We start from the raw sequence: 72,089 nt of genomic DNA, 5'->3' as shown, positions 1-72,089 counted from the left end.
TTGCAGAATGAAAAAGTGATCTATTCTGGCAAAAATATTGTGGGGGCTAGAGTAGTGTGTGTAATCCCGAGCCCCACAGTTCATTTTCCTCCAGGCGTCGACCAAACCCTGTTGGTATATCTGTCTGGCTACATTAAGACTCTGTCGGGTGGGACGGACACCATCCTTACCCGGAGGACGGGATTTGTCCTTTGCTGAGTCAAACGCAATGATAGAGTCTCCGCTAGACATGTGCATTCCTTTTTGTCCGAATGCATTTTCGTCCGAATTTCAGGTATTTTCGTTATCGTTTTAACAAACGATAACGAAAGCGCAGAATTCGAATACTGAAACATCCGACATAAACAAATGCTTTATTTTTATTTTCGCTGCCACAACAGTTCGATATAGATAGGAGATTCGACATGACACTGACAATAACAATCTGTGTCTATCGAACCTGTGGTCCAAGATTATTCTACATAGAGAGAAAAGATTTAACATTATAGAGAGAAAAGATTCAACATTATAGAGACAAAAGATTAAACATTATAGAGAGAAAAGATAGCTGCTGGAATTGGGTGGGGGAAGTAAAATAAAAATAATGATGATGATGAATGTTATTGGCTGATTATAACCAAAGAGGAGGAGCAGTAAAATAGCTAGAACTAAGTACACACGTACAGCCAACTTACTTTCACTTATGATTGCTAGCAGAGAGAGACACACACACACTTAATCATTTCAGAAGACAGTCAATCTTAGCTGGTCCATTTGTCAGACAACCTGAATTATTTAGCAATTAAGTACAAATGGGTCACCACTATATCTGACACATTGTCGGATGCCGCCATTCTATTGCACTTGGAAAAACGAATGCGAAAGTCGAATGACTGTTGGGGTAGACAATTTAACATGAACGACAAAGATTCGACAAAACAGCAAAAAACATACAAATGTCGAATCTGTCATTGAAGGCTTATGGTGTCTGTCAAAAGTTCTAAGAGGATTTGACGGAGCCCATAGGCTATAGAAAAATTCTAATGTTGGTTGACTAGTAATAATAATTATTAAATATAATTATTACTAGTCATACAACATTAGAATTCTACTATAGCTAGCTTGTAGGCGGAACATTAGATGGGAAATGTACGATTGTGGCATCGAACAGTTTAGCTGCTCCGTCAAATCTTCTTTGAACATTCAACAGACACCATAAGCTTTCAATGACAGATTCTACCTTAATTAATTAGGGTTTTCAGACAAATGCAATTTTTAACAAAAAACAAAATCTATAAAAACAAATTTCGGGAGTAACTAAATACATTTATTTTTTGGACGAAAACAAAATTCCGAAACAAAATATTTCAGTGGGCACATGTCTAGTCTCCACCATAGAGGACCAGGCCTTCAAGCATAGGAGCTAGAGTGTGAAAGAGGGAGTGAAAAAATGTTGATTGGCCCTTATTAGGTGCGTAGTATAAGATGAGAGAGTAAAGCTGGTTATGAATGAGGCCCTTCACTAGTATAAATCTGCCATCAGGGTCCTTAAATTCTAATACCAGAGAGAGCTGGGTTTTGTGAGAAAAAAAACATGCCTACGCCTTTAGTCTTTCTATCCGAATTAGCAAGGTAGAACGTAGGAAATTTGGCATGTATGAAGCAGGGGTGGATCCAGAGTCTAATCTCGGGAGGGGCACTGCCAAAATGTATGCAGGCAATTTGTAGGAACAATGGCTGGTGTTGGCGCTTCAATCATCACGGCACCGTAGTTAATATGGGGTCAGGATGATTGAAGCACATAATTTCAATTATTACTGTGTGGGAGCAGCCAGGTGGAGGGGGGGACAGGGGGGGTTGCAGCCAGGTGGAGGGAAGGAAAAGGTGGTTGCAGCCAGGTGGAGGGAAGGAAAAGGCGGTTGCAGCCAGGTGGAAGGGAGGACAGGGTGGTTGCAGCCAGGAGGAAGGGAGGACAGAGGGGTTGCAGCCAGGAGGAAGGGAGGACAGGGGGTTGCAGCCAGGTGAAGGGGAGGACAGGGGGGTTGCAGCCAGGTGAAGGGGAGGATGGGGGGGTTGCAGTCAGGTGAAGGGGAGAATGGGGGGTTGCAGCCAGGTGAAGGGGAGGACAGGGGGGTTGCAGCCAGGTGGAAGGGAGGACAGGGGGGGTTGCAGCCAGGTGGAAGGGAGGATGGGGGGTTTCAGCCAGGTGGAAGGGAGGACAGGGGGGTTGCAGCCAGGTGAAGGTGAGGACAGGGAGGTTGCAGCCAGGTGAAGGTGAGGACAGGGGTGTTGCAGCCAGGTGAAGGGGAGGACAGGGGGGTTGAAGCCAAGTGAAGGGGAGGACAGGGGGGTTGCAGCCAGGTGGAAGGGAGGACAGGGGGGTTGCAGCCAGGTGAAGGGGAGGACAGAGGGGTTGCAGCCAGATGGAAGGGAGGACAGGGGGGTTGCAGCCAGGTGAAGGGGAGGACAGGGGGGTTGCAGCCAGGTGAAGGGGAGGACAGGAGGGTTGCAGCCAGGTGGTGGGGAGGACAGGGGGGTTGCAGCCAGGTGAAGGGGAGGACGGGGGGTTGCAGCCAGGTGGAAGGGAGGACAGGGGGGTTGCAGCAAGGTGGAAGGGAGGACGGGGGGTTGCAGCCAGGTGAAGGGGAGGACAGAGGGGTTGCAGCCAGGTGGAAGGGAGGACAGGGGGCTGCAGCCAGGTGAAGGGGAGATAAGTTCTTACCTTGGATGATAATGATGGAATCACTGGCTTCCTCCACCCTACAGCCTCATGGTCTCTCTTCTTCTCTCTTCCCCCCCTCCTGCTCGGCATGTTGGGGGCTGCAGTCCTCTCAGGGAATCATCCTGGGGCCTGCTGGTACTACATGTCCCATAATCCATTGCCTGGTGAATGAGAGTTACTGGGCTCAAGGAGGAGAGGGAGGGGTGGAAATCACCCGCAGCTGCAGCTCTGCCTGTGTCCCTTCACAGAGAGCCTGTCAGCAATGGCTGATGGGGTCGGCATCAGCACAGCCTGCAGTGCAAAGATTTTTTCGGGGGGGGCAATTGACATGCACAGCAAGGCAGTTTAAAAAGCCTGATTAAAAAAAAAAATTGTGACATGATTGTCTCGAGGGGGGGGGGGCAATTGCCCTGTCCCCCCCCCCCCTGGTTCTGCCGTTGGTATGAAGGACTGGGCAGAAGATTTGCGGAGGTGTTTTTCTTGAAGAAATAATATGTACATTTTTCGGTCATATTATTGGAATATTTTCCGGCGTTTAATAGGGGAGTTAATCACCTGCACATTGTGCGAGGCAAAATCGTGGTGGTGAGATCAGCCATGGAGCAGTTTAGGTGGATACGCCAGTGACCCCCAATCACCTACCTTCCATCTGATGGGTGGTCTGTAGGAGATATCTGCCATCGAGTCCATTAGAATACATTCCCGGGTGCTGCAGATGAGCGAGACCGCACACGTCACTGCAAAAAAAGGAGAATAAGTAAAGGGTGAAAAAGTCAAAGAGAGGAAAAGAGTAATGAGAGAAGAGAATAGGGTCCAGGGATATGGGGAAAATATGTTCACCATATCCCAAAATACAAAAATGGTGGGGGAGATCCTGACTAGGAGCAGGAAAAAAAACTCTGGCTCTGAGTACAGGAAGAGGAGCATAGGTGCCGCTCCGTGTACAGCACCCCCTAAAACATAGCCAACAGGTTTAAATAAACTAGGGTACATTCCCCACATCAATTATAACATGTCAATTCTTGGGGAAGGATAGGCACTGACAGAATCAAAAAGTGAGGGGTCAAAAAGATAAAAAAAGGGTTAATGCCAGAACAGTCTGTGGGGTGAATGAGGTGGTAACTTGGGGAACTCCAAGATAAATTGTTTTTGTGGGTTGGTGGCCAATGTATCGCTCAGTTACTGTAGGTGGGAAATAAGGGACCCGAATTCCCTCCATGGACGAGTGCCGCATACAGGACCCAGGAAGGTTTGGGTCATAAAGAGTCAAATATTCCCCCTACACCTGGAGTCCTAACATGACAGGAAGGGTGTGTTGCATTCCATTGAGTGATCCTGAACTTGGTGCAGTAAGATTCAGGGAGTTCCGGGAATGTTCCTGTACTGGACACACAAGAGGGTGTACCGCTGCTGAGGGAAACTGTAGTAGTGCACAGATTTCAGCAAGACAGGCCCAAGCCACAGGGTAGACAGGAGTTCCAAGGGAAAAGTCAGTTGATGAGTCTGGGTGGGCGTAAGAGCCTAAGGTGCCAGACGGGCCCATACCCAATAAAGGGATGAGAAGGGATACAATGGAGCAAATTTCCAGCTCATGTAGCAATTCCTTCCTTGGCTTTCTTGTGCTTAGGTTTCTGCTAGAAGGAGGACGACGTTTGGTCAGGCTGGAAGGAGATGATTGCATCGGGGAGGTTGGATCAGTGGGCAGGAGGCCCAGTTTCCGCAGCAAGAGTTCTCCGTCCGTAAGCGTAGAGAATCTGTAGGGCTTGCCATTAAATTCAAACTTCAGGCTCAAGTGGAAAAGCCACCAGTATTTAATATTCTTCTGTGTCAGAACCATCATAAGGGGTTTGAGTGCTCGCCTCTTCTGGATGGTGAAGGGGGAGATATCAGCATTAACTTGTACTGTATGTCCCATAAGTTGAATTTGTGGGGTGGTGCAAGCTCTTCTCATGACTTCTTCTTTAACATTGTAGTAATGAGGTTTCACCACAATGTCACGAGGTAGCCCATCAAGGTTGGGGGGGACCAAGGGCCCTATGGACCCAATGAAGTTCCAATTTGTGGGCTCGGATGTCAGGTATAAGGTTTTTGATTAGGGAGTGCACTGCTTCTGGTATGTTATGTTAGTGACAGTCTCTGGAAGACCTCTAATCCTAAAATTAAGACTTCTAGACCTATTTTCAAGGTCATCAATTTTGGCTATGGCCCCCTCCAACTGCTCAGGCAATTATTGGAAATTGTCAGTGCTTTGATTGACCCGATCAATTGTGGCGTCCATTTTATTTTCAATATTCTCAATGCGAGAGCCCAGGAGGTGAAGATCAGATTTAATGTCTGAGGGGGTTTTGGCAGCAGTCTGAGCAAGTCCCCTGTCAAGCATTTCTGCAAATATTGTGAAGAGCAAAGTCATATCATGGGGCTGTGAGGAGATTTGACCCATATCCTGTAAATGCACAACTGGCCTCGGTGAGTCAACGGGAGGTCAGCAGCTGGGGAAAGGGAAAACAAACAGGACAAGGAGAGGATGGATGGATCACAGGAGGAATTGGTACAGGTACCAGGTACAGATACAAGGCTCAGGGTTCAGGGTTCAGGTAACAGACAGGAACAGGATCAGGTACAGATACAGAGCTTCTCAGGGTCAGGGCGCAAGGAAAGGTACCAAGGCGAAGTATGAGTGTGTCTGCCGGGTATTTATACACATCTCCTGCAATCAGACTCAGGTGATGCCTGATTGCAGAAGATGATGACGCCCCAACACTGCCAGGAACCACCCGCTGGTGGACGCCAGTACTGCGGCCCAAAGATCACATAATACCACCACCAGGGGAAAGCTCCCCTGGCAGTTCCAGACTGCTGGTGGGCCACAGTACAGGCAGTGTCATCAGTGGATGGAACCTTCCCTGACAGTTTGTGATTAAACACAGCCAATCAGCTGACTTCAGCCAAACTAAATATCACAAGAAAAAATGTAACCTTAGCACCTATGGACAGCAGAAAAATATTCAACAATACACCAGATGCAGTAAAAATTTACTAAAAAGCAATAAGCAATATAAAAATCAATATCAGCTGTCAAACTAGTTTTGTGTCCAATCACAGCATGAGTTGGCAGGAGTTTGTGCATGGGTTCACCAAACCCAGAAGCAAGCATGTACATGTATGTTGCTCGGCCAGCCATTGCCACGTGCCTACAGCAAAACTACTGTGGGCGAGCGACAAGTAGTTAATGGTCCTGTAATGTGTTTTTTTTTAAATTGTTTCTTACTATGTTTTCCTGCCTCCTTGCAACATCTTCTGTGAGCTCCTTAACCTCTCATTTTCCCCCTCACGTCTGATTGTTTGAATTAAGCTGTGCATGTTAGGTACTGAGTTGTACAATTCTATTTGCACATTACACATTCCATATTCCCTAATCCATCTTGGGGAGTGAGGAAGAGAGAGTGGTTATGCTCCTAATTATAATGGGACTATGGAGACAGAACATAGCCAACCTCTAAGGCCCCGTACACATGAGGGGATCTCCGCTGGAAACGGTCCGCCGGACCGTTTCCAGCGGAGATTCCTCCTCCGGATTTTGATCCGATGGCTTGTACACACCATCGGATCAAAATCCGCGCGGAATACATCCGCGGTGACGTGTCGCGCCGACGCGGCGACGTGCGCGACGCTGGAAGGTAAGTACTTCCACGCATGCGTCGAATCATTACGACGCATGCGAGGGAGGGGAGCGGACGGATTGATCCGGTGAGTCTGTACAGACGACCGGATCAATCCGCTGGACAGGATTCAAGCGGATAGATTTATTAGCATGCTAAGAAATTTTTATCCTCTTGAAATCCGTCGGCTGGATTTTTATCCGCCGATAAATGTCCGCTCGGGCCTACACATGACCGGATCTATCTGCTGGAACTGATCTGCGGATAAATCCCAGCGGATAGATCCGGTTGTGTGTACGAGGCCTCACAGAAAGTTGGATCAGAGCAAAAAAAAGAAGGGATTTGGTGTAGGCTGAGAACAATGGAAGGCACTGTTTGAGTTAAGAATATATCCTTTTCAGTGTTTAGTGTCACCCTAAGTGTCCCCTTATGATGGTGTTCTATGCGATACCTTCACTAAATATGCCCTTTACACTGGTTCTTAGCATGCCCCCTTATGCAGGTTATCAGTGTACCCCCTTATGCCTGTGGTCACCGCGCCTGCTGACGCTGGTTTTCTGCATGCCCCCTTACATTGGGGGTCTGCATGCACCCTTAAACTGTTTTGAGTGTGTCCTCATGCTGGTGGTCACTGTGCCCACTTATGCTGATGTCTAGCATGCCCCCATACAATAATGATCAACATGTCCCATTACACTGATGACCAGCATGTGCCCTCACACTAGTGGTCAATGCTCAGTGATCAGTATTCAGTGTAACTCCTTACATTGACAGCCAGTGTTCAGTATGTTCACATTTCCAAAGTTTAAGTCTAGTTCCTAAAAGCAGGAAATTCAAGAGTTCTTGGGAAGAAAAACAGAAAGTTTTGCATAATTGCCAGGCCAGACTTCAGTTATACAACATGATACTATTACTGAGCCTGGGGTGTGTGTTAAACTTAAGACCTGCTAAATTCCTGAAGCAAGGAGGAAAGACACCAATGAGTAAGTGAAGAAAATTAATTAGTTAGGCATAATTGAGGAGTCCAGTCACATAATCACTCCAGTCACAGTGTTCTAATCCCAGAGCAAGGTGGTATTTCGAGGTTTTGTGATGTCTTTAGGAAAATTCACTAATTCACTAACTGGTTTGCAGTCATGTTGAAACAGGAAGGGGCCATCCCCAAACTGTTCCCACAAAATTGGGAGCATGAAATCATCCAAAATGCCTTGGTATGCTGACGCCTTAAAGAGGTTGTGAAGTTAAATGTTTTTAGGATGCATTAAGGTGAAAAAACATCCGACGGTACCGGCACCCCCTGAACCCCCGTTTTACTTACCTGACCCCTCGAAAGTCCCGCGCACATCCACATGATCCTCTTCAGTTCCCAGTCTGGCCGTTGATTGGCTAGGCTGGACGGATTGATAGCAGCGCAGCCACTGGCTGGTGCTGCTGTCCATTACAGTGGATGACGCGGCGTGCCAGGGGGCGGGGCCGAGTGATGCGGTCGGCGGCTATGCCTGACTGAATCAGGCGCATAGATACGACGCCGCACATTCGGACTTACGACGGCGTATCTGGAGATACGCCGTCGTAAGTCTTTGAGAATCTGGGCCCATAACTTTAGTGTAAACCAAAAATATGTAGCAGAATACATATTGGCCTAAATTTATAAAGAAATTGATATTGATTTTTTTTACTGGATGTGGTTTAAAATATTAGTAGTAAAAAATAGTAAAAAATATTGTTTTATTTTGTTTATAGCGCAAAAAATAACAACCGCATTACCAAAAGAAAGCTCTATCTGTGGGGAAAAATTACATACATTTAGGTACAGCGTCATGTGACCATGCAATTGGCAGTTAAAATAGCGCACTGCCGTATCACAAAAAATTGCCTGGTCATGAAAGGGGGTAAAACATACATGTGGAGTGGTCAAAGTAGAACTAAAGGCAAAACTTTTTTTTTTTTTTTATTCGGGCTAAGTATGGGAGAGTTATAACCTGAAGTACATAGAAAATGACATGAAGTACATGAAAACAGCATAAATAACACATTTCTGGATGCTGAAACCCATACTTAGGTTTTTTTCACACAAAAAAAAAAACAACATAGTATAATGTATAAAGAAAAGGCAGCACACCAAACAGCCCAGTGATTAACCAATTGTTTGTATTATTTATTCATATATAATTTAGTTAACAACATACATAAAATAGAACTCACCATGTAGACCATGAAACTAGACATAATAAAATCTTGATGCATAGTACAGCAGAGCATAAACCAGGATGATGAGATTCTCAGTACCAATAATTGAACATAAAGATAGTAGCAGAAAGGTACCTGAGATAACATAGTTTACTAGTATGTGAACACCTGAAAATCAGGTGGATAGGAAGTGACATCACAGTGATGTCATTTCCAGTACTGGAAGTGATGTCACAGAAGAAGAGGCAAGTTTATGATTTCAGTTACATTTAAAACACTCAGGGTGTCTTTTTAGGAACAGGTGGATCTGACTTGGGAAAGGGATTTTCCTCTATATGTCGCCAGTCTCCTTCACCTCTATTTTGGTTTCCAGAATCCCCTCCATCCTGACACTGGTTTTTACACTTCACTCTACATCAGGATTTTCTTGTGTACTATTTCATGGTCTTTGTGAGTTCTGATTTGTGTATGTTGTTAACTGTGGTGCTTTTCATTTATACATTGGGGTATAACCTTTTTCGGCTTTTTTTTTTTGCCACCTGTATCGAGAGGGGAGATTTACCTTCACTTCTTGTCCTATGACCAAAACAGGAAGTGAGAGGAAATCCCTCCAAAGTGAGATAATCCCTGGTTGTCACCAGGATAACCATAACTAGTGTCTGCAATGGAAGCTTCCCCTCTATTCCCGCTCTGTTGACAAACCCAAAATGCTGCATTTTCTTTCACTTTCACTCTTAAAGGGGTTGTAAAGGATTTTTTTTTTCCCTAAATAGCTTACTTTACCTTAGGGCAGTCCTCCTTCACTTACCTCATCCTTCGATTTTGCTTTTAAATGTCCTTATTTCTTCTGAGAAATGCTCACTTCCTGTTCTTCTGTCTGTAACTCAACACCGTAATGCAAGGCTTTCTTCCTGGTGTGGAGAAAGCCTCTTGAGGGGGGAGGGGGCGAGCAGGAGGGTCAGGACGCCCACTAACACTAAGCTCCTTTCTCTATCTGCAAAGTAGAGTGTGTCCTGACTTGCCTGCTCGCCCCCTCCCCCCTCAAGAGGCTTTCTCCACACCAGGGAGAAATCCTTGCATTACGGTGTTGAGTTACAGACAGAAGAACAGGAAGTGAGCATTTCTCAGAAGAAATAAGGACATTTAAAAGCAAAATCCAAGGATGAGGTAAGTAAAGGAGGACTGCACTAAGGTAAAGGAAGCTATTTAGGGAAAAAAAATTCCTTTACAACCCCTTTAAGGCCTGTACACACAATCTGATTTTCTGACAGGAATTTTGTGATGAAAGGCTGTTGTCGGAAAATCCAACCGTTTGTACGCTCCATCGGACAATTGTTGTTGGATTTTCCACCAACAAATGTTGGATAGCATGCTTTAAAATTGTCCGCCAACAATAGGGGCCTGATTTACCAAGCCTTTACTCCATGACTCATGGAGTAAAAGCAGGAGTAGCAGCCGTTTGGCCATTTACTAAAGAAATACGCTGCTAGTGCAGTGTATTTCCCTAGTTACTAATGTGCTCCGTGCGCCCAGGAGAGGGTGCATTGTGCACCAGTACAGACCTGGCGCACGGCACATTAAACTGTAAATTGCGGGGGTTTGGGCGGGAGTTTATTAGGGGGGGAGGTGGGGGGATGCAGGGGAAGTGAAGTGACATGTGTTTTAAAGTGTTTGGCGGGCCGAATTGAAAGGCAAAGTGTTTTTTGAAAACAGATCCCCGTACGCTTGCACAGTGCGCCTGAACCTCGGGAGGTTCATTTGCATACTGGGCATGCGCAGAGAGAAAAGTCAGGGATTCCCGTGCGCCTTGTCAGTACGCCGTGAAAATCTTGGTAAATACCAAGCGGCGTACCCGTGAATGCGCTGAGTGACGCGGCGCACGGGAATCTCCGAGCTGTTTTCAGCCCTGAAGGGGAACTCCGCGCCAAATTTCAAACTTGAAATCGGCGCGGGTCCCCCTTCAGGGCTACATTAGGCTCTTAGGCTTGGTCCGGAACGTGAGGGGTTAAACCCGCGCCGATTCGGCGCGGGGGTCCCCCCCAGATCCAAACCAAGCCCTCATCCCAAGCACGCAGTCTGGCCCGGACAGGAATGGGGGTGGGGACGAGCGAGCGGCCCCCCCCCTTCTGAGCCGTACCAGACCGCATGCCCTCAACATGGGGGAGTGTGTGCTGTGGGGGAGGGGGGCACTGCCCCCCCACCCCAAAGCACTCTTGCCCCCATGTCGATAGGGACAAGAGCCTCTTCCCGACAACCCTTGCCATTGGTTGTCGGGGTATGCGGGCGGGGCTAATTGGAATCTGCGAGCTCCCTTTAATAAGGGGGCCCCCAGATGCCGGCCCCCCACCCTATGTGAATGAGTATGGGGTACATCGTACCTCTACCCATTCACATGGGGGAAATGTAAAGTAAAAAAAACACACCACACAGAATAAAATATTTTATTAATCTGCTCCGGAGCCCCCCCTTTCTTCTTTAGCTCTCTTAGAAGGGGGGGTTTCTTCTCTCCCGATCTTCCGCCGGGACCCTGGGCTTCGGTGATTTCTGCCGGGGGAGGGCGCCATCCCTCGGTCCTCTCCGGAGCCTTCCGCCGGATGCCCCCACCCCATTTAAGCTCTTTTTCATTAGGGAGGGGCATCCGGACTTCGGGGTCTTCTGCCGGGGGATGGCGCCTATCCCCCGGTCTTTCCGGTGCCTTCCGCCAGGGTTCCGGTCTTCCTGGTCTTCTGCCGGGGGTGCGCCAACTCCCAGGTCTTTTCTCTTCTGTCTTCTCTGCTCCCTCTTCTGCCTGGCTCCCCCGCGGAGCCAGGGCTTTCTTCCGTCTTCTTTCTTCTCTCTTCCTTCTTCTGCCTGTCTCCTCCGGGAGCCCAGGGCTTGTCTCCGCTGTCTTCTCCCTTCTCTTCCATTCGATGTTGACACGACGAGGTCCGGCGCTGGAATGCCGTCTGAGCAGTGGGCATGGACTTATATAGGGCAATGCCACCATGTGACCTCAACCCATGTGACATCACATTCCCATCATGCCCAGGGAATGTGATGTCACATGGGTTGAGGTCACATGGTGGCATTACCCTATATAAGTCCATGCCCGCCGCTGACACGGCATGTCAGCGCGGAACCTCGTCGTGTCAACATCCAATGGAAGAGAAGGAAGAAGACAGCGGAGACAAGCCCTGTGCTCCGCGGAGGAGACAGGCAGAAGAAGGAAGAGAGAAGAAAGAAGACGGAAGAAAGCCCTGGCTCCGCGGGGGAGCCAGGCAGAAGAGGGAGCAGAGAAGACAGAAGAGAAAAGACCGGGGAGTTGGCGCACCCCCGGCAGAAGACCAGGAAGACCGGAACCCTGGCGGAAGGCACCGGAAAGACCAGGGGATAGGCGCCATCCCCCGGCAGAAGACCCCGAAGTCCGGATGCCCCTCCCTAATGAAAAAGAGCTTAAATGGGGTGGGGGCATCCGGCGGAAGGCTCCGGAGAGGACCGAGGGATGGCGCCCTCCCCCGGCAGAAATCACCGAAGCCCAGGGTCCCGGCGGAAGATCGGGAGAGAAGAAACCCCCCTTCTAAGAGAGCTAAAGAAGAAAGGGGGGGCTCCGGAGCAGATTAATAAAATATTTTATTCTGTGTGGTGTGTTTTTTTTACTTTACATTTCCCCCATGTGAATGGGTAGAGGTACGATGTACCCCATACTCATTCACATAGGGTGGGGGGCCGGAATCTGGGGACCCCTTTATTAAAGGGGTCTCTCAGATTCTGATAAGCTCTCCGCCCGCATACCCCGACAACCAACGGCCAGGGTTGTCGGGAAGAGGCTCTTGTCCCTATCGACATGGGGGCAAGAGTGCTTTGGGGTGGGGGGGCAGTGCCCCCCTCCCCCACAGCACACACTCCCCCATGTTGAGGGCATGTGGTCTGGTATGGCTCAGGAGGGAGGTGGGCGCTCGCTCGTCCCCACCCCCATTCCTGTCTGACCAGACTGCGTGCCTGGGATAAGGGCTTGGTTTGGATCTTGGGGGGGACCCCACGCTATTTTTTTTGCGCGGGTTTAACCCCTTATGTTCCAGACCAAGCCTAAGAGCCTGGCATGCACCTGGAGGGAACCCACCTTATTTTTTTTTGGGGGGTCTGGAGTTCCCCTTCATGAACAGCGATCTGTCATTTACACATGTCAGTCCCCCCCCCCCTACAGTTAGAACACACCCAGGGAACATATTTAACCCCTCCCTCGCACCTAGTGTTAACCCCTTCCCTGCCAGTGGCATTTTTTGAGTAAGCAATGCATTTTTTACAGCACTGATCGCTAGAAAAATGCCAATGGTTCCAAAAAAGTGTTCGATGTGTCCGCCATAATGTCGCAGTACCGATAAAAATCGCTGATCGCCCCAATAACTAGTTAAAACAACAAAAAAAAAAAATTTGTAGACGCTATAACTTTTGCAAAAACCAAACACTAAACGCTATTTGCGATTTTTTGGAACCAAAAAGATGTAGAATACGTATCGGCCTAAACTGAGGGGTTTTTTAGTTTTTTGAATATATATTTTTGGGGATATTTATTATAGCAAAAAGTAAAAATAATTTTTACATATGTGGGCGGGACTTACGCAAGTCCCGCCCACATATATAAACATCGTTCAAACCACACATGTGAGGTATTGACGCGTGCGTTAGAGCGAGAGCAATACTTTTACCACTAGACCTTCTTTGTAACTATAAACTGGTGACCTGGAAAAAAAAGAAAAAGGTCGCCTATGGGGATATTCACGGAATTCATTTTGGCCCCATTGCAGGAGTGTTTCCAATAGTAAAGCGTGACATGTAAGGTATCTATTTACTCAGTGTAACATCATCTTTCACATTATCCCCAAAAATTGGGCTCACTTTTGTGTTTTGTTAATTTTTAACCACTTGAGCCCGGACCATATTTCTGGTCAATGACCGGGCAAGTTTTTGTGATTCGGCACGGCGTCGCTTTAACTGACAATTGCGCAGTCGTGCGACGTGGCTCCCAAACAAAATTGGCAACCTTTTTTTTCACACAAATAGATTATTAAATGTGCGTGTTTACTTCTGTCTTTAACACCTCCCCTTCAGGCTGGAAAGCATCAGATCAGGGGAAACAAAAAAAAAAAAAGCTCTCATTCCATTGCAGCTTGGTTCCTACATGTGTGATGAACTGAGCATGCTCAAACACTTAGAAAAAAAATATCCTTTCTTTTTAAAAGGTGAAAAACACTCATTGGATGCTCATAGAGCGTGGTTTGGATTAATTGCAGGTGTGCCCAATTACAAGCTCACCCAAACTAGAGACTGCAATTTGTTCATGTGATTTCAATTGCTTCATTACTAGCACTGTTATAAAAAGCTTGGATCGATCAGTCCTCAGCTGCCCTCAGAAGGGGCAGGCTGGCAGAAATGCTGTTGCTAAACACAAATGTGGTTTGTTGCATGGGTTTTGTTTTATTTTGCCAATGGTTTTGGTTTGTTTTTAAATGATGTTCACTTTGATGTATTTGTCTATGTGGCCTTATTTTATGAAAAATGTGTAAAGCTATGGTTATTTAGAATTTTGAAATGTATTTTTGTTTGTTTGTCTTTTTTTGCTTTCCTTGTTTTGTTGACCAATAAAAATTACTTTAAAATTGTTAAGTTTGTCTTTTGTTACTTTTTCATGCTACATATGTTGACAGCTGCAGCTGAACTAGGTTTGGGCCTAACAAATTATGTGTGATTTTTGTCTAAGCTTCTTTCCTGGTGTGTAATCATGAAATGTTTGCCATGTTTATTCTCCATGACTTTAAAGACAAAAACTGCTAAGTATTTTATTTATTCTGCAGTGGTCCTCAGCCCTCAAGTACCCCCGACAGGACATGTTTTGGGGATTTCTCTTATCAAGAATTGCTGTCCAGACTGTATTTTAAAGCACATGTGCAAGATGAAGGAAAACCTGCAAACATGGCCTGTGGGGGGGGTTTGCTATTGGTGGACAGGCTTGACGTGCTGATTTACAGCACTGTGCTTAAATCTAGCGCAAGGCAATCCTATTCAAATTGTGGGTGTTTGAGGGAAGCCAAGTGAGTGTTAGAACCCCTGCTTTGTGTTTTTTTATTTTTGTGTTGAGCTTTGTGTCCCTTTTCTTAAAATTGGCTTCACTTCCTGTCACACAGCTGAACAGGAAGTGAGGTTAAAACCCTACCAGTGTCATTTCTTGGGGACACAGGTCAATCTAACTAGTGTCCCCATTAAGCAAATTGCACTCCAGCACTGCTGTGTACACCCCAAATCATGGGTCTTCAAACTACGGCCCTCCAGTTGTTCAGGAACTACAATTCCCATCATGCCTAGTCATGTCTGTGAATGTCAGTGCATTACAAGGCCTCATGGGATGTGTAGTTCTAAAACAGCTGGAGGGCCGTAGTTTGAGGATCCCTGCCCCAAATGATTATTTAGTTTGGGGTTTAGTAAAGGCAAAGCCACTCTGCAGTACATAGTTGCTGAAAATCAGAGAGGAAGCACTGATGGTTTTAACATCCAATCCTGTAGAAGCAAAGTTGTTTTGTTTTCTTTCTTCCTTGCTTTGCACTTGTAGTGCAAAGTGGATTTGCCTTTAGTCAATGGACCCCAAAGTCCAAGATCCCTAATAATTTGGGGTGTACACAGCAAAATGCTAGAGTGCAATTTACATAATGGGAAACTATTTAGATTGATCTGTGTCCCCAAGAAAAGATATTAGTAAGGTTTTACCCTCACTTCCTGTTTGGCTATGTGACAGGAAGTGAATGAATTAGAAAGGGTGAAGACACCTCACAAATGTTGTCACTATCAGGGGTGCAGACATCCCCAAAAAATGAGCAGATAATACTTATTTGCAAATTAATAATTTTTTAGTTAACATTGGGTGGGGTGCTCTAACGCACACATTCCTACATATTAGCAACGCTCTATCCTGGCCTATTGGCATGGTTATATTTTCTTAGGGCTCTCAATAAAACTCTATGAAATTTGTGCTTAAACTAGAACCAGGGGCGGACTGACAACTCATGTGGCCCCTGGGCAATAGAAGATTATGGGGCCCCTCTGGCTTACAGATGACCACCACGCCAGGAGGTAGTGCAGAGGCGGGCAGCTAAAATCTTGGGATATTCACATTAAAAGCATGTCATTTTCGGACATATCAGGGACAGATGTAAAAAAAACACAGATTTTTACATACTGTCCCTGGTTTTACTGAGCCTGGCAACCCGGATGGGGCCCCCTAGTGGCATGGGGCCCTCGGGCAGTGCCCGAGTGACTCAATGGTCAGTCCGCCCCTGACAAGAACTATAATCAACAAGTTTTATTTTCTTTAATTTTGGATAGAGTGAGGGAGGGTTATAGGCCCTGTCAGTTTATCTGTGTCCAATTGGGGAGATTTGCCTTCACTTCCTGCCCCATAGCCAAACAGGAAGTGAGAGAAAAACTATGCAAATTAACCACTTCCCGCCCAGCCTATGGCCGATTTACGTCCGGGAAGTGGTTACACAATCCTGACAGGACGTCCTGCAGGATTTCATGCCGCACGCGCCTGTGGGGGCACGCAGCGCGGCGATCGGTGATGCGGGGTGTCAGTCTGACACCCTGCATCTCCGATCTCGGTAAAGAGTCTCTCACGGAGACGGAGACTCTTTACCACGTGATCAGCCGTGTCCAATCACGGCTGATCACGATGTAAACAGGAAGAGCCATCGATGGCTCTTCCTCACTCGCGTCTGACAGACGCAAGTATAGGAGAGCCGATCGGCGGCTCTCCTGACAGGGGGCGTTCGCGCTGATTGTTTATCAGCGCAGCCCCCCCTCGGATCACCACACTGGACCACCAGGGATGCCTACCCTGGACCACCAGGGTGTGCAAAAACAAAAAAAATATAGAACAAAAAAACAAAAAGCAATAAAAAATAAGAAAAAAGATGCCAATCAGTGCCCACAAATGGGCACTGACTGGGAAAATCAGTGCCACCCCACAGTGTCCATCAGTGCCACCCCACAGTGCCCATCCATGCACAGTGCCCACCTATCAGTGCCCACCTGTGCCACCCATAAGTATCCATCAGTGCCACCCATAAGTGCCGCCCATCTGTGCCGCCCATGAGTGCCCATCAGTGCCGCCTATGAGTGCCCATCAGTGCCGCATAGCAGCGCCGCCAATCAATGCCACCTCATCTGTGCCCGTCAGTACTACCTCATCGATGTCCATCAGTGCCATCTCATCGGTGCCCATCAGTGCCGCCATATCAGTGCCCGTAATTGAAAGAGAAAAACTTATTTACAAAAAAATTAACCTAAAAAAATAAAAAAGTTTTTTTGTTTCAAAATTTGCAGTCTTTTTTTAGTTGTTGCGCAAAAAAAAAAACCCGCAGAGGTGATCAAATAACAACAAAAGAAAGCTCTATTTGTGGGGAAAAAAGGACGCCAATTTTGTTTGGGTACAGTGTTGTATGACCGCGCAATTGCCATTCAAAGTGCGACAGTGTTGAAAGCTGAAAATTGGCTTGGGCGGGAAGGTGCGTAAGTGCCTGGTATGGAAGTGGTTAAGGGAATCCAGTGCCCCCCCAGAACTAGTGTGTGGGTCCCCTGAAAATTACTGGGCGGGGTTATACAAAAACAGGGTGTGACCTTGACAGGAAGGGGTGGGTCATTTTTCTATTAGGAGGTGCAGATATGTAGTCAGGCCTAGGGCAGAACCAAACCTAAATATACTACTGCATATTAGGGCTTATTTAGACCGGAACCGATTTACAGCGTGTTTTTATATTGTGGGAGGAAACCCACGCAGGCACAGGGAGAACATGCAAACTCTATGCAGATGCTGTCACGGGCGGGATTCGAACCAACGACTCTTTTGCTGCTAGGTCAAAGTGCTATACACTACACCACTGTGGTGAACGAACATGATTGCAGCTGAAAGCATGAGATCTTTTATTTTTTTTTTCAATACCATGCTTTCCAGCCTTATTGACCCCGCCTCTCTCCATAAAGAGGACCTGTCACACACTAGTCCTATTACAAGGGATGTTTACATTCCTTGTAATAGGAAGAAAACTGATCATTTTTTTTTTTTTTTTAATTTCAGTGTAAAAAATTATAAAACTAAATAAAAATAAATAAGAAAACCCAAAAAAAATTTTTAAAGCGCCCCGTCCCGACGAGCTCGCGCACAGAAGCAAACGCATACGCGAGTAGCGCCCGCATATGAAAACGGTATTCAAACCACACAAGTGAGGTATCGCCGCGATCGTTAGAGTGAGAGCAATAATTCTAGCCCTAGACCTACTCTGCAACTCAAAAAATGCAACCTGTAGAATTTTTTAAACGTCGCCTATTGAGATTTTTAAAGGGTAAAAGTTTGACGCCATGCCACTAGCGGGCGCAATTTTTAAGCGTGACATGTTGGGTATCATTTTACTCGGCGTAACATTATCTTTCACAATATATAAAAAAATTGGGCAAAATGTATTGTTGTCTTATTTTTTAATTCAAAAAAGTGATTTTTATCCAAAAAAAGTGCGCTTGTAAGACCGCTGCGCAAATACGGTGTGACAAAAAGTATTGCAATGACTGCCATTTTATTCCCTAGGATGTCTGCTAAAAAAAAATATATAATGTTTGGGGGTTCTGATTAATTTTCTAGCAAAAAAATTTTGATTTTCACATGAAGGAGAGAAGTGCCAGAATTAACCCGGTGGGCAAGTGGTTAAAGTACTCATGGCTATAAAGAATAGAGTCATTGCTCATTAACCAGTTCCCGACCACCGCATGTACATATACGTCCACAATATGGCACGTACAGGCACATGGGCGTATAGGTACGTCCCCGCCTTACCTCGGTTCGGGGGTCCGATCGGGACCCCCTCCGGTACATGCGGCGGCCGGGAACGGTGTACGGGAGGTCCGGGAGGAGGGGGCGGCTATTGGTTTCCAGCCGTCCCCTCTCGATCTCCCTCGGCGAATGAGATTGCAGCAGAGCCCTCCCTGCCTGTGTAACTGTAAACACAGGCAGGGAGGAAGTGACGTTTTCTCCCCTCTGGCGGTCTTTTCGTTTGATTCCAGAGGAGAGAAGACGTCAGTACTGTGAGTTGCACCAACAGCACACTGACACAGCACACATAGGCACATAACCCCCCCGATCACCCCCCCAGCACCCCCAGATCACCCCCTGTCACAGTGTCACTGATTGCAGTGATCATTTATTTTCTGATCACTGCTTTTAGTGTCAGTGTGACAGAAAAAAGTGTCAGGGCAGTTAGGTTTAGGCCCCTTTAGGTCCAGGGTAGCCCCCTACCCCCCCCCCCAATAAAGGTTTAACCCCTGATTGCCCCTAAAGTTAACCCTTTCACCCCTATTGCCAGTGTCACTAAGCGATCGGTTTCTGATCGCTGTATTAGTGTCACTGTTGCCGCTAGGCAGTTAGTTTTTTTTGAGGTTCGCCGCCAGGTTTATATAGCGTTAGGTACCCCCATAAATAAAGGTTTTAACCCCTGATTGCCCCTAGAGTTAACCCTTTCACCCCTATTGCCAGTGTCACTAAGCGATCGGTTTCTGATCGCTGTATTAGTGTCACTGTTGCCGCTAGGCAGTTAGTTTTTTTTGAGGTTCGCCGCCAGGTTTATATAGCGTTAGGTACCCCCATAAATAAAGGTTTTAACCCCTGATTGCCCCTAGAGTTAACCCTTTCACCCCTATTGCCAGTGTCACTAAGCGATCGGTTTCTGATCGCTGTATTAGTGTCACTGTTGCCGCTAGGCAGTTAGTTTTTTTTGAGGTTCGCCGCCAGGTTTATATAGCGTTAGGTACCCCCATAAATAAAGGTTTTAACCCCTGATTGCCCCTAGAGTTAACCCTTTCACCCCTATTGCCAGTGTCACTAAGCGATCGGTTTCTGATCGCTGTATTAGTGTCACTGTTGCCGCTAGGCAGTTAGTTTTTTTTGAGGTTCGCCGCCAGGTTTATATAGCGTTAGGTACCCCCATAAATAAAGGTTTTAACCCCTGATTGCCCCTAGAGTTAACCCTTTCACCACTGATCACTGTATAAGTGTCACTGGTGACGTGGTTAGCCAGTTAGTTATTTAGTTATTTTAGGTTCGCCACCAGGTTTTTAGAAAGCGTTAGGTACCCCCATATATTACCGAATAAAGGTTTTAACCCCCTGATTGCCCCCTAGTTAACCCTTTCACCAGTGATCACCGTATAAGTGTTACGGTTGACGCTGGTTGGTTAGTTTGCTGTTTATAGCATCAGAGCACCCGCCGTATATAACCCAATAGGTTTAACCCCCTGATCACCCGGCGGGTGATATAAATTTAATTTTAGCGCCAGTCAGGGTCTGCGTCACCCCAGGCAGCGTTAGGTTAGAGCCAGTACCGCTTACACCCACTCGCTAAGCATACACCCCCCTTAGTGGTATAGGATCTGAACGGATCGATACCTGATCTGATCAGATCTATACTAGCGTACCCAGCAGTTTAGGGTACCCAAAAACGCATTGTTAGCGGAATCAGCCCAGATACCCGCTAGCACCTGCGTTTTCCCCCTCTGCCCAGCCCAACCCACCCAAGTGCAGTATCGATCGATCACTGTCACTTACAAAACACAAGACACATAACTGCAGCGTTTGCAGAGACAGGCCTGATCCCTGCGATCGCTTACAGTTTTTTTTTAAGCGTTTTCTACATTTGCTTTTCTATAGTCAGGTGCTTTTTTTACCTGTGAATCCTTACCATTGTACCACTAAATTTAGAGTCCAAAATGGCAAACCGAAGGTACAATGATAAGCAGGCCTTGGAGTTCATGTGCATGTCAGATAGTGAAGAGGAGGAGGTCACGCATCTGACAGATTCTGGCTCAGAATATGAACCCATTTACGACAGCGGCTCCATGTCAGATAGCTCGCACGACGAAGTTGAGGTCCCTGCTAAGGCCAGGCGTACCCGATCCCATTCTGATGTTGTTGAGCAGCAAGAACCGCAGGACCCTCGTATGGAGCAGAGATCCAGTACTAGCGCCGCTATTCCTTCTGGTGAATTGGCAAGCACCAGCGGCCTAGTACACCCTGGTCGTTTATCCAGCACTGCAGTAACACTTGGTGACGTGGCGAGTCCCATAAGTGCAGTTGAAGCTGGCGATGTGGCAAGCACAAGTAGTGTCCCGCTGCCACCAAGAAAAAGACAGAGACAGGCCCGTCGTGCCCATAGTGCCCTTCCTGTAGAATTTGCCTATCCTGATTGGGTCCCCACCACTTCTACAGCACCTGTACTTCCCCCATTCACTGGCCAACCCGGTATTCAGGTGGATACAGCGAACTTTATGTCACTTGATTTTTATTCGCTGTATTTCACGGAAGATCTCTATAGATCTATTGTGGACCAGACTAATTTATATGCTGGTACTTACATCGCCGCTAACCCCCAGTCTCGCCTTGCCAAAGAATGGAAACCTCTCGAGGTTTCCGAATTTAAGACCTTTCTGGGCCTTACCCTCAACATGGGCATACACAAATTTCCGTCATTGCGGATGTATTGGTCCACACATCCCATTGACCATATGTACATTTTCTCTGCTCACATGGCCAGGAGACGATACGAGGCGATCCTGCGGTTCCTGCATTTCAGTGACAATGCACTTTGTCGTCCACGTGGAGACCCTGAATTTGACCGGCTCTACAAAATTCGGCCCCTCGTAAACCATTTCAACGAACGTTTTGCAGCCTTGTTTAATCCCCAGCAGGTTGTATGCGTTGATGAGTCCCTGATTAAATTTGCTGGCCGCTTGTCTTTCAAACAGTTCCTTCCCAGCAAGCGTGCCAGATACGGGGTCAAGCTCTATAAGCTCTGTGACAGGGCCACAGGCTACACATGGAGCTTTAGGGTTTACGAGGGAAAAGATAGTCAGGTAGAGCCGGAAGGATGCCCAGATTACATGGGGAGCGCTGGCAAGATTGTTTGGGACTTGGTGTCACCCTTATTCGGAAAGGGGTACCATTTGTATGTGGACAATTTTTACAGCAGCGTGCCACTTTTTAGCCACTTATTTGATCAACAGATTGGAGCATGTGGCACCGTGCGACCTAATCGCCGGGGCTTCCCCCAGCGGCTTGTAGATGCCCGTGTTAGGCCGGGGGCGAGAGCCTGCTGCAGATGTAAAAATTTGCTCGCTGTGAAGTGGCGGGACAATAGGAATGTTTTCGTTCTTACCACCCTTCACGCAGACACGACAGTCCAAATTCGTACGGCGACTGGTGTTGTGGAGAAACCCCTCTGTGTCCACGAATATAACCTTAATATGGGAGGGGTGGACCTCAACGACCAGTTGATGGCGCCGTATCATATTGCCCGTAAGACGAGACGCTGGTACAAAAAAGTGTCTCTACATTTATTTCAATTGGCTCTACTGAATGCTCATGTCGTATACAGAGCTTCAGGACGGAATGAATCCTTCCTTCAATTCCAGAGGGATATCATCACAGAACTCCTGTATCCAGGCGGTATTGTACCTCACCATCTCCTACCAAATGCAGTAAGCCGACTGCATGAGAGGCATTTTTCTTATGTCCTCCCGAGTACCCCTACCCAACGAGCCCCCCAAAGAAAATGTCGTGTCTGTACCAAGCGCGGATTTAGGCGTGACACCCGTTATTTTTGTCCCAAATGTCCTGGCAATCCTGGTCTTTGTATTGGTGAATGTTTTGAACGCTTCCACACACACGTTAATTATTAGTGTAGGGTGAAACATTTCACAGGCTAGGCACACTCACACAGGGTCTCCCAAGATGCCATCGCATTTTGAGAGACCCAAACCTGGAACCGAAAAGTTGAAGTTACAGTTCACAGTTACAAAAAAAAGTGTTAAAAAAAAAAAAAAAAAAAAAGTAAAAAATAAAAACACACAAAAAAATATAAAATAAAAAAACCAAAAATAGTTGTCGTTTTATTGTTCTCTCCCTCTCTATTCTCTCTCTATTGTTCTGCTCTTTTTTACTGTATTCTATTCTGCAAAGTTTTATTGTTGTTATGTTTTTTCATGCTTGCTTTTCAGGTATGTAATTTATTTTACTGTTTTCAGGTACGCCATTCAGCTGTTGCGCGGACTTATTTATCTTGACAGCAACAGCGTTTGCTCCCACGATATATAAAGCCGCGACTCCAGTGCTGTAGGAGGTGATTTCACCACCACAGTTAAAAAAAAGAGCATATATGCCGAAGCATGCGGGCAGCAGGGGCGGAGGAGCGATTTTGCTCCTAATGCCGCGTACATACGGTTGACATTCCTACGGAGGCTTTCCCGTGGAAAAGTCTGACCATGTGTACACGGCATAGAAAAGTCCGACCGTGTGTACGCGGCATAGAAAAGTCCGACCGTACGCGGCATAACTTTTTTGCGGGAGGATGCCCCCATGCTTCGGCATATATAAATGGTGCATGTATGCCCATCATTAGAAGTGGGTGGATGAAGATGCGTGACCAGAAGGCTGAAGGACGGACGGAGAAGATAGAAGAACACGTCGGGCAAGATGTGGACGAGAAGAAAGAAGCAGCGGAAGAAACCCGAAGGAAAGAAGAAAAGAAGATTTTATTAAAAGATTTGTCAAAAACCGGCTACTGTCATTTTTAACACTTTGACATTTTTTTTGGGGTGAAATGGTAGAGGTACAATGTACCCCATTACCATTTCACACAGGGGGGGGGTCAGGATCTGGGGGTCCCCTTTGTTAAAGGGGTCTTCCAGATTCTGATAAACCTCCCGCCCGCATACCCCCACAACCACCGGGCAAGGGTTGTGGGGATGAGACCCTTGTCCCCATCAACATGGGGACATCCTCCCCATGTTGAGGGCATGTGGCCTGGTGCGGTTCAGGAGAGGGGGGGGCCGCACTCTGTCCCCCCCTCTTTTCTGCGGCCGGCCAGGTCAACGTGCTCGGATAAGGGTCTGGTGTGGATTTTTAGGGGGACTCCACGCCATTTTTTTTTTCAATTTGGGGTGGAGTTCCCCTTAAAATCCACACCAGACCTGAAGGGCCTGGAATGGATATTTGCCGGGAACTGCACGTCTTTTTTTTGGGGGTTTTTACGGCGGGGTTCCCCTTAATATCCATTCCAGACCTGAAGGGCCTGGTAATTTAATTTGGGGGAACCCCTACACATTTTTTTGTTTGTTTTATGAATGAATCCCTTTAGAATTGTCAGAGCCGACAATTCATTATAGCCGCGTGTGAATTTTTAAATGACTTTTTTCCTTCTGAATGTCACTTTGTGCAGGGGGAGTTCTAAGTGCGGGAAAAATGCGCTATTTCACATGCTGACATTACACCCCCCCTAGGTACGAAATTTAAAGGAATATTTCACTTTTATTGTTTCACTTTAAGAATTATTAATTTCACTGTTCCCGAAAAAACGGCCGTTTTAAAAAATAAAAAAAGCATTGATACATGTTCCCTGGGGCAGGACTGAGGTCCCCAAACACTTTTTAGGACAAAACTTGCAGATTAGCCTTTAAAATGAACACTTTTGATTTCTCCCATAGACTTCTATAGGGAGTTCAGCGCGGCTTTACATATTAGTTTCAATGCGCCGGCTGCTACGCTGGTTCATGCGCCCAATTAAGCCTCCACCCGGAGTACTAATTAACGCATGAACCAGTGCAGCGCACAGAGCATAGTAAATCAGGCCCTATGTGTGTTGTCAGAATATCCGATCGTGTGTACAGAAAACCTTCGGACAAAACTCCAAAGTACAAACACGTATGCTCAAAAGCAATGCTAACCATAACACAACATTAGCATAAGTTGCCCAAAGGGTGGCGCTAAAGAGCTGAAAAAGCACGTAGTAGGCCGACAATTCTTTGTTGTTTGTATGCAATACAAGTTCACGGCCAATGCCTTTCAGACAAAAGTCCTATGCTTTGTCCTCGGAAAATCCAATCATGTGTACCAGGCTTTAGTGAAAATGATAAACAAAACAAATCGAGAGTTTAAATCTCGACAGGGACACAGACAGTGATACATAGCTGACAGGTGCTCTGTTCCCCCTCCATTCAATCTCAAAATAATAATAATTAAAAAAAAATGTTGCCTTTAGTTTTATTTTAGGTTGGGTTCACACATATGCGGCTGCAATTTGCAGTCCAGAGTCCGATGCGTTTGAACCGGAGCCAAAAACGCACAGGACACTGTTCAAAACTGCACTGGGGCCTCCCAGCACATGTGTGAACCAGCTCTATTGAAAGCCGGTCACATTCACATGTGATGAAAATTGGATGCGGTTAAAAATGCATCCAATTCGCATTTATATGTAAACCCGGCCTTAATCAGGGGTTTTATATAATGTGGGATATTTTTCTTCATGAAAATCTAATTTGAGAACTTTAGTGTTCAGTGTTTAGCAAGGAAAAAGCTGATTGACTTTTAATGATAATAGATTAAAACTAAATCTAAAGAAGCTATCATTAAATAAGTTTAAAACAAAGTTTTCTGTAGAAGGAAAAAAAAACATGCTGCCATGTATCATCAATACTAAACAGAGTCTATTTTTGTAGAAATTATTGAAGAATGGCTTCTATTCTTTTCACATTTGTATTGTAGTAAAGGAGTGATATTTCAGCACATTTCTATTCATCCAGATCAAAAACTGTGAAAATACGTATTTTTACAGCTAGTCATTATAGAACTAATTAGCACATATCCAATGAAGAAGCTGAAATAGGCAGGTTTCAGTAACTCAGACTGTGGATATAACTACCAGATTGTTAGTCTGGAAGTACCAATTTTCAACATTGATGAAACACAGTTCTGTTGGGATATTAAAAGCTATAAAAGGCAGTACTGTGTGTTTGCAAGAACTTGAGATACCCCCTTTTTTATTTGCCTAATGTGCCGTGAAGAAATCACTATATCCACAGGAAACTGTGTCTAATAGAAAATTTTTCATGCCTGATATAATACAAAGTCTGCTGTTTCAATGCAGCAGAGGAACTGACAGTGACTCATTTCAAAAGCACGTGAACCAAAATAAATGACCAGAAAAGTGTACAAGAGTAATGGGGAATGCAAATGCACAGGAAATGAGTAGTTTTCCCATTCATAGCTAACAGAATATCATTTAGCTGGAATTTGTATGTATGTATGTGTGTGTATATATATATATATATATATATATATATATATATATATATATATATATATATATATATATTAGGGCTGTGGAAATTAACTATTAATTCCTCGATTTTTTTGATCAATTTTTTTTTTGTTAATTTTTTTGATCAATCAAAATTATTTTAATCGATACTCTTCGCCCGCTTCCGGTCTTCAGGGAGTTCCGGTGAAGATCCGGTGACGTCACGGACACCGGTGGGGCTTGCTGTGTCTATCTGAAGGGCTCCTTTGCTGTGCCTTCATATCTGCATGCCGGCGGGACCTTACTATCTGCCACACGCAAGGGCTGTTATGCCGCGTACACACGATTGGTCAAACCGTCGAGAACGGTCTGATGGACCGTTTTCATCAGACCAAACCGATCGTGTGTGGGCCCCATCGGTTATTTATTCATCGTTAAAAAAAAAAAAAAACTTGTTTTAAATTTAACTGATGGATACTTAACCGATAGAAAAAAAAACGATTGTTAGTAGGCACGTCCATCAGTTAAAAATCCACGCATGCTCAGAATCAAGTCGACGCATGCTTGGAAGCATTACACTTAGTTTTTTTTCAGCACATCGTTGTGTTTTACGTCACCGCGTTCTGACACAATCGTTTTTTTTAACCGATGGTGTGTAGGCACGACTGACCATCAGTCAGCTTCATCGCTTAACCGATGGAAAAATCCATCAGACCGTTCTCATCGGATGGACCGATCGTGTGTACGCGGTAACACTTCCCTCTATCACTTCCCTCTATCAACCTGGGATTCTACAGACATCCACTGGGGGATGTTTTCATGACTGCTTTTGGTACCCTTTGGCACCATTTTTACAGTTTATGTAGCTACATCGATTTTATCTCCAGTGCAATATTTACTTTGTTACCTACTTGAAGACTATAAAAGTTTTTTAATGCTATTCCCATCGAGCGCTGCCTTTGTGTGTTTTTTGTATCCTGCTATCCATTTTTCCAGTGGTTGGTAGCTGCACTGGGAATCAGCCTGCAAGGAGATCAGCTAAAAGTAGTTGGATCTGTATGTGCGTTATAATTAATCAAAATTAGTTGATTAATCGATAAAAAAAAAAAAACGATTAATCGAACATGAAAATGTTAATCAGTAACAGCCCTACTATATATATATATATATATATATATATATATATATATATATATATATATATATATATATATATATACAGTATGTACACACACACACACACTATATGCAACGTACATACATACAATATATACACACACCAGAGACCAGGAGTAAGGTGTACAACCTCTAAAAAATGCAATGAAATAGGAAAATAACAACAAATGCACTCCAGAGGTCACAGTGTCTGAGGCCCCGTACACACGGCCGAGGAACTCGACGTGCCAAGCACGTCGAGTTCCTCGTCGAGTTCTGGGATGAAGCCGCCGAGGAGCTCGGCGGGCCGCCTTCTCCCATAGAACAACGAGAAAATAGAGAACATGTTCTCTATTTTCTCATCGAGCTCCTCGGCGGCTCCATCGAGCCAAAACTGTACAGACTACAAAGTGTCTCGGGAGAATCCGGGTTTTGACCGAGTTTCTCGGTGAATTCTGCCGAGAAACTCTGTCGTGTGCACGGGGCCTGAGAGGATATTCATGGTATGGGCAGCAAGCTTTAGGGTAGGTGTTATGATGCCGAATTTTAACTTAGCCTAATCTTTAGCCCCATACTCACAATCTGATTTTCTGCGGACAAAGCGTAGGAATTTATTTTTTTCTGAACGGCGTTGGCCAGGATTTTGTCTTGCATACAAACAGCACACAATTGTCGACCAACAAACATGAAACAACTTAGTTTTTCAGCTCTTTAGTGTCCCCCTTTGGGCACCTTCTGCTAATGTTGTGTTTGGTGAGCATTGCTTCTGAGCATGCGTGTTTGTACTTTGGACTTTTGTCACACGATCAGAAAATCCGACAATAGACAATTGTCCACAGGAAATTTTAAAGCATTCTATCCTACATTTGTCTGCAGAAAATCTGACAACAATTGTCTGCTGGAGCATACAAATGGTCGGAATATGTATCGGCCTAAACTGTGGAAAAAATATGTAGATATTTTTTGGGCATATCTATCATAGCAAAAAGTAAAAAATGTGTGTTTTTTTTTCAAAATTGTCGCTCTATTTTTGTTTATAGCGCAAAAAATATCGATTGTTCCCGGCCCCGATCCTTAACAACCAGCTTTGACTGTGCCCTGATTGGACAAAGCTTTGCCCAATCAGGTCTTAGAATGCACTCTGCACCTGAAAATTTGAGTGTTCACCGAACAGGACGAACAGCCAATGTTCGGCCCAAACTCGTGCTCGGGCCAAACCGTTCACCCAGCACTAGTGATACGTTACTATCAGCTCCAAGTCTACAAAACACACTGGGCCAGATTCAGAAAGATCAGCGGATCTTTCTGCTGGGGTAACGTAACTCATTTACATTACGCCGCCGCAAGTTTTTCAGGCAAGTGCTTTATTCACAAAGCACTTGCCTGTAAAGTTGTGGCGGCATAGCGTAAATCCCCCGGCGGAATTCAAATTCGGCAGGTAGGGGGCGTGTATCATTTAAATGATGCGCGTCCCCGCGCCGAACGACCTGATTTCCAGTGCGCATGCTCCAAATGACGTCAGCAAATCGTCATGCTTTTGACGTGAATGTAAATTACGTCCAGCCGTATTCGCGAACGATTTACGCAAATGACGTAAAAATTTCAAAACTCGTTGCGGCAACGATGGCCATACTTAACATACCCCTCATATAACAAAAGAGGAAGTAAAACACATTAGGGTTTACTTCCTCTTTAATGTTGCTTATTTTTCAGTCTTAAGGCCCATACACACAATCTGACTTTTTAACAACAACGGTCCGACGGACGTGTTTTATCTGACAATCTGGACAATCTATCCATCGGACAATTGTTTTCGTTTTTTCAATGGACAAGTGTTCGCTGTGCATGCTCTCAAACTTTCCTACAACAAATATCCGAAGGAGGATAATCCGATCTTGTGTGCACAAGTCCATCGGACTAAAGTCTAAAGTAAAAACATACATGCTCAGAACCAATGCTAAACATCAGACAACAATAGCAGAAGTTGCCCAAAGGGTGGCGGTAAAGAGCTGAAAAACCACGTGATTTGGTAAATGTTGGCTGAAAATGTTCTGCCGTGTGTATGCAGAACAAGTTCACAGCCAATGTCCCTTCGGACTAAAATCCACGGAAAAGTGAGATGGAAGTTCGATCGTGTGTATTAGGCTTCACAATGCCAAGTGATTTTTTTTTTTTGTTGTTTACACTAATCAGTGAGATAAGAAGAATATATGACTTCCCTTTTGCATAGAATTAGTTGAATAGTGGAACAGATGTATAGGACTTTATCTGTACATTAGTGTGTCAGAACCTCAGTCAGACTTAATTAGAAAAATTGCAAGGAGATACTGGGGAATGCCGAGTGGGTTATGCAGAAAGGATATTGGAGGAATAGGGACAGATGCACATGACTTTAGAAGTGTTCTTGGGAAAGCTATCAAGGATAACTCTATTAAAGTACAGTTATTCTTGTAAACAATTTCACTCTAAAGCTGGTCATACATGGCTCAGATTTTCTTTTAGCCAGCCGGCTTAAAGTGGAGGTTCACCCTATAAAAAATTTGCGGTGGTTTAGGAGCCTGAAACATCACGTCGCTCATCTGCTGTTCATTCCTAAAGATTGTTACTTCATGCCGTTTTTTGTCTGGCCAAATGTGAGTAGCCTGACTTTTGCTTCTTTTAAAGAATAAATCCACACATTGCAACAGTGAGCACTTAGTCTGTGATTATCTCTTTACATGCACCTGTCCTTTGCGGTTTGGTTGTCTTATGAGGATCTAATACATCAGCCTGGTTCCTGTTCATGACCTGCCTATTTGATTTGCTTTACTGACCATCTGTTAACTCAGTGGTCCATATATGAAGGTGAGAGTAGCCATCTACAACGGTGGAGGGATCACTTCAAAATTTTGGTGGATTGTCACGTGGTGGAGATTTATTTTCGTTTAATTCACTCATCTTCTGACACTTATGGACTTTTGGACTGTTTGTTTGAATTGTATTTAATTTTTAATATTTTTAATATTTAATTTTTTTTTTTTTTCATTCATTTTTTCTGCATATTCATATTCACACTTATGGTATTGGTGTTTGCGTATACCAGTATCATTTATATATTTGAGTTTTGCGCTGCACTTTTTCTATTTTATTTTTTACTTGTTTAGGATTTTTGCGAATTTCCCTTAGGCCGAGTACTCACGGCAGGACATGTCCGATGAAAACGGTCTGCAGACCGTTTCCATCGGACATGTCTGGCCGGGGACTGCCCGGGGACTTCTGTTCGATGGCTATACACACCATCGAACAGAAGACCGCGCGTAAACAATACGCGGGGCGTGTCTGCGGTGTCGACGCGTCGATGACGCGGTGTCGCCGCGACAATGACGCGCCGGCGTGGGCAGCCTGCCTTGAAAATGCTTCCACGCATGCGTCAAAGTCATTCGACGCATGCGAGGGATGGCGGGCGGCAGGACATGTACGGTAGGTCTGTACAGACGACCGTACATGTCCGGGCGGACAGGTTTCCAGCGGACTGTTTTAAAGCAAGTCCGGGAAACAGTTGTCTGCTCAGAAACGGTCTGTCAGACAATTGTTTGCTGGAATCCTGTCCGCGCGGCTGTACACACGAGGGAACATGTCTGCTGAAATTGGTCTGCCGACCAGTTTCAGCAGACATGTTTGGTCGTGAGTACGGGGCCTCAGTGTTCAGCTGGCATTACCAGTGATCTGAACCCTGGGGGTCTGTATCACATAAATACACTTTAATATCATCATTTTTTGATCTATATATTTGCGCTGATTGCACCCTGTTTTTTATATAAAAAATTTGCGTCACGACTTCCCGAATGAAGCTCGGGTCAGCTCGGCTCTATTCGGCACTGGTGCTGTATGCGCCGTCGTTTAGCATGTCAATCAATTGGCATGACAATAGGAACGCCCACTCCCGCGGGATTCCCTACCCGGAAGCCGCGGTGAATTCCACGGCTAAACGATATCTACGGCAAAGGGAAAAAAAAGGTCAGTGTCATTTTATAAGCAGGACTGGGCTGGATGCAGTGTTAGAAATTTTTTATAGGGTGAACCTCCACTTTAACAAAAAAAATTAACTGATTTCCCTGTTCACACATTTGAGGTGGATATGGGAATTTTCCCCACAGTGTCAGCTGGACTCCTCCGCTGTCAAAACACACTGATCAATGCTGGAATCTATTTACTTTAGTGCTGATCGAACTAAAGTTTTCAAACAATCCTGTTCATTAGGGATGAGCTTCGAGTTCGAGTCGGACCCATGTTCGACTTAAACATCGTATGTTCGATCGTTCGTCGAATTGCGAACATTATGGGCCGTTCGCGCAAAATTCGAGTGGCGCGTCACGGCCCATAATTCACTGCAGCATCGCAGTGCATTACTGGCTGATGATTGGCCAAGCATGCACTATGACCCACATGCTTTTGCCAATCACAGCGCAGAAAAAACGGAGAGCCATAATTGGTCAAAGCCAGGGTGGCTTTGGCCAATTATGCCTCAGGGGATTTAGTACACGCCCCACACTATATAAGGCTGCCTGGAAGTCGGCCTTGTGTAGTGTGTGCCGGCATGCTGAGAGATAGAGAGAGAGAGCAAGAGAGAGAGACAGTGACCTTTCATTTGAGTTAGATAGAGCAGGCAGGCAGGCGAGTCAGTTAGCTGCAGTTACAGTGTGTAGAGGATATATATGCAACCCAGGTGTTGTATATATATTTATACACTGTATTCAGTTTAGCTAGAACCATTCCTGTCATTCTCTTCATAATATACTGACAGGCAGGCAGGTGATTGTGCTAGATGCAGTATTTTCACTTAGTGTACTGTGTCATTTGCACAGTGTGCACCTAAAGCTACCTGAATACAATTGCTGGTGTTCTCATACAAATACAGGCAGGGACCTCCAGTATTTTGTTTTAGTGTCCTTTGCACAGTGTACACCTAAAGCTACCTGACTACAATTGCTGGTGTTCTCATACTAATACCACTCCCTGTCTTGTTTGCACCGCCTGTATACTGCTGTTCATAGTATATAGGGCCTTTTTTTAATTTGGGTGCGGGCTTACCCTTAATATCCATACAAGACCCAAAGGGTCCATATTGCCGGGACCAGACATTACATTAAAGACGCAAGCAGTTTTAAATTCCTTTTTTCCTATAGAAATGTCATTTTGTGCAGGAACAGTTCTAAACACTGGAAACACGTGCCACTTCACAGGCATACTATAGACACCCATCAGGTACGATATTTTTCACTTTAAGCATTATTAAAATCACTGCTCCTGAAAAAAATTCAGTTTTTAAAACTTTTGTTTGCATTGATACATGTTCCCTGGGGCAAGACCCGGGTCCCCAAACCCTTTTTAGGACAATAACTTGCATATTAGCCTTTAAAATTAGCACTTTTGATTTCAAACGTTCGAGTCCCATATACTTTAACAGGGTTCTAAAGTTTGCGGAAACGTTTGCTCCGTTCGATGGTTCTGATGCGAACCGAACCGGGGGGGCGTTTGACTCATCCCTACTGTTCATGAGTAGTTGATCAGTAGATCGACTGCTCTCAAACAGGATCGGCCATATATAGATTGAAATTCAACAGATCCCTGCTGAACCTGCAGTCCTGAATTTTGAGCCATATATGACCAACTTAAGTGAATGTAGAAATGTTTTTTACAAATGTGTCTGGGATTAGCAATCCCTAAGCTAAAAATAAATTGTATTTCATAATTGAGTTGCAGGCATCAATAATATTGTACCACTCACAATGCATAGACAAATACTTCAGAACTGTGTCAGAATATACAAACATTAAATCTCTCTACAACATGTGTCTGGGGTAAACAATTTCTAAGGTTAAAAAAATAAATAAAAATGTAATATATAATTGAGTTGCAGCGAGCAGCCCTGAAAACACAAGTTCTCTTTCTGCCTGTAGTAACTGCAGAACATTGAAACCAGCCATTTCCTATGAAGTATTTTCTTTGCATAGTGTGTACAATACAACAGAAATTTAGTTTGCTTCACTGGTTTTATTTTATTAATAATAATAATAATAATAATAATAATAATAATAATAATAATAATAATAATAATAATAATATTAATAATAATAACTGCAGCAGCAATTATGATTAATTATTAATTGCCACCTTTCATTTACAAATTACTAATATAATAAACACTGTTGTACTAATAAATCAGGGGGGGTGCAACTTTAACACACAAAGCAAACTAGGTAAAGGGAGAAAAGAAGTATAAGCAGACATGTATCCATATATTAGTTCTCCAGTCCATTGGTGGTCAAACTGCCTTCTAGAGCCAATTATTTTTTTGCCCTTGGTAAATTTACATTTTTTTTTCACAAATTATTTGTGCAGACCATTTTTGCTAAAACATTTCTGGGTCCAAGTCTGCCAGTTCTGAACTCATAGTGGCGGTGGTGGACATTTTTAGATTTCAAAGCAAAATAAGCTTGATGAATTTCTTTAACCAAACTTTGGTTTTTTTACCTGTCCAACTATGTTATTGGTCCCTGGACTTATCTGTGTTTGGTGCTTCTACAGTAGAGCATGGATAGCACATCAAGAAACACCTGTTTGACATTAAATCTGTGTTTGATTGAGCCCTTTCTTGTGCAGAATGGACAGCTGATGTCTTGTTGCTGTACACATCTAACCACATTTTTACTGCAATAGCACCTTGTTTTGCCCTTATGCACAGTTCAGTTCAACCTGTGCAATTATGTAACTGTTAATTAGCACATGGTTGCTATATTTACTTAGTTAAAGATTATCTCCAGTCTCCCCCCAAAAATGTTTAAGTCAGTAGCTACACATACTGTAGCTGTTGACTTTTAATATGACACGTACCTACCCCTGAATCCAGCACTGTCCTCATCTGAGCTGGTTGTTCCTTTCAATCATTTTATTAAAGTTTTTCCAAACCAGTAGATACAAACAGATCCATAAGATCTGAAGAGATTATATTGAAGAGATTACACAGCTAGGGCCAGATTCACAGAGCACTTACGCCGGTGTATCTCGAGATGCGCGGCGTAAGTGTAAATATGCGCCGTCGTATCTATGCGCCGTATCCCCAAAGCCAGATACGCCAGAAAACCAGCTTTTTCCGACCGGCGCATCGTGGGACGCAAAAAATACGCTAGACACACCATTGTTTTGCTAGTCAAATATGCAAATGAGGGAGATACGGCGATCCACAAAAGTATGTTTGTGCGGCGTAGGCTACGCCCTGTGCGCATCAGCTGTACGTCCGGTCTAAAGTTACCCCTTATAAAAGCAGGTTTAACTTTGCACCAGACGTGAGCACACACACTTGCAGGACAACAATCTGTATGCCAACATGCCAGGGGCATCCTAGGTCATAGCTATATTAGTGGCTTTAGATGCGCGCAGAAGGAGGAGGGAACAGAGGAGGAGGAGGAGGGCACAGGAGAGGATATACCGACCGTGAATAGACGTCTTTGGCATGGCTGATTCTGAGGTGGTTCGCATATTCAGATTCAGCCCTGATGCCATCATGAAATTAACCACAACCCTGAAAGATGACATCACCAGCCCAACACACCGCTCACATGCAGTGCAGCCACTGGTCAAGGTACTGGCAACACTACATTTCCTTGCCAGTGGCTCTTTTCAGCGTACAAGTGGAGTTGTGGCTGGGATGTCACAATCCTCCATGAGCAGATGTGTGCACCAGGTTATCCCCGCAATCCTCAGACGCATGGCCAACCAAATCATCAGACCCACCCAGGAGGACCTGCGGATGAAGGCAATGCGTGATTTCTACAGAATTGCAGAATTCCCACGCACTGTGGGGGCCATTGATTGCACACATGTGGCACTTCAGCCCCTCCGTGAGACAGAGCACCTATACCGCAATCGTAAGCACTGGCATTCCATCAACGTACAGGTGATAGCCGATGCCCAATGCCTCATATGGCACGTCCGTGCCAAACACCCAGGGTCCAGCCATGACAGCTACCTATACCGTCAAAGCAACATCCCAACAGAATTTGAACAGAACATGTATGGGGACAGCTGGCTGGTTGGTGAGTGACATGGGTGTCAGACATGACTGCCCCCCCCCATGATGCAGACATCACGAGGGGCACATGCACGGCTAACATCCTCCTGTCTTTTCCATTCCAGGTGACTCTGCATATGCACTTGGACCCCATCTCATGACTCCATTCCGGAACCCCCAAACCCCAGGAGAGGAAAGATACAATGAAGCACACGCACGTACCCGGTGAATGGTGGAACGCACCTTTGGCCTCCTGAAGTCCCGTTTCCGATGCCTGGATAAGTCTGGGGGTACCCTGTTGTATTCCCCAAACTTTGTGTGCCAGATCATCGGTGCATGTTGCATGCTGCACAACTTCGCCGTGAGAAGGGGCCTGGAGATTGAGCTACGTGATGACCTGACCCCCGAACCACACAATTCCCCCCTGACCGAGGGTACCCCGTCTTCTGAGGGAGCAGCAGTCAGGAGATGCCTCGCAGAAGGCATCTTTGCACGTTAAACACACACATTAATCATGGCACAATGAGAATGCACGCATGCACACCACTGTGGTCCCTAGCACACACACCCCACATCCTCATCAAATTGGATTAGACCAAAGTACACCGCACGGTACTAGGGAGCAGAAACGCCACGCCAAGGCTCCAATTATGTCACTGTACATTCATACACCATTCACACGGACCTGGGATCACTTCTCCCTGGTCCTGGGGAACCCTTCTCCACCACAAATAAGGGGGGGCACCCTTTTCCGGCAGGAATGTCACCCCACAATCATACATCATTCACGAACATAAAACAAATCATAATCACAGTAAAAAAAACAAAAATAAAATAAAACACTGAAAACAAACAAAACACAAAAAATTAACGTTGTTGGCGTGACCCACGCCTGGGCCGGCCACAGCCACGGCCCCTCAGGGGAGACTCATGGGGGGGGGAATCAGGGGAAGGAGGAGTCTCCCCTGGTCTCTGCCCACCTGCCGGCCTGCCCTCCAAGGTCACGGCAATTCTGTTGAGGCCCACATTGAGGGCTGCCGTATTGGCCTGGACAGCCTGGGTCAGGGCACACACCTCCTGACCCACGCCTGCTGTGGCGGTCTGCAGGTCATTGAAGCAGTTTATGAGAGCCAGTGAGTTACAGCTCATGTCCCCAACTGACTCCTTGATGGAGGCCAGGCTGTCCTCCATCCGGGCCAAAGTCTGGGTGACCTGACCCAGATGGCGGGTCTGAAGGGCCTGGTCCCTCCGCAGATTAGCAGGCAGAAAGTCTGCCACCCCCCTGGTCTTGTGGGTCACCTTCCTGCCTCCAGATGAGGTTTGTGGCCTGGGAGTAGGAGAGACCCCTGGAGGGGAAGCCCTGTTGGGGGAGGAGTGGGTGGGGCTAGCCCTGATTGAGGCCTGACTGCTGCCAGCCACAGGGGGAGCCTCCTCCAAATGGAGAAGTACCTCATTGGCACTGGTGACCTCCTCCCCCTCAACCTCCTCCTCCTCCTCCTCCTCCTCCTCATCCTCCTCATGAGGAGAGCTGTGGCCACTCCCCTCCCCTGAGGACTCCGGGCTTTCCTGGGGGTCTTCATCAGCCTGATGTCCGGGGGATGGTGCAGACTGGCCAGATGGCCTAGCACCCTCCTGCACATCTGTGGATGACACAAAACATTCACAGGTTGGAGGATACACACACTTGTCACATATTCCCTCCCCCCCACACATGCTACACACCAGATAGAAAAAAAAAAAACTTACCTGTCCTCACGGCCTCCTCGGAGTCAAAGCCAGGCAGGCCCACCACTTGCTGCCTGTGGAAGCACTGGGCCACTGCACGCTCCTCAGCAGTCAGCCTGATATTGCAAGGTGGTCCCCCTCCAGTGCCCCTGGCATGTGCTGTTAGCTTGGCCAGCTTCCCACGGACCATGCGGTGGAGGTCATTTATCTTTTTTTGGATCCCAGTGAGGCCTTGGGTCTCCCCCCCAACGCATTGACATTGTCGGTGATTTTCTGCAGAATCTGCTTTCTCCTGGCCGGGGTGGTGTCCCGACTCTCAGGGCCATGCAAAAACCGCCCATGTAGGGTAATGGCCCTGGTAAGAATCTCCTTCTCCCGCACAGAGAAGTTCAATTTCCTCTTCCTTGTTGCCATCTCAGCAACAAACACTCAGCACAGACACCAAAAACAGACAGCAAAAACAGACAGCACAAACAGACAGCAAAAACAGACACCAAAAACAGACACCAAAAACAGACACCAAAAACAAACAGCAAATACAATCTCCAATTACACTCTCCAATAAGACTTTCCAATAACACTCCGACACAAACCAACAAACACCAACGGACAACAGAACAAAAGCACCTTGCTTCAGGAAGGGAAACACATGGATGTACTTTTGCAATAGAAGGGCGTATGTCTGGGCCTATTTATGCACTGGGCGTATCTCACTAAGTACGCCGGGCCTAGTTCCTATCTCACTGATTGCACCGGGCCGAGTTCTGAGCATGCGCAGTGAGGCGCAGAACATGGTCAGCGTCATGCGCGCATGCGCAGTCCGGCCGGCCCTTCATTTGCATGGGGTCACGGCTCATTTCAATGGAGCACCCCCAGTTCCTTCCCACTTTCAATTACCCCGCCTTACGCCTCATAATTTACGTTACGCTGGCGCATATTTGGGTGCAAATACTCTGTGGATACGGTACTTGCGTCTCTAAGTTGAGCCCGGCGTAACGGAAATTAGATGCGCTACGCCGGTCTATATATGCGCCGATGTACGTGAATCTGGCCCCATGTGTTACAAACAAACAGCAGGTCCAAGTGGTCAGGCCGACTTGCAAAATAATGTCACGTGTGTGGACCCCCCCCCCCCCAATGCATTTCTCTGTAATCTGTGTCATCTGGGGATATGAGGCTACAATATGTCCGAACAAAAAAGAGAGGATCATATCACCCCAGACTGTAGGACCTTCTGACCTGTTGATTCTTTAAACAGCTTCAGGTCCAGGCACTGGCATCATAACTAAGGGAAACTGGCAGTGAAACCTTGCGGCTTCACAGCCAGCTTCCAACTGTGAATTTGTGATCCGTGCTGCACTTTGTGAATGGTAGCACAGTCTTCTGGGACCTGTGATGTGTTCCAGAAGTCTGTGGGGGAAGGAAAGTGGGCTGAACTTCCGCTCAGATCAATGTGGCAAATCCGACCAGAAGTGGGGAAGCAGGTACCTGTCAAAATCAGGTACCTTCTCCTCGCAAAAAAAAAAGTGCCAAATGTAAAGGAGGATGGGGAAGAGGAGGAGGAAAAGTGGAACTTCCCCATTTGGTTCCTTTTCAAGACTATATGCCTACAGTTTTTTTTTTTTTAACTAAAAGGTTTCTGTTTTCCATGTAAATTTAATTAAAGTCAACAGTAGGTGTAAAATTGGGATGGGATATTTTTAGAGAAACACTGAATAATACCACATTCCACTATAATCCTAGCATAAGAAAAGGGAAAAAAGAAATGGGACTTTAAAGGTTTGACCCCTTAGCAAATAAGCAAATAAGCCACAAATAATATTGATAAAAATAATTTTTAGACTTTATTAAAACAAATACAAAACATACACACTGTACGTTCAAACATAGAAAAGGACATAGATAACAAAACAGTGCCCTGCTGCCAATATAATAAATGACTACTAATTACTGAATGCTGATATTCAAAATAATAAGTGATCAAAACCTGCAATAATAAGCAAGATACAAGGTGCACAATCAATTATTCAGATAGAGTGTTACTATAAACCTCCCCCACAGTGGTTAACAATACCTATTCCCTTAATTTGAATGGCCCAACACTGACTTTTAAACATTCAAATCGTGACATAATTGATCATAGTGACGTTAATATAATTAAAGTCCAAAAAATGTCCTCAATAACTTCCAAATGAAGACTTCACCGATCAGTGAAAAATAAATAAGTGCTGGTGCTCTCCTCCACCTCAGTATCCTAGCCGCTCACATTTCAATGTCCAGAAAATTTAGCCAAATATTTCCAAGAACAAAACAGATGTTTTTTGAAGCATTTAGGAGGCATTAACTGGTGAAAGTGTTTTTTTTCCCCAAGTGTTTTTTTTTTTTTTTTGTCAAGTTTTAGATTATAAGCTTCTTTCCACAAGGACACTTGCTTGACAGTATGGTTAGATCCTTTAGCAATAAAACAATACATTTTAAGGACATATATGGTTGGGTTGATGAGGAGTAATACGGTAAGTGGGGTACTCACAAAGGTTCGCTGGCATGGTCGGTAGTAGATGGCAACACACAATTGTCCTATTTATTGTCTTCTTGGTGTGTTCCATCCAAACCCAACAAAAGCTCAAAAATGTTGTAGGATATTCTGACTAAAATAAGTAAAGAAAGTCGAACATAGTGAAAAAATCAACCACTTGTCGAGCGCGCTTTAGCCGAAAGATAAATACAGCATGGTCGTTCAATTCTGAGAGGGTGTTCAAGGACATTCTCCCAGAACCCCACCCCCTGCATGCCCCCTGTGGCACGCATTGGGTGCACTTTGTGACTGATGTATTCTTTGAACACAGCTGATTATAGATCCTGTTAAAGGGCCAATCACAGCTAATCACCTGTAAAGAGACTTGCCGGTTATCGACAATCCTTTCCTCATGTGATGTGTCTGTGTGAGGAAAGGAGAGCCAATAACTGTCAAGCCTGTCAGTACATTTTTTACTATCAGTGCAGCCCTCTCAGTGCCAATCAGTGCAGCTTATCAGCGCCCATTAGTGTTGCCTATCAGTGGCCATCAGTGCCATCTACCAGTGCCCATCAGTGCAACTTATCAGTGCCCATCAGTACCGCCTTATCAGTGCCCATCGGAGCAGCCTCATCAGTGCAGCCTCATCAGTGCCTATCAGAGCAGCCTCATCAGTGAATTGATAATCGGAGCAGCCTCATCAGTGCAGCCTATCAGTGCACATCAGTGCAGCCTGTCAGTGCAGAAGAAAAATTACTTATTTGCTAAATTTTATCAGTAAAACGTTTTTTGTTTTTTAAAATTTTCATTTTGTTTTACATTTGTTTAGCAAAAAAAACAAAAACATTGGGCTAGATTCAGAAAGAATTTACACAGGCGTATCTATTGATACGCCGCGTAAATTCAAATCTGCACCGGCGTATCTTCTTTCTGTATTCACTAAACAAGATACGCCGAAATTTGGCTAAGATCCGACTGGCGTAAGTCTCTTACGCCGTCGTATCTTAGTTGCATATTTACGCTGGCCGCTAGGTGGCGCTTCCGTTGATTTCCGCAAGGAATATGCTAATTAGGTAAATACGCCGATTCACAAATGTACGTACGGCCGGCGCATTTTTTTATGTCGTTTACGTTAGGCTTTTTCCGGCGTAAGGTTACTCCTGCTATATGAGGCGTACGCAATGTTAAGTATGGACGTCGTTCCCGCTTCGAATTTTGAAATTTGTACGTCGTTTGCGTAAGTCGTTTGCGAATAGGGCTGTATGTAAGTTACGTTCACGTCTAAAGCATTGCAGCAGAATTTCGAGCATGCGCACTGGGATTCTTTCACAAACGGCGCATGCGCCGTTCGTAAAAATTGACAAATACGAAGGGTCACAGTAAATTTGAATAAAACACGCCCACATCATCTAAATTTTATTTAGGCGGGCTTACGCCGGACCACATACGTTATGCCGCCGTACCTAAGGGCGCAAGTTCTTTCTGAATACGGAACTTGCGCCCTAATTGACGGCGGCGTAACATATCGGAGATACGTTATGCCCGCACAACATTACGCAGGGCTATCTGAATCTAGCCCATTGTTCATTAAATACCACCAAAAAAGTTATATTTGTGTAAAAAAATTTTTTTTTTACATTTCATATAGTACAGTGTTGCATGACCACGCAATTGTCATTCAAAGTGCCAAAATCTCTACCTTACTTTTAAAAAGCAAATGATAAAAAAAAGATTAGATCTTTTGCTTTATAAAAAATGTGTTTACTTCCATCCCAGACCGAAAGTGATGTCGCTCCAGTCCTCTGAGTCTATAGAGGCAATCATAGATGATCTAGTTACTCATTGCCCCTGTGATCAGCCAGCCACTTTTTGAGGCGCCACTCGCCCGTGAAACACAAGCAAGTGGAGCTTCAAAAAGTGATCCAGTGGCTAATGATCCGCTCGGATCGCTTTTATGAGAAAGCCAGCCATCAGCTGAAAAAAAGACACCGGCAACCCCGGTAAACCACTTGCAAACTGCAATGTATATACTGTATACGTATTGCGGTCGGCAAGTGGTTAAAAAAGTTGAACACAATAGCCGTGTGCAGTGTATAACTACTAAGATTGTTAAGAGGGAGAGCCCCCCGCTAACATAGAACTTCTTTGAACCAGAATTGGAGGACAGGAGGTATTACTAGACAATAGTGATCACTAAGTCTTGGTTCACACTGGAACCGGCTGTGGATCACACAAGAACACTGTGCGCTCCTATTCTCTGGTTCAGGGTCACATTCTCTTGCTATGCGAATTGGATGTGGGCAAACCCCCCATCCAATTCGCATAGGTGTGAACCCAGCCTCAGGGTTAATGAGAGGTAGCCAAAGTTTTTGAATGCACCTCTATCCATTCAGGGGTAACTCTGGGGGGAGTGCAATCTCCCTTGTTAAGAGAGGGAGGATCCGCAATGATGTCCGAGTATTGTAACAACTGTAACCCTTTTCCAAGGTTTGAACCACACGTGTACCACCATTTTTATATATAAAGATCTTGGTTGAATACCAGTATTTGTAGATGATTGTATGCTTCCTCATGCTTTTGTAATGGTATTGAGATGTTTTCTGAGTTGCAGGGTGTATTGTGAAATGTCGGCATAAAATTGTAAGTTAGTGTAGGGAATGACAGAGGATCCACACTGCGGGTTCTCGCCATTAACTTATCCTATACATGAAAGAAGTGGATGCACATTGGTACATTTCTCAGTGCTTGTACAGATATGAAAGATGGTCTGGGCAAGTGGTGGATTCTGTCAACACCTAGCTCGGAATCAGGGATTTCAGGCAATAACACAGTAAGGGGATCACATGAGTATTTACATAATTCAGATTGTTGGACCATTTCTGGTATCCCTCAATTTTTTTTACGTTATTCTACCTAGAACTATCTCCTAGGTCAGCACGTTTAGCTTTATTTTATTTTTTTCCACAAATTCTTTATTGTGTGGATAACAGTGCACAATACATTGTACATAATACAACAGGAAGGTAATGAAGTATAAAAATACTTTTGTCAAATATATAATACAGCCATATAATTATTACAAAAACAGTATCTTTGGCAATAAAGCATAAATAGTAAAACTGTTACTTTAGTTTTTATTTTTCCTTTACTTATTTTTTTTTTCTAACTAGAACAAAGAACAGGTATACACATGTGGTAGCCTAATCTTTCAGGTGAATGGAAAGAGGGGGAGAAAAGAAAAAAAAAAAAACAGACATTTTAATCTCATTGACAAAAAAATATATATAGAGGCTGAAGACGTATTTTCCTGTATTCAGACTACTTTTATGTAATCCCTAGCTGATAATTTTGAGATGATTTAAATGACGTCCAGTTGGACCAAATCGCTGAAAATTTGATAATTCTCTCTTGGGAAATGCTGATTAGTTCCTCAACTCTTTCTATGTTATTAATTCTCCTAAACCATTCAGCTTTCGTTGGGACGTGGGTGGAACCAGGGGCGGACTGGCCCAGGTGGAAAAGAGGAGATTGCCCCCCAGGCCGCTAACATTATGTTTAAAAAGGGCCGCGGTCCGCAGCCCTGTTTTTTTTAATTTTTTTGCTAAATCTCGTCAGCGGCGGCCGCCGATTGGCTGTCTGGCTGCTGCCGCGCTGCATTGTGGGAGTTGTAGGAAAGTTAGGTCATGTGGCACGTCAGGGGAGTGTCAGGGCACGAGCGCCGTACATCTCTGTGACTCGTGGGCTGGCTGGGGCTGCAGAGAAGAATCAGTGAGCCTGAGAGAGAGACTGCACTGCCTGGATCATGAATTAGCGGCCGAATTGCAGTGAAAGGTCACACTGATCCATCCAGCCCGTGCTGCAGCTATGCTGTGTCCTGTGACAAGGATGTTAGCTGCACAGGGCTCTATGTTCCGTCTTGCAGAGTACAGCCCTCCCCTCCTCAGTCTCCACTAATGGGAGAACGATCAGCTCTGTCTCCTCCCGCCCCTCTCTCCCTATGCCTGCCCATACTCGATGCCTCCAGTGTCCTCTGTGAAGCAGAAATGCAGGTGGGAAACTTTGAAGTCGGCAGCCACAGTGTCATCATATTCAAAACATGAAGAAGCTGAGTGAGCCAGTGACAGTGAGCCTCCTGCTAGGACTGTGCAAGTGGGTGAGCTGTAAACAGGCTCTCCCTTCCCCCCTCTTTTCCTACTCCTCTCTCCCTTGAGCCTTATCATTTAACCTCTTGCCTGCCAGGCACTTTCACTCTCTTCCTGCCCAGTACAATTTTCAGCTTTAAGTTCTTACACTAAGGCTCCATTCACATCTCCGCGACAAGCAACGCCGCGTACGCAGCGTATTTTGCCGCGGATAGTGTATCTTTTTTTTTTTTTTCCCAAATTCTTCCCATTGCTGTCAATGGGCGAACGCCAATGTCGCCTGAAAAAAAGGGTCCGGGACTTTTTTTCAGGCGACAGACGTACGGCGTCTATGAGATGTGAACCATCTCCATAGACAGCAATGGGAATTTCCCCCTCTAGCGGCACAAGCGTCCGGCGTCGGGCGTTTTGTCGCCTAGATGTGAATGGAGACTAAGCCCAGGTTCACATTGGAGCGATTTGGCATGCAATTTGACATGTCAAAGCGCATGCCAAAACGGTGACAATTGCCAGCGATGGCACCATCCGAATCGATGCAACGTTGCATCGATTCCATTTGTGGTGTTGCACAATTCCCAAAAGTAGTTTCTGTACTACTTTTGGCAACTTCGGGGTGCGATTTCAATAGACATTTGTACAGGAACCCGCACAGATGTCTCTGAAATCGCACACCAAAGTCGGGACTGAAATACGAGTATGAAATCGTTCAATTGCTCAGCTGAACTCATACGATTTCATTCCCGATGTCAGTGTGAACCTGGGCTCTGAATGACAATTGCGCAGTCAAGCATCACTGTACCATATTACATTGTTCTTTTTTTTCACACAAATGGAGTTTTCGTTTTGGTGGTATTTAATAACAATTGGGGTTTTTTATTTTTTGCTAAAACATGAAAAAAATACATTTTTTTTATGTTTTTTTTTTGTAAATACAGTTCCTTGAAAAAGTATTCATAAAATCCCAATAAAATACATTTACTTTTCTGGTTGTAACATGACAAAATGTGGGAAATTTCAAGGGGTATAAATACTTATTCAGGGCACTGTAAGTCATTTTTCTCCTTTACTGAAGTTCACTGATGGGGGGCACAGATAGGCGGTACTGTTGGGAACTGATGGGTAGCAATGATGGGCATTAATGGGTGGCACTAAAAAGCAGAACAGATTGGTGTCATTTGCTGGGCACTGTTGGGGCTGCACTGTAATCAGTGCCCTAATTATTTGTACAGTGTCCCCTGTGAGGAGATGCCCCTAATCGGCTCTCCTCAGAGGCTGTCATTTACATGTGATTGGCTGTTATTGGACACAGCCAATCACATGGGTAAAGAGCATGCTGTCATTGCTCTGTCATATTTGTCTTGCTTCATAACATCAATATCCGTTATAAAACCCGGAGGGCATGGATGGTGAGATGATTCGGTGGCACAATGGGCCACCCGACTCGACTTGCCCCCCATGCTTAAGGCTGCCAGCCCTCCCCTGGGTGGAACGCCAGTGGCATGGGATGCACTGTCGCGCCGCATTGATCATGATCATGGGGACAGATGTTAAATATTGTTTTTTAGGGATAGAGTTATAGTGTAATAGATACTGAAGCGGCGTGAAACTCAGATTCTTCAAGGTGATCAGGTTAATAGTATTGTGTACCGACATCCAGAAAGACTAAATTAGAGGGCATGACCACCAAATATGTAACATCGAGCCTTCGTCGCGTTTACATCTCCAGCATCTATCAGATACCAAAGGTGAGATTTTGTGTAATGTAGAAGGGGTTCTGTACCATCTGGTGACGATCTTGAAACAACTTTCTTGAGTGGCCACATTAAGTGAGCCTTTGTGGGCATATAGAAAGATTTTCTCCCAATCTTCAGTGGTCAGATTCTTATCTAAATCTCTCTCCCAAGCACTACATGATGAACTGGAGAAGTCATTGGAATCCTCAAATAGGGAGTTGTAAATTGACGAGATAATGTGTCTTTGTGGAGTTTTTTTGGTGCATAGTTTCTCTAGCGATGTCAAAAGTCTTGTCCATTGATGAATATTGTCTCTCTTGGTTAATAAATGTTTAATTTGGATATAATTCCAATGCGATAGGAGAAATGGTTTGATGGTCGTAAGTAGGTCATCTCTAGATAGAAACTTGTCATTTTTTTTAAAGAAGTGTTTAGATAGTACATTATCGTGAGGCCACTTATGCGTCGGAAATGGTTTTTCTAGACCGGGAGGGAAGTCTGGATTGCTCACAAGTGGTGTTAGAGGGCCTAGCCAAGGGGATGGATTTGTGCTCTGTGGAAGGTAGTGAAAAATGATAGGGGAATTTTGATAGGAATTGCTTGCATGATGTAAAGGAACCGCGGTAAAATAGTCATTTTGATTAATGAGGCTCGTCCAAACCAAGATATATTAAGTGCATTCCATCTCTTCAGATCCTCCTGTGTTTCCTTCATAACCGGAGAGAAATTGAGATGGAAGAGATCTTTCAGATCAGAAGAGATTTCAATTCCCAGATATTTGATACTACGTTTTGCCCAATTAAATGAAACATTTTTTTTTTACATAAATCTATTACTATTATCAATGATATGTTGAGGGCATTGGATTTGGAATGATTTATTTTTAGATTAGATATTACATGAAAATGTTCCAGGTCTTTAAGAAGGTTGGGAAGGGTTATGTGTGGTTCTGAGAGAAAGAGGAGCAGGTCATCTGCAAAGGCTGCTAATTTGTATGTATTGTTCTGGATCTTAATTCCTTTGATATCATCGTTTGATCTAATTTTATTTAACAGGGGTTCAAGTGTTAAAACAAATAATAGGGGGGGAGAGAGGGCATCCCTGTCTGGTTCCGTTGCGCAGATTGAAGGCGCCCGACAGGTGGCCATTGAACTGGATCCTAGCAGTAGGATTAGAGTACAATACTTTAATGTATGCTCTCATTTGAGGCCGAAAGCCAATGTGTTGTAACACTGCGTCCATGAAGTCCCAGGCCACTCTGTCGAATGCCTTCTCGGCATCTAGAGATAAGAAAAATCCCTATTTCTGTTTTGACGTTAGCCAGTAATTTATGTTGTTTAACTTTAAACCAATTATGCTCATCCACATTTTCATCATGGGCATCAACAAGATCATTAATGGTATGGGCCAACTTGTCCATCTTATTTTCAATATGGTCGACTCTGGACCCTATTGCCTTCACCCACTGGCTGAATTATGTGTAAGATGCAGCACATCTGTATGTAATGTACCTCTGAGGGAGATCAACATGTCCTTTAATGTTGTGTCAAGAACTGGTTAATTAGATGTGGGAAAGCAGATTCAGAGTCTGGTAATTCCCTAGTTTCCTCCAGGGATTTGTACTTGAGCCTCACCTCACCATGTGGATCCTGCTTCTCATCCATCCTGACCTAGGATTTAGTAGGGCTGCCTGTAAGTGGAGGCTGAGGGAGATGGTAAGCTTTGTGGGGATCCTCTGTAGGAAGAGCCTATGGACTGTGCAGCTGGAGATGACTGTCTGCAGCCTTGTAGGGAAGAAGAAGAAGACCTGACACCATCTTGCCTGTGGCACCCTGGCTGGCTGTGTGAAAAAGGCTGTAAGTTGCCTTGGTCAGGAATCCTCTTTTCTTTTGCCAGTCATGCTGCCGCTTTGTCTGGGAACTAAACCACTCTGTCTGCGCCCAGTAACTGTGCCCTGATGAGTTGCTGGGAGCTGTTGTCCTGTAGCTGTAGCCTGAGCTCTGGGTCTAAGCAGCCATCACACTCAGGCTCTAGCCATGCCCCCCCCTTGGTACACAATATATTAAAAACAATGTTTGAAGGCACCTTCCATGATGATAAATGACAGTATATTCACTCCCAAAGAGAAACTACATCAAGAGCCACTACAGACTGGTAGAAAGAAAACTATGTAAATATATATAGATCAATATAACCAAAGTAATAGTTTTGGTATCTTGATAAAAATTGCCTCCTGCTCAATATGTTTCACATAAGAGCTTCATCAGAAGTTGGGTGCTATAAACAAACAGACATAACAAAAGGTAACATTTTTGAAAATCATGTGGAACAAATGGCTTACCGCATGTGTCCATAGAAGGAAAAACTTGCAAAGAGATAATATACCAGGGAATAGGATAGAATGGCAGTACTAACGTGACATGTGTCTAGGCATGGCACAAAATGCCCCGCATGGACCACAACGTCACTCTGGGGCCCCCCCTTTGAAGAACTGGCTTACTGATCCGGATGGGGAGGGAGAACCAACACAGCTTCACTAAATGTCCAAAAAGTGTGACCTTAAATTATGTTCAGACCATCAGGGCAGGACAACAATATATATATAAAAATTGTCCAAAAATCAACATACCACAATTATATAGGAGAGGAATCTCCTGGAGAAGAGCAAAATTTCCAAAGTCCAGAGCAGGATAAAGCATGTTCTGAAAAACAAAAAAAATATAGTAGAGTACAGGAATTCCCTTGCCCAAGCACCAACCTGTCCCTCTCTGTGAAAAAATATAATATAATTACCAACCTCCAATGTGTGTCTTTTGCCTTCGGCCTAAACTGTGTGACAGCTCCCAGCCCATCTACCACTGCTCACACCGCCATGTTGAGGTAAAAGTTTAAGTGAATGGTAACTCCTTTGGGGGTTGTATGAAAGAATTGAATGAGTTATAATCTTGATCAAAACATAGCAGACTTTATCGGCACAACATGAAGTGGTAATTTTGAAAAAATATAACGTTTTTATTTTAATCTATTAAAATAACATAAAACTAGGGATGAGCAGAACAGCCCCTGGTTCGGTTCGCAGCAGGACATGCAAACAGACAATTTGTTTGAACACGTGAACACCGTTAAAGTCTATGGGACACGAACATGAAAAATCAAAAGTGCTAATTTTAAAGGCTAATATGGAAATTATTGTCATAAAAAGTGTTTGGGGACCCGGGTCCTGCCCCATAAGACATGTAGCAATGCAAAAAAAAGTTTTAAAAACTGGCTTTTTTGGGGAGTAGTGATTTTTATAATGCTTAAAGTGAAACAATAAAATATTCCTTTAAATTTCATACATTGGGGGTGTCTATAGTATGCCTGTAAAGTAGCGCATGTTTCCCGTGCTTAGAAAAGTCCCTGCACAAAATGACATTTCTAACGGGAAAAAGGTAACTTAAAACTACTCGCGGCTATAATGAATTGTCAGGTCCCGGCAATACAGATAAAAGTCACTGAAAAAAAAACAGCATGGGTTCCCCCCATAGTCCATTACCAGGCCCTTTGGGTCTGGTATGAATATTAAGGGGAACACTGAACCAAACTTTAAAATAAAATGCGTAGGGGTTTCCCCCAAATTCCATATCGGGCCCTTCAGGTCTGGTATGGATATTAAGGGGAACCCTGCGCAAAAAAATGGGGTGAGGTCCCCCCAAAAATCCATACCAGCCCCTTATCCAAGCACGCAACCTGTCAGAACGCAGGAAAAGAGGGGGGAAAAGAGAGTGCCCCCCCTCCTGAACCGTACTAGGCCAGATGCCCTCAACATAGGGAGGTTGCCCCCATGTTGATGGGGACAAGGGGGGCCTCATCCCCACAACCCTTGCCGATGGTTGTGGGGGTCTGCGGGCAGGGGGATTATCAGAATCGGGAACCCCACTTTAACAAAAGGGGAACTCCAGATCCCGCCCCCCATGTGAATTGGTAACGGGGTACATTGTACCCCCTACCATTTCACACAAAAAAAGTGTCAAAATGTTAAAAACCATAGGAGACAGTTTGGGACAAGTCCTTTATTAAAAATAAAAAAATAAATAAAAGGTTCCAACGATGTAATCCAGTCTCAAGTGATACAGAAAAAAAACGCTGCTACGAACAGTTTGACACTTTTTTTGTGAAGAGGTAGGGGTACAATATACCCCGTTACCAATTCAAACGGGGGGCGGGATCTGGAGTTCCCCTTTATTAAAGGGGGCTTCCAGATTCCAATAAGCCCCCTCGCCCGCAGAACTCCACAACCACCGGGCAAGGGTTGTGGGGATGGGGACAAGGGCCTCATCCCCACAACCCTTGCGCTCATGTGGCCTGGTATGGTTCAGGAGGGGGCCGCTCTCTTCTCCCCCCCCCCCTATTTTCCTGTGGCCTGCCAGGTTGCGTGCTCGGATAAAGGTCTGGTGTGGATTTTTGGGGGGAAACCCACGCCATTTTTTTTTTTGTGCGGGGTTCCCCTTAAAATCCATACCAGACCTGATGGATCTGGTATGGATTTTTGGGTGGAACCCCATGCCATTTAAAAAAAATTGTCACAGGGTTCCCCTTAACATCCAGACCTGAAGGGCCTGATATGGAATTTGGGGGGACCTCCACGCATTTTTTTTTTCATTTTGCCCCAAAGGGCCTGGTAATGGACTAAGGGGGAACCCATGCTGTTTTTTTTCAATGACTTTTATCTGTATTGCCGGGACCCGACAATTCATTATAGCTGCGAGTAGTTTTAACCACTTATACAGAGCATTTTCACCCCCTTCCTGCCCAGACCAATTTTTAGTTTTCAGCGCTGTTGCACTTTGAATGACAATTGCGCGGTCATGCAACACTGTACCCAAATGAAATCTTTGTGTTTCCCCCCCCACAAATAGAGCTTTCATTTGGTGATATTTGATCAGCTCTGCGGTTTTTATTTTTTGCGCTATAAACAAAAGAAGAGCAACAATTTTGAAAAAACACCATGTTTTTTACTTTTTGATTTAATAAATATCAACATTTAAAAAAATAATAAAAAAAATTCCCCAGTTTAGACTGATACGTATTCTTCTACATATTGTTGGTAAAAAAATCGCAATAAGAGTATATTGATTGGTTTGCGCAAAAGTTATAGAGTCTACAAAATAGGGGATAGATTTATGGTATTTTTTTCTTTTTTTACTAGTAATGTCGACGATCTGCGATTTTTTATTGTGACCGTGACATTGCGGCGGACATATCGGACACTTTTGACATGTTTTTGGGACGATTTACATTTATACAGCGATTAGGGCTATAAAACTGCACTGATTACTGTGTAAATGTGACTGGCAGGGAAGGGGTTAACACTAGGGGGCGCTGAAGGGGTTAATATGTTCCCTGGGAGTGATTTATAACTGTAGGGTCAGGGGGACTCACAAGGGAAGGAGACCGATCTGTGTTCCTCTGTTCTGGGAACACACATCGGTCTCCTCTGACAGGAGGTGGATCTGTGTGTTTACATACACAGATCTACAATCTTGCCGTGTTTGCCAGCAATCGCGGGTGCCCGACAGACATAGCGACCACCGGGCACGCGCACCGGGTCGGGAGCTTTGCCGTGGGCGTGCGCAGCAGCACGCGCGCCCCCTAGCGGCTGCGATGCACAGGACGTCATATGACGTCCACTCTGAAGGACAGACAGTTCCTGCCAACGTCATATTATTATGGCTCGGTAGGGAACTGGTTAAATTACTTTTTTTTCCTTTTAGAAATGTCATTTTGTGCAGGGACTTTTCTAAGCACAGGAAACATGCGCTTCTTTACAGGCATACTATAGACACCCCCAGGTAGGAAATTTAAAGGAATATTTCACTTTTATTGTTTCACTTAAAGCATTATTAACCACTTAAGGAACGCCTAACGCCTATATACATCGGCAGAATGGCATGGTTGGGCACAATCACGTACCTGTACCTGGTCCGAAGCTCCGTGACCGCGGCCGCGGGACCAGCGGACCCGATCGCCGCTGGAGTCCCGCGATCGCCCCCTGGAGCTGAAGAACGGGGAGAGGTGTGTGTAAACACACCTTCCCCATTCTTCACAGTGGCGCTGTCATTGATCATCTGTTCCCTGATATAGGGAAAGGTGATCAATGACGTCACACGTCCAGCCCTGCCCTCCTACAGTTAGAAACACATATGAGGTCACACTTAACCCCTTCAGCGTCCCATAGTGGTTAACTCCCAAACTGCAATTGTCATTTTCACAGTAAACAATGCATTTTATAGCACTGCTCCCGGAAAAAAAAACGGTTGCTTTTAAAACTTTTCTGCATTGATACATGTCCCCTGGGGCAGGACCCTGGTCCCCAAACACTTTTTATGACAATAACTTGCATAATAACCTTTAAAATTAGCACTTTTGATTTCTCCCAATGGCTTTTAAAGGGTGTGCCACGGCTTTTTTTGGGCTGTGTAACTTAAATTCCGCCGGCGCAAGGCGTTCCTATTCAAATGGGGGCGATTCCCATTTAAATTAGGCGCGCTCCCGCGCCGGCCGTACTGCGCATGCTCATGACGTAATTTTCCCGATGTGCATAGCGCGAAATTACGTTACGCCGAGCTTTGTGGATTGCGACGGGTCAATAAAGTTGCGTCGAAAAAAAAAAAAGATACGGCGGAAAAAAAAATTCAAAATTAAAAAAAAAAACGCGTCACTGGACAGAAAGGTCTGCTTTTACATGGTGTACTAACTTTACACCATGTAAAAGCAGCCCTAATTTTGCGTATGCAAACTAAAACTTACGGAGAAAAAACAAAGCTGAAAAGCTTTGTGGATCTCCGTAAGTGCTAATTTGCATACCCGAGGCGGCATTTCTACACGAAATGCCCCCAGCGGCGGATGCGGTACTGCATCCTAAGATCCGGCAGTGTAAGTCCCTTACACATGCCGGATCTTCTGCCTAACTATGGAAAACTGATTCTGTGGATCAGTTCCATAGTTAGGAACAGGGATACGACGGCGTAACAGCAATTACGCCGTCGTATCCCTTTTGTGGATTTGGCCCTATTTGTATCAAAAACTGTATAGACACTGAATGTGTAATTATATCAATGTAGAATACATAGATTCCCTCTTGTTTTCTTGTCAACGAGTTTCACAATTTTAATAGCTTCCTCAGGACATTTTGGGTAGGTGCTAATGCAAAATTAAAATAACACAAAAGAAAAATTACATAAGTATTCATGGTATTACTATGTATATATCATATTCAACAAAGTATTTTGGTCTTAAAAAAAATATACAGACATACATGACCATACTACATATATGCTTGCCTGGTGAACCCTGAGACCAATTATGGGTGACACCACAGAGTAGGAATGAGCTTTGTGTTCGAGTCAAACCCATGTTCGAGTCGAACATTGTATGTTCAAAGAAAACTAGGGTTGGGACTTTAAATGAGGCATATGAAAAACACACGCTTCCATCCCTATTGGATACAAAAAAAGGTTTTTTTTTTGGGACTTTAAACAAACAGTAGTATAAATAAAATAGTAAACGTTTATAACCAGGCTCATACATACCTCCCAAACAGCAAGCCAAATTCAACTGTCTAACTGTATATGTTAAAAGCAGAGATTGGTTGCACGCATTTGCAAGTACATGAGTAAGCTGCAGAGCCCGCGCCAAGGCTCTCTGCGATCTGCAGTCCTAACTAAACTTTTGAAGTCTCCTCAATGGAGGCATGTAAAGACTAATGGGTAGATGGAGGACAGGTGACTAGGGGTGTGTCCCCGCCTCAACCTATGCTTGGTATTGTGGTGAAGAGCACTGGAAAAAAACGCATAATAGTATAAGGGTATCAGCAAACGCATCTCCATCCCTATATGGTACAAAGAAAACTAGGGTTGGGACTTTAAATGAGGCGTATGAAAAACACACGCCTCCATCCCTATTGGATACAAAAAAAGTTTTTTTTTTTGGGACTTTAAATGAGATGCGTTTTTAAACAAACAGTAGTATAAATAAAATAGTAAACATTTATAACCAGGCTCATACATACCACCCAAACAGCAAGCCAAATTCATTGTATGTTCGAGTCGAACATCGTATGTTCGACCGTTCGTCGAAATACGAACGTTACGGGCCATTCGTGCCAAATTCAAGTAGCGCGTCACGGCCCATAATTCACTGCAGCATCGCAGTGCATTGCTGGCTGATGATTGGCCAAGCATGCACTATGACCCACATGCTTGGCCATTTGCAGTGCGCAAAAAACAGAGAGCCATAATTGGCCAAAGCCAGGGTGGCTTTAGCCAATTATGGCTCAGGGGGTTTAGTACACGCCCCACACTATAAAAGGCCACCTGCATGTCGGCCTTGTGTAGTGTGTTGCGGCGGTGGTTAGGGGGAGAAGACAGAGAGAGAGAGAGAGTCATTTTTTCTAGGTAGATAGAGCAGGCAGGCTAGTCAGTTAAAGTTACAGTGTGTAGAGGATATATATGCATCCCAGGTGTTGTACATATATTTATACACTGTATAGTTTAGCTAGATCAGCTATTCCTAATTTACTGGCAGGCAGGTGATTGTGCTAGCCGCAGTATTCTCATGTGGTGTATTGCCTGTGTCCTCTGCAGTGTGCACCATAAAGCTATGTGGTGTGTGTACTGCTTTTGTCCTCTGTAGTTTGCACCCAAAGCTACTTGGTGTATACTGCCCGTGTCTTCTGCAGTTTGCACCTAAAGCTATATAGTATGACTGTCTGTGTCCCCTGCAGTGTGCACCATAAAGCTATGTGGTGTGTGTACTGCCTTTGTCCTCTGTAGTTTGCACCTAAAGCTACTTGGTGTGTACTGCCTGTGTCCTCTGCAGTTTGCACCTAAAGCTACTTGGTGTGTACTGCCCGTGTCCTCTGCGGTTTTCACCTAAAGCTACGTAGTGTGTACTGCCTGTGTCCTCTGCAGTGTGCACCATAAAGCTACGTGGTGTGTGTACTGCCTTTGTCCTCTGTAGTTTGCACCTAAAGCTACTTGGTGTGTACTGCCTGTGTCCTCTGCAGTTTGCACCTAAAGCTACGTGGTGTGTGTACTGCCTTTGTCCTCTGCAGTTTGCACCTAAAGCTACATGGTGTGTACTGCCCGTGTCCTCTGCAGTTCGCACCTAAAGCTATGTAGTGTGTACTGCCTGTGTCCTCTGCAGTGTGCACCATAAAGCTACGTGGTGTGTGTACTGCCTTTGTCCTCTGTAGTTTGCACCTAAAGCTACTTGGTGTGTACTGCCTGTGTCCTCTGCAGTTTGCACCTAAAGCTACTTGGTGTGTACTGCCCGTGTCCTCTGCGGTTTTCACCTAAAGCTACGTAGTGTGTACTGCCTGTGTCCTCTGCAGTGTGCACCATAAAGCTACGTGGTGTGTGTACTGCCTTTGTCCTCTGTAGTTTGCACCTAAAGCTACTTGGTGTGTACTGCCTGTGTCCTCTGCAGTTTGCACCTAAAGCTACGTGGTGTGTGTACTGCCTTTGTCCTCTGCAGTTTGCACCTAAAGCTACATGGTGTGTACTGCCCGTGTCCTCTGCAGTTCGCACCTAAAGCTACGTAGTATGTACTGCCTGTGTCCTCTGCAGTGTGCACCATAAAGCTACGTGGTGTGTGTACTGCCTTTGTCCTCTGTAGTTTGCACCTAAAGCTACTTGGTGTGTACTGCCTGTGTCCTCTGCAGTTTGCACCTAAAGCTACTTGGTGTGTACTGCCCGTGTCCTCTGCAGTTTTCACCTAAAGCTACTTGGTGTGTACTGCCTGTGTCCTCTGCAGTGTGCACCATAAAGCTACGTAGTGTGTGTACTGCCTTTGTCCTCTGCAGTTTGCACCTAAAGCTACATGGTGTGTACTGCCCGTGTCCTCTGCAGTTTGCACCTAAAGCTATGTAGTGTGTACTACCTGTGTCCTCTGCAGTGTGCACCATAAAGCTACATGGTGTGTACTGCCTGTGTCCTCTGCAGTGTGCACCATAAAGCTACGTGGTGTGTGTACTGCCTTTGTCCTCTGTAGTTTGCACCTAAAGCTACTTGGTGTGTACTGCCCATGTCATCTGCAGTTTGCACCTAAAGCTACTTGGTGTGTACTGCCCATGTCCTCTGCAGTTTGCACCTAAAGCTACTTGGTGTGTACTGCCTGTGTCCTCTGCAGTTTGCACCTAAAGCTACGTAGTGTGTACTGCCCATGTCCTCTGCAGTGTGCACCATAAAGCTACGTAGTGTGTACTGCCCGTGTCCTCTGCAGTGTGCACCATAAAGCTACATGGTGTGTACTGCCTTTGTCCTCTGCAGTTTGCACCTAAGCTACTTGGTGTGTACTGCTCGAGTCCTCTGCAGTTTGCACCTAAAGCTATGAGGTGTGTGTATTGCCTTTGTCCTCTGCAGGCCATTAGTATGTCTGGAAGGACAACAAGAAGAGACAGAGAGTCACGAGGGCAAGCAGGCTCTGTGTCTAGAGGCAACAGTGCTGGTCATGGACACGATGCATCCTCATCAGCACGTGGCCATTGGACACGCTCATCCTTGTTTTCGGCAGGTGACCGCGTTGAGCCGCAACATGCTGAAGATTAGGTAGAGTGGATGACCAAGCCATCCTCATCCTCCTCATCCTCTCTCACCCAGGCTCAGGGTACTTTGTCTGGCAAAGCAGCTGCCAAGTCGTCCTCTTCCCTCAATGGCTTTAGTCACTTCTTCCCTAGCCCCACCATGTCCTCCTGAGGAGTCCCCTGAACTGTTTGACCACAGTGTTGGGTACATGCTGAATGAGGATGCACAGCGTTTTGAAGGCTCCGATGATGGTACACAGCTATAGGAAGGCAGTAACGTGAGCCCAGAGAGAGGGGGGGCCCAAGAAGGACAGCAATCTGGCAGTCATGTTCCTCCAGCTGCAGCATACTGCCAGGTTTTCTACAGTGATGAGGAGGGAGGGGATGATGAGGTCACTGACTCTACGTGGGTGCCTGATAGGAGAGAGGAGGAGAAGGAGGAGGCACAGGCACATCTCCAACGAGGCAGGATGCCCTCCAGGGGCCAGCTTAAGGGCAGCACACAACTGCATCACAACGCAGAGCTACGCATGTGCAGAGCGCTGCTGTGTCTCAGCGTTATTCCAAAAGTTCTTTGGTGTGGGCCTTTTTTGAGACGAGTGCATCAGATCGCACCGCTGCTATTTGCAACATATGTCTCAAGCGTATCTCGTGTGGCCAAAACATCACCCGCTTGGGCAACACATGCTTGACCAGACATATGTCGACCTGCCATGCAGTTCATTGGCAAGCGTACCTCAAAGACCCACACCAAAGAACAAAGCGGACCTCCCCTTGCCCCTCATCAGCTGGGATCTCCAACCACCCCACTATACCCTCAGTCCATAGGCATGCGCAGGGGGGTGCCAGGTGTGCCTGGGCACACCCTAATCCCCCCCATGGACTAGTGCCATCCAGTGTATCATCCAGTGTACAGAAGTGTGCAGGGCAAATGGGACCCCAGGGTGGGGGGGCCCACTGTGCCCTGTCACGCACTACATATCCAGAGTAATCCATATCTGCAGGTAATCCATATCTCTCTTACCCCATCCTCTCTCTCTCTTACCCCCTCACCCTCCCCTCTCTCTTACCTCCCTCACCCCCCCTCTCTCTTACCCCCCTCACCCCCCTCTCTCACCCCCTTACCAATCTCTCTCTTACCTCCCCTCACCCCCTCTCTCTCATTCCCCTCACTCTCCTCTCTCTTACCTCCCCTTACCCTCTCTCTCTCACCCCTCTATCTCTCACACCACTCTCTTACCTCCTCTCTCTTTCTCTGACCCCCCATATTTCTCACCCCTCTCTCTCATCCAAATCTCTCACCCCCTCTCTCTCTCTCTCTCTCTCTCTCTCTCTCACCCCTCTATCTCTCACACCACTCTCTTACCTCCTCTCTCTTTCTCTGACCCCCCATATTTCTCACCCCTCTCTCTCATCCAAATCTCTCACCCCCTCTCTCTCTCTCTCTCTCTCTCTCTCTCTCTCTCCTCTTCTTCTTTTTCTCTCCCCCTCCTCTCTCTCCCCCCTTCTTTTCTTCTCACTCCCTCTCTCTCCCCCTCTGTCAAATTCTGCAATAAAATGTGAACTCTTTACAAGAGTGTGTGTGTCTGAATATATATATATATATATATATATATATATATATATATATATATATATATATATATATATATTAGGGCTGTGGAAATTAACTATTAATTCATCGATTTATCTTTAATTTTTTTGATCGATCAAATTTTTTTGGATCGATTAAAATTCTTTTGATTGGTACTCACCTCTCCGCCGGCTTCTGGGTCTTTAGGGAGTTCCATTGGAGATCCGTTGATGTTACGGACACCGGCAGGGCTTGCCGTGTTCATCTGAAGGGCTCCTTTGCTTTGCCTTCATATCTGCATGCCGACGGGACCTTACTATCTGCCACATGCAAGGGCTGTTACACTTCCCTCTATCAACCTGGGATTCTACAACCATCCACTGCGAGTTGTGATAGTTCCATTCCCCTGACATCTACATGCTGACGGACTGATGTTAACACCTTCTCATCTGGATTCAGCAGTGGTACCCATTTTTATACCAGTATCAGTGGCGGAATTATAGGGGTCGCTGAGGTCGCCATGGCGACCGGGCCCCTTGCTGTAGGGGGCCCTCGAGGGCCCCCTGTATACAGTGCTTTGATAGGAGAAGCGGAGACGAGCTCCCGATCCCAGGCCGAACTGTAATCGGCACTGTGCGGGGAGCTCGTCACATTCATTACAAAGTGAAAGCACAGTGTGTGCTCTTTGTCTCCCTCTACAGTGCAGTACCCGGCAGGAAGAGCTACTAAGGTAAGACTGACGTTTTTTATCTACTGTGTGTGTTTTTATGTTTACAAACGGTTTTTATTGTGGAAAAAGGTCAAAGTATATAAAAATTACAATGTAGGTGTGTGTTTATATGTGTGTGTGTTTATATGTGTGTGTTCATATGTGTGTGTTCATATGTGTGTGTGTGTGTTCATGTGTGCGTGTGTTCATGCGTGTGTGTGTGTTCATGCGTGTGTGAGTGTTCATGCGTGTGTGTGTTCATGTGCATATGTATGTATGTGAGTGTGCATGCCATATGTGTATGAATGTGTGTGTGCATGTGAACATGTATGTATGTGAGTGTGCATGTATGTGTTAGTGGCGGTGCATCCATAAGAGCACAGGGCATCGCCCCCCTCTCTCCAGCCACCCCCTGGCTGCGTTTGATGGCACAGTGGCTGCGTTTGATGGGCACAGTGGCTGCATTTGATGGGCACAGTGTCTGCATTTGATGAGCACAGTGGCTGCGGTTGATGGCACAGTGGCTGCGGTTGAGGGCACATTGGCTGCGGTTGATCGGCACAGTGGTTGCACTTGATGGGCACAGTGGCTGCAGTTGATGGGCACAGTGGCTGCATTTGATGGGCACAGTGGCTGCGTTTGATGGGCACAGTGGCTGCGTTTGATGGGCACAGTGGCTGTGTTTGATGGGCACAGTGGCTGCATTTGATGGGCACAGTGGCTGCATTTGATGGGCACAGTGGCTGCATTTGATGGGCACAGTGGCTGCGTTTGATGGGCAAAGTGGCTGCATTTGATGGGCACAGTGGCTCAGTTTGAGGGCACAGTGGCTGCGTTTGATGGCACAGTGGCTGCGTTTGATGGCACAGTGGCTGCGTTTGATGGGCACAGTGGCTGCGTTTGATGGGCACAGTGGCTGCTTTTGATGGGCACAGTGGCTGCTTTTAATGGGCACAGTGGCTGCTTTTGATGGGCACAGTGAGACTGCAATTTTTTATTATTTTTTTAAGAATTTTTCAGTTTGCTTGCGCCCCCCCCAAAAATGTTGAGCACCAGCCACCACTGGTTTAAATGTGTGTGCATATGTGCATTTATATATATGTATATAAACAGTGTATGTGTATGTATGTGTGTTTACATGACCCCCTATATGTGTACAATCAGAACAGATTTTTTTTTTGCTTGTTCATAGTACCAGCAAAAAAATGCTGTTCCATTGAAAAGCAATTCATGCTCAGATCGCTTTTCAGAGGCATTTGACAGCTGGTAAAGAGGCAATGTGTTGCCTCCTGACTGCCTGTTTTAACCCATTAAATGCATCATCACTAAGCTGCAAAGCACACAGTTGCAGGGTGGTTGCAGTGCAGCCCCATTCACCTAGGGCAGTGATGGCGAACCTTGGCACCCCAGATGTTTTGGAACTACATTTCCCGTGATTCTCATGCACTCTGCAGTGTAGTTGAGCATCATGGGAAATGTAGTTCCAAAACATCTGGGTTGCCAAGGTTCACCTTCACTGACCTAAGAGTATACTTCAAGGGTGCCCTGGCTGGAAAAGTATTGAGAAACACTGGCATAGAGGAACCAATCTCTCCATTTTCCTCCTGCAGCCGCTGAATGCCTGCGGGAGGGAGAGGAGGAGAAGCAGGGGGAATGGAGAAATTGGTTCCTTTATATGCAGCCACCCACTAGCGACCAGGTCCTGTTGTTCCGCCACCGAGCTCGGAGAAAAGACCCCTCTCGGGGGGGTCAGGGGGGCCCTTTATGGTTTCTTGCATCGGGGCCCTGAAGGTTTTAGTTACGCCACTGACCAGTATCATACTTAGCTACATGTTTTAATGTCTGCTTTTGCTACCATTTGGTATTACTCACACCATTTTCACAGTTTATGTAGCTACATCGATTTTATCTCCAGTGCAATATTTATTTTGTTACCTACTTGAAGACATTATTAAAGTATTAATGCTATTCCCATCGAGCGCTGCCTTTGTGTGTTTTTAGTATCCTGCTATCCATTTTTCCAGTGGTTGGTAGCTGCACTGGGAATCAGCCTGCAAGGAGATTAGCTAAAAGTAGTTGGATCTGTATGTGCGTTATAATTAATCAAAATTAGTCGATTAAAAAAAAATCGATTAATTGAACACAACAATTTTAATCAGTAACAGCCCTAATATACTGTATATACATACCCACACGCATGTGTTTGAGTTGTGGGGTGCACACCCTAATGCAATAGGCAGCGCACACCTATGCCACAGTCCTCTCTGAAGCCTGCACTGATAGGACTGAAGGTGTAGAATTAGGTGCGTCACAGCCTAGTACATGCGGGCAATCTACTATCGGTACACAGATGGCAGATAGTACCAGGCAAATTTCCCTGCCCCAGCTGCTGCAGCGCCAAAAGAAGTTCTCTCCCAGACATCCACATGCCCAGCGGTTGAATGCTAGATTAGCTAAATTGCTAGAACTTCAACTGCTGCCTTTTCAGTTGGTAGATTCTGGCCCCTTCCGTGAGTTTGTGGAATGTGCGGTACCTCAGTGGCAAGTTCCCAAACGCCACTTTTTCTCACGGAAGGTGATTCCGGCTCTCTACCTCCATGTGAAAAGCAATGTCCATGCCTCGCTGGACAGGGCGGTCAGTGGTGGTGCATATTACCACTGACTCATGGTCCAGCAGGCATGGACAGGGACGTTACCTATCTTTCACGGCCCATTGGGTGACTCTGCTGGCAGCTGGGAAGGACGCAGGACAAGGCACAGTAGTGTTGGAGGTTGTTCCGCCACCACGCCTCCAAAATGCTACTACTGGTTGTGACACACCTCTCTCCTCCACCCCCTCCTCTTCTTCTTCCTCTGTGGCCTCTTCCTGTGCTGATGTGTCCTCAGAACCAGCGGTGCTCCGTAGGCGTTCAAGGGGCTACGCAGGTACGCAGGCAAAGAGATGCCATGCAGTGCTTGAGCTGGTGTGCTTGGGGGACAGGAGCCACACTGGGCCAGAGGTTCTGTCAGCTCTGCAGGGGAAGGCTCAGAAGTGGTTGACACCACGCCAGCTTAAGCCAGGAATGGTGGTTTGCGACAATGGCACCAACCTCCGCGACAGGGACAACTGACTCATGTGCCCTGTTTTGCTCATGTCCTTAATTTAGGGGTGAAACGGTTCTTGGGCAGGTACCCGGGCTTACAGGATGTCCTGAAGCAGGCCAGGAAAGTCTGTGTGCATTACCGATGGTCATATAATGCCAGTGCTCAGCTGGCAGACCTCCAAAGGAAATACAACCTGCCCAAGAACCACCTAATCTGTGAAATGCCCACCAGGTGGAACTCTATGTTGGCCATGCTGCAGCGGCTGAACATGCAGCAGAGGGCCATCAATGAGTATCTGGGCCAATATGGCAGCAGAACTGGGTCAGGGGAGCTTGTTTTTTTCCCCATGCCAGTGGGCCATGATCAGGGATGCATGCACTGTCCTGTCACCATTTGAGGAGGCCACGAGGATGGTGAGCTGTGACAGTGCATGCATCAGTGAGACTGTCCCTCTTATTCACATGTTGTAGCACACGCTGCATGGAATAATGGACAGGGCCCTTGAGGCAAAACAGAGGAAGGAAGAGGAGGACTTCCTTACCTCTCAAGGCCCCCTTTAGCCAGACAGTGTTCCTGCTTGCCCGCCTATCACACAGGAAGAGGATGGGGAGGAGGAGAAGGAGGAGGAGGAAGATTGTGTCAGCATGGAGGTGGAGCCTAGCACTCAGCATCAGCAGCAGTCTTCAAGGGATCAATTACAGTCCCAAGGAACCCATGGACTTGTACATGGCTGGGATGAGGTGGCTGCGGAGCATGTCATCCTCAGTGACCCTGAGGACTCTGCACCGAATTCCTCAGCTAACCTACGCTGTATGGCCTCCCTGATCCTGCAGGATGCTAGTATTCGTGCTATCAAGGAGAGGGATCATTACTGGCTGGCAACTCTCCTTGATCCACGTTACCAGAATAAGGTTGCGGACCTTATCTTGCCGGCGCAGAGGAAGCAAAAGATGAAACATCTTCGGGAAACCTTGCAGAAAGGTCTGTGCAATGCGTTCCCAGAGACTGGGGGGTTACAAAATCCAGGTCCTGGACAACGTGTTGTTGAGGCTTCGGTCAGTCACAGAAGGAGCGGTGGAGAAGGTGGCCGTCTGACTGATGCGTTCAGACAATTTTTTAGTCAGCAGCCCCAAGGTATGACCGGTTCCAGCAACCATCACCAGCGCCTGTTTTACATGGTGCGGGAATACCTAGGGACAAGATCAGACTTGGACACCTTTCCCACCAAAAATCCTCTGACTTACTGTATCTTGAGGATGGATCACTGGCCAGAGCTTGCACAGTACGCAATTGAGCTACTGGCTTGTCCTGCATCCAGTGTTCTTTCAGAAAGCACATTCAGTGCTGCTGGAGGCTTTGTAACCGATCACAGGATGCGCCTCTCCACCGACTCGGTCGATCGACTGACCTTCATAAAAATGAATCAGGCTTGGATCACCACCAGCTACCAAGCACCTGATGCTGATGTAACTGAATATTTTTTTTTTAAAGGTCAGATCCCTTCAAGACTGCCTATGCTGATGCTGAGTGACTATACTGTTATGCTTGCTAAGTGACTATCCTTTTCCTCCTCAATGATCATGCTGATAGCTTGTAAGAACATTTTTGGTTCTGGGCACCGCCACCAGTGGCTAAGGCCCAATTTTTCTGCCCCTGTTTAACAGGGGCGTGTAATTACAATATTTGATGCAATACTTTGCAGCGGGCTCATTCCTGCGCTCCAACTACAGTATATGTGAGGGGTTGCAGTGTTGTGGCACCAGCACCAGTGCCTAAGATCCAATTTTTCTGCCCCTGTTTAACAGGGGCATGTAATTACAATTTTTGATGCAATACTTTGCAGCAGGCTCATTCCTGCGATCCAACTAAATTGGACCAACAAAGGGCCAATTTTTATGCCCCTGTTCAACAGGGGCATGTAATTACAATTCTTGATATAATATTTCACAGCAGGGCCCATTCCTGTGCCCACCAAGAGTGACTGTGAGGGCTTACAGAGTTGTGGCACCACCACCACCACCACCAACAAAGGCCCAATTTTTCTGCCCCTGTTCAACAGGGGCATGTAATTACAATTCTTGATCTAATATTTCACAGCAGGGCCCATTCCTGTGCCCACCAAGAGTAACTGTGAGGGCTTACAGAGTTGTGGCACCAGCGCCAGCACCCAAGGCCCAATTTTTCTACCACTGTTCAACAATGGCATGTAATTATAATTCTTGATATAATAGTTCACACCAAGACTAACTGTGAGGGCTTACAGGGTTGTGGCAACACCAACACCTAGGGCCCAAATTTCTGCAGAGTATATACGGCCGGCCCCTACTTTCAAACATCCAACTTATAAACGACTCCTACTTGCAAACGGAAGGAGTCAACAGGAAGTGAGAGGAAATCTACCCCTATGAAGAAAAATTCTCTTCTGTAAGAGGTGTCTCCTGTCCACTGATGCTTTATCACCAATCCTTGTTTCACAAAAAAAAAAGAATTGTTCAAAACATCATTTGTCATTGGGACAGAGAGTGAATTGCAATCTTCTGAACAGACAGCAAAACAAATGTTTACAGGGGTGATAACCCTTTTCTATGTTTTCAGAAAAGCTTAAAAATAGATTTTATGGCTGGAGCTACACTTTAAAAAAGTACAAGTTCAAAATTACAAACAGATCCTACTTAACAACAAACCTACAGTGCTTGTCTTGTTTGCACCGCCTGTATAATGCTGTTCAAAGTATATAGGGCCAAAGGGGTTTGTAATGACCTGGGGGTAGTGGGGGAAACCCATGCTATTTGTCTCAATGATTTTCATCCATATTGCAGGGACAAGACATTTCATTAAAGCCGTAAGCAGTTTTAAATTACTTTTTTCTTATAGTAATGTCATTTTGTGCAGGGACAGTTCTAAACACGTGCCAACTCACAGGCATACTATAGACACCCAACAGGTACGATATTTAAAGGAATTTTTCTTTTTTTTTTTCACTTTAAGCATCATTAAAATCACTGCTCCAGAAAAAAACGACTGTTTTTAAAACTTTTTTTTCCATTGATACATGTTCCCTGGGGCAAGACCCGGGTTCTCAAACCCGTTTCCCGACTATTACTTGCAGGCTTTAAAATGAGCACTTTTGAATTCGAACGTTCGAGTCCTATTGACATCAATTGACGTTTAAATGTTTGCACGAACGTTCGGTCCGTTCGAAGGTTCTGGTGCTAACCGAACGGGGGGTGTTCGGCTCATCCCTACCACAGAGACAGGCAGTGGAACCAAAGTCAATCCTTCCCAACAAATGGATGAAAAGAGTGAACTAATTTTTAGACCCTTAAGTTGAAGAGGAGAGAATCTTGCCTCCAATGTAACCAAGGACACTGATAATTCTATAGACAGAAACACCTAAGGCACTATGAAAACATCCCCTCATTGACATTCCGTATTGGCAATGAAGTTATATATAGTGTATTATAACCTCTTGATAATTCAAACAAAGCGGACTATTGAAAGGAGGGAATGGCTGTATATCTGAAATATAATGTTTCTATTTAAGAATATTTGGGAAAAAAAAGGGGGGATTAAAAGGCCAAAGATATCCGTGGATGCAAATAAACTTCATATTGGACTACATATTGTATTGTGCTTGCTAAAAGATGAGATTTATATAGCCTCCCCTAAATAGCAGGGAGATTCCTGTATAACTGATAAACACCATTTTCTGGGCAAATAGGGCCTGATCCACAAAAACCCGGCGTAACTTAATTTTTCCCATTTAAGTTAAACCGCCGCAAAATCTCTACCTAAGTGCCCGATCCACAAAGCACTTACCTAGAAATTTTGAGCGGTGTAACTTAAATCCGTCCGGCGCAAGGCGTTCCTAATCTAATGGGGCGAGTCCCATTTAAATTAGGCGCGCTCCCGCGCCGGACATACTGCACATGCTCCCGAAGCGATTTTCCCGAAGTGCTTTGCGTGAAGTTACGTTACGCCGAGTTTTGTGAATCGCGCCGGGTAAAAAAAGTTGCGTTGGGGAAAAAAAGAGATGCGGCGGGGAAAAAAAAATGTAAAAAAAATTTGACAGCGTCGCAGGAAAGAAGGGTCTACTTTTACATGGTGTACTAACTTTACACTTTGTAAAAGCAGCCCTAATTTTGCGACGGCAAACTAATACTTACGGAGAAAAAACGAAGCGTAAAAGCTTTGTGGATCTCCGTAAGTGCTAATTTGCATACCCGACGCTGGATTTCGACGAGAAATGCCCCCAGCGGCAGCTGCGGTACTGCATCCTAAGATCCAACAGTGTAAGTCCCTTACACATGTCGGATCTTCTGCCTATCTATGAGAAACTGATTCTGTGGATCAGTTCCATAGATACAAACAGGGATACGACAGCGTATCAGAAGATACGCCGGCGTATCCCTTTTGTTGATCAGGCCCATAGGCTGCATATTATGGGCACAGCTGACTGCATATGATGGGCACAGTTGGCTGCATTTGCTGGGCACAGTTGGCTGGATATGATGGGCACAGTGGCTGCATTTGATGGTGTTTTAATTCTTGTAATAAAATACCTGCCTGTGCCTTGCATCTCTAATAAATTTCAGTCTATAGTCTTGCTCATTAAAACTGCCTTTTTTTAATCTAGCTTGCTCATTAGGCCTAAAAATAGGCAGAATGTCTTAACAGGATTCGCCCACCATTGACTTTAATAGGATATGTTATTAAAGCGGAGTTCCACCCAAATGTGGAACTTACGCTTTAAGCACTCCTCGATCCCTTAGATGCAACATTTGGCATGTCACATTTTTTTTGGGGGGGGGGGGAGTGAGTACCTAGTTTTGAGTGTGACTTCCTGTCCCACTTCCGACTTTGGGCCGCCTAGGTGGCCCCTCCCTCTCGGCAATCTTCTAGGACTTCTAGGCCCAGAAGATTGCCTGCCCATTCAGAGAGCGCAGCGTGACTCGGGCATGAGCACTGCGCACCCGACCGTGATGCCGCAAGCTGTCATGGCTAGATGGCCACAGTTTCAATGGTGATGCCGCGGAGATGAGAGGTAGAGGAGCGAGGCTCTGTGCAGCCACATCGCTGGACCATGGCCAGGTGAGTGTCGATTTATTAAAAGTCAGCAGCTACACTTTTTGTAGCTGCTGACTTTTAATAAACTAAAAAAAGAACTCCACTTTAAGTTAGGTTCAATGCAGTCAGCTGCATCCAGGTTCGGTTATCTGTCTCTACCCACAGCTAAAAGCTCTGTTTGTGGCTACATGCTAACAGCAGTGGCTGCTGTCAGACTACCATTAGTTTAAATGGGCTGAGTAGCCTGTAGGCAGGTGCAGTCTGCTGTCACCACTGCAGGTGGCGATCAACGAAAGCGGCAATGCTGAGGGAGAGTAAGTCATAAGGAACATGGTTCCTCTATGGTTTCCTGAGTTACTGGAAAAGTGATCTGATTGGATGCTGGCGACTTAAATGTAGAATGTCTTTTTTAGACCCTGGCCCCTGGGTCTGGTGTGCTTTTTGCATGTGGGTAGTGTAAGGAAAGTTACCCAGTCTGTTAGCGGCAGTACTAGTGATAGGGAAAGGTTTCGGATGAGGAAGGAAAGCATAGGGTCACGTCCCTCTGGATACCTTCCTGATTCGGTATGAGAAGGCCAGGCCCTTTTATGTCCCCTCTCAAGAGACACTGTTGGTTGAGCTAGAACCTGCTTCTTCACGTTATTGGAAACTGTGAATGTGCCCAGCTGGGTAACTGTCCCACCAGGCCCATTGTGAACTATTGCTGCATTACTTGAATACTAGTTTTTTAACTGTGTAAATTATTGCCACTGCACCACACTGCATCCCACTTACAGGCCACTGCTAGTCTCATGACCTGGTCACTCCAGCAGCAAGAATCCACCAATTTATGTTGCAGGATTCCAGTGGTCACATGTAACCACATGTGAAGGAGGTCTAATATACTGGCTAAATAAGAAAGAGATCATGTATAACATTTTATTATGATAAATGTTTATTTTTAAGTTTTGAAAGCTGATTATTATCAGATATATTTTCCCTTCCTAATAGATGAAATAAGAGCCAAAAAAAAAAAAAAAACTTCTATGTAGGGTGTGTTTCCACCTCTCTGCACTGAACATATCTATTGTCCATCTCAGTCACCTTCCTGTGTGTATTATAGCACTACTATTTTTGGAGCTGCACTTGTTCTTTATAATGAATAGCCGGCAAACCGCTACTGTGACCTGTCTGCCATTGTATAAGACTGCCAATTTTCAGAATGTAATAGCTACAGTGTGTTAAGGAGCATTGAAGCAGATAAGACGTTAAACACAACATTGTCACAGGCACATTTTGCCTCAAGGTAGAAACTCAGTGCTAAAACCAAACAGAATTTCGTCCTACAATATCACTAGATACCAGAACAACTTTGGCGTCTTATCCTGCAACATAAGGAAACTAATGAGTCTACAGCTAGGAAGATAATATATTTTTCTGGGCCACTTAACAAAATTTTACATCATCAATCTTCCCTGCAACCACGTCTACTTGGGAAGAAAAGCACTACTGAGCCAACAGGCTAGAAATGACAACTGAGGATCATGAATAAAAAAATATGTTTTTGTACTTAAAGAAGACCCTGCCCAATCAGGTTGCCGTGAATAGAAATCCGGCCACTGCGTCCTTAACAACTGAGGAGTCATTCGCTGTCAATAGGCTTCCCTGCTGACAGCTAAATAAACCCCAAAAATTGTAATAAACAATAAAAAAAGTGAAAAAAAACACCATGGGGGTACCCCAATCCATACCAGACCCGTATGGATTTTAAGAGGAACCCCACGGGAAAATACCATCAAAAAAAGGTTGATGTTTGTTTTGTTTTTTACTCATTGAGGTGCATTGGAAGTCTGCTCCAAATGAATGGCCTGTCATGATGCAATGCACAAAATACTACATGTTAATGTGTGCAATCATGCACCACAACTAAAATGTCTGAAGGGGGTTGTTTTTTTATTTTGTTCTGATCATAATAAAGAAACCATTATATTGAAAAATACTACTGTATCTTTAAATTTATAAATGCATAAACCTTCCTCATTGCTGCTTTCAGAATATAACAAATGCTAGTTTCCCCAAAGTGATTTACACTTTGAAAACATCACTTACTTAAATAAATCATTTTGGCAATTGTGTTTAAGCTGGTGCCGTTCTTCATGCCCACAACCATTTTGTGTCAGGATGGATTGAACTGTGTCTTATATAAGACTGCATTTCCTTTGTGTGTGCCATGTGAAATCAGTAGCCCAAAGCCACTCTGCTCCTTGAAAGCATTACTTATTCAGATCCTTCAACCATCAACCCATTGTTAAATGATATTATGTGCTCTTACAGCTGGCTTAAAGAGTAGGTGAATAGATCCAAACTGATTCATTCATTCTGTAATTTTTGAGACGTATGCCAAATGTATCAATAAAAATAATACTAGTGACAGAAAATGTATATAAAATATTTTTGGCTTAATATTATTACAGGTCCATAGTGCATGATGTCAGTTTGTTTCTCCCTCTATCGATTTTGGTGCAAGACCCTTTTCACACTGGGGTGTTTTTAAGGCACTTGTGAGCTAAAAACAGTGGGGTAGATCCACAAAGAAATTCCGCCGGCGTATCTATTGATACGCCGGCATAATTTCAAAATTCCCGCGTCGTATCTTTGTTTTGAATCCTCAAAACAAGATACGACTGCATCTCGTAATCCGCGTTGAGTATGAAAATTAGCTATTTACGGCGATCCACGAACGTACGTCGGCCCCTCGCTTTTTTTTCCGTCATTTGTGTTCGGCTTTTTCCGGCGTATAGTTAAAGCTGCTATACTGAGGCATACTCAATGTTAATTATGGCCGTCCTTTCCGCGTACAATTTTTTATTTTTTACGTTATTTCGCGAATAGGAATTTGCGTAGAATGACGTCACCGTCGTAAGCATTGGCGGGTTCCGGTTTAATTTTGAGCATGCGCACTGGGATACCCCCAGGGACGGCGCAGTTCCAAAAAAACATTGTTTACGTCGGGTCACGACGTATTAACATAAAACACGCCCCCATTAGATCCATTTGAATTCCGCGCCCTTACGCCGCGAGAGATACACTACGCCGCCGTAACTTACAGCGCAAATTCGTTGAGGATTCAAATCAAAGCAAAGTAAGTTACAGCGGCGTAGCATATCTTACATACGCTGCGCCCGGCGCAGATGTATGTGGATCTGCCCCAGTGCCTGTAAAGTGCCTGAAGAAATACCCCCCCCCCTGCAGCCTCAGTGTGAGAGCCCGAGTGCTTTCATACTGGTGTGGTGCGCTTACAGGACGTTAGAAAATGTCCTGCAAGAGGCATTGAAATTAATGGGCAGCACTGTCAAAGCGGCCTGCAAAGCGCTTTTTGGGGGGCTTTTAACCCCCGCTAGCGGCCAAAGAAAGGGTTAATAGTGCCCAAAAAGCTCTGCTGGTGAAGTGCTTTGCAGGCAAATAGCACCGCTAAAGTTACGGTAAAGCTTTGTCAAACTAGTGTTGCTTTAACCCTAATGCGGCCTGTTGTCAGTGTGAAAAGGGGTCTTAAGGTTTTTGACTTTTGTGTGTATTTGATCTACTCAAAATAGTTCATAACATTTTACAACTTATTTACAAAAAAATAAAAAAATAATGGCCCCAGTAATCACCACCTTTACTGTGCCCATGCATGTTTGGTTAGACCTCACCTGAAGGTGTGCTCACCAATACCCGGTACCAGTTGGAAGCTGTGGTCGTGTGAAGAAGGAAACATTACAGCAGTCCCCCAACTGAGAGATGAGCCACTGGTGTACAGCAGTAATGTATGGGGTTTTTCCTTAAGATGTTTTGTTCCATGTCACTATACACTGATGTATGTGTTGCATTCAGAGGGACATGCCCTTGCCCAGTCCACAACTCCAGCATACCTCCATTACCTCATTCCCAGTAAAGAAATTAAACCCTGTGCTGGTCTCATGAGTGTATTATTTTAACTCGCTCCTTCCTATATCTAGTGATTAGGTATTATATCTCTGTAATGCTAAACTGCTCCTGGTGCCCTGAGGAAACAGACAGCAATGGATGGAGTCAGAGCACTGACCTCCTTGCTACAGAAAGACCAGTCACCTAACCAGGTACCACACCACCAATTTGTTGCTGTAGCTGTTCTTCTGTACAGTTATTCATGGAAATCACCTCCTCTTCTTAGCCTTGCCAAGTTAACCTTTGTAGTGGTGTTACACATACACCCTAGTGCTATTACAGACCTGTGTTATTAAGGAATATGCCAGGATCCAACATGCACCCCTTGAATAACTTCAGACCAGGCTCAAGGGAGTTGAGCAACAACTTTTACTGAAAGTTTGGCATAATATGTATAACATAAATAAACTGCCTTCTTCTAACCACACCTAATTGTGGCTGCCTCAGCAATCATATATAAAAAAAGGGGAAGGACGGGAGAGGGGGTTGGTGCAAAATATCCACTGATGTATGTAGGGAATTGTATGAATTCCCTAAGCTGATCTAGTACCCAAATGGGTCGTGTTGCTGTAATCAATAACTATAATAACAAAAAATAGGATGAAAAGAGGTAGGGGGGATAAGAAGAAAGAAATGGGGAGATTGGGGAAAAGAGAGGAAGTCAGCCGACTTGGGCTTAAAGGGATTACTATGAGCAGCACTGTAATGATCAATATGTGAAGGCAAGGATACGTTTAAGTAAATTTATTTGTATCAAAAATATAAAAATAGGCATTAGATAATACAAGTTACATGAAAGGTAAAGCGGTGGCCAAAAAATATTAATGTGGCTACCTTGAAAAAGTATACAATTAGACACAGAAAATTGTGGACAGGACATGGACAAACATTTAACAATGAACGTGATCCGGACACGTTGTGTTCAGACCAATCATGTATTGACACTCGTGAAGAAAAATTAATGAAATTTAAATGCAGTAATCTAATAATAGAATGAGGGGGGACGGTATAGTGCCCACTCTGCATAAATCAATAGGGTGTCAATATGTAATGATGGGGCTGAACACTAGCTAGATGGAGGACAGGAGGTTGGAGGGATGGGTAAGTGGGGATGGGTGTACATGGACTATGCATAAATTGTTGGTCGACTTTAGCGCTTGATGGTTGTTAGTCCCCAAGGAGTTCAATATTCAGAAGTTTTGAGATAATTGAAATAAGTTAAATTATGGTGGTTAGTACAAAATAGAACAACTTGATATTGATCACTTGTCAATATGACATTTGGGAGAACACTAGTAACTTGCTTAGTATTGGTTAGTATGTATGAGTATACCAGTCGTTAGTACTAGAAGATGGATATTTACTAGGCAGTAGTAATCAAGTGCACCATCGGGAGGTAACAGGAGCAATCATGCACAGGGGAATGTCCAGCCAGCATTGGTTCTATGAACCGAACACCAGTCCCAGAATAGCAGCTGGTAGGAGTAATGTTAAATAACAGACCATCCCAAGGGTGGGAGGCTAATACATTACCAATCCGCTGCGTGTAGAGTATGTGGGGCAGGTCCGTCCATGTGGTGCAGCTTTTGTATAGGCTGCTCTGATGCTAAGCTTGTTGCTGGCTAGTTGGTTTTGATTTGCGGGAATCCTGTTTGGATTGACACGTGAGTATCACACCATGCTTAGTCCTATGGGGTACGTTCGTCCCTTAATTCGCTGGGTATTGCGGGTGGCACGGTCCGCTTGATGTTACCTCTGTGCTGTGTAACGGCTCCCGGTCTCAGTCACCGCCTGTATATCGGCCAGTACGATCCATCCGTAGCGGATGCCTGCAGGCTTCCGTCCTCCGTCCAACAGAGCAAGCTTCCGGGGTCACGTGATCACGTTGCTAGGTGCCTCAGCAATCAGCATACCTGCACAGGTGAAGTCCTTTTGGGAAAAGTCCATACTTGAAAAAACTCAAATGGAGAGGTCCATGAACTTGGTTGTCTCGAGTCGGCACTCTGAAGTTGAACCGCAGGTCCCAGTGATCTTCTGCAAGGTTTCTATTCTATCTCAAGCTCCAAGCTCCCTGAACATCTTCCCTTTAATAACACACAGGAGGGAAGCTTGACCCTAGAAAAGGCCCACAAACAGA

The sequence above is a fragment of the Rana temporaria genome, chromosome 7 (assembly GCF_905171775.1).
Source record: "Rana temporaria chromosome 7, aRanTem1.1, whole genome shotgun sequence".
NCBI classification, from domain to species: Eukaryota; Metazoa; Chordata; class Amphibia; order Anura; family Ranidae; genus Rana; species Rana temporaria.
The sequence above is the reverse complement of the archived record's forward strand: the minus strand, read 5'-3'. Positions refer to the sequence as shown.